The sequence below is a fragment of the Canis lupus genome, chromosome 6, assembly GCF_003254725.2.
Source record: "Canis lupus dingo isolate Sandy chromosome 6, ASM325472v2, whole genome shotgun sequence".
NCBI lineage: Eukaryota > Metazoa > Chordata > Mammalia > Carnivora > Canidae > Canis > Canis lupus.
In genome coordinates, this window is record NC_064248.1 from 43,204,644 (window position 1) to 43,276,732 (window position 72,089).

At 40.4% G+C, this 72,089-nt stretch overlaps 1 protein-coding gene and 1 pseudogene across 1 annotated transcript; both read left to right on the forward strand.

Annotated features, from left to right (window-relative positions):
- Nucleotides 1-11,707: 11,707 nt before the first annotated feature.
- LOC112640746 (calcium-binding mitochondrial carrier protein SCaMC-1) lies at nt 11,708-59,960 on the forward strand. Its single transcript, XM_025417447.3, has 10 exons — nt 11,708-11,961; nt 23,555-23,681; nt 27,397-27,484; nt 40,187-40,298; nt 42,122-42,280; nt 44,537-44,689; nt 49,160-49,267; nt 50,736-50,903; nt 55,328-55,478; nt 57,954-59,960. Exons 1-10 carry the CDS (start codon nt 11,779-11,781, stop codon nt 58,136-58,138), a joined length of 1,434 nt encoding a protein of 477 aa, XP_025273232.1. The 5' UTR covers nt 11,708-11,778; the 3' UTR covers nt 58,139-59,960.
- LOC125755297 (segment polarity protein dishevelled homolog DVL-3-like) lies at nt 27,500-38,979 on the forward strand (annotated as a pseudogene).
- Nucleotides 59,961-72,089: the final 12,129 nt, after the last annotated feature.

The following is a 72,089-nucleotide window of genomic DNA, read 5'->3' on the forward strand; positions in this document are numbered from 1 at the left end:
AGCAATCATAAGAAAGCTGGAGTGATTATACTAATATCAGACAAAATATACTTTAAAACAAAAGGTGTTACTAGAGATAAAAGGAACATTTATAAAAATAAATAGGTCATTCAATCAGGAAGTTATAATAATCAAAAACATGCATGCACCTAACAACAGACCCCCAAAATATATGAAGCAAAACCTGACAGAATTGAAGGAAGACAGACAATTCAGCAATAATATTTAGACACTTTAATATCTCACTTTTAATAAAGGGCATAGCAAGTAGGCAGAAGAGCAACAAGGAAGTAAGACACATGAACAACCCCACACACAAATTAGGCCTGATATATAGAGTACTCTACCTAACAATAGGGGACTATTCCTTCTTCTTAAGTGCACATGAAACATTCTCCAGAAGAGACATATAGTAGGTCATAAAATAATCTCCATAAATTTAAAAGAATGAAAATCATACATAGTGTATTCTCTGATCTTAGTGCAGTCAAATCATAAATTTCACTCCACTGTTAATATTCTAGACTATCCTGAATAGTTTTGAAGAATAAAGTTTGAAGATTCATACTTCTTGATTTTAAGACTACTCTAAAGCTATGGTAATAAGACTGTGGCATTGGCATAAGGGTAGGCATTGAGATTAATTAAACAAATTGGAGAGCCCAGGAATAGACCCATGTATATCTGGTCAATTGAATTTTGATAAAAATGCCAAAGTCATCTGAAGGGGAGAAAAGATAGTCTTTTCAACAAATGGCTCTGAGACAACTGGATGTCCATATGGAATAATATGAACTTCAATCCTCCTACCTTACACAATACAGAAAAAGCCGAAATAGATCATACTTCTTTTTAAAAGATTTATTTATTTATTTGAGAGACAGAAGGAGAGAGAGAGAGAGCGAGAGAGCGAGCGCAAGTGATTACATGGGTGGAGGGCCAGAGGGAGAGAATCCTCAAGCAGACTGGCCAGTGAGCACGGAGCCTGACTCAGGACTTTATCTCATGACCCGTGAGATCATGACCTTAGCAGAAACCAACAGTCGGGTGCTTAACTGACTCAGCCACTCAGGCACCCCTGAAGTAGATCATACTTTAATGTAACAATGGAAACACTACTATTCAAAGTATTGCATATTAAAGTAAGACACCATGTTCACCTCTCATATTCAGAAAGTTTATAACATTCTAATTCCCAGTACTTGCATTTTTTAATTAAATAAAGCATTCATATACTACCTATGGAAGTGGAAATTAATCCAAACTTATTGGAGGGAAATTTGACAATACTTAGCAAGAGCAGAAAAGCAGAAAGATAACTGAGCAATTTTATTTCTAGAAATTTATCCTAAGGAAATCATCATAGATATCCAAAAAGATGTATCTACTGGTGTGTTTATATTTTCCATTGTTTATAATAGCAAAGGATCGTAATAAATATGTTTTTCATTTAATTTAAAAACTAATTTTAATTTAATTTTAAAAATATTTGTTTAAATATAACAGTACAATATTATGCAGTTTTTTAAAATGTTGATATAGGAGAATATTAATGACATGGGAAAGTGTATATACTAAATCAGTTAGGAAAAGCAGTACTCAAAACATTATATATAATTTGACATTATTCAAGAAGAAATATGCAATAAAGCAGACATAAAAAAGAGAGTTGGTAGGGGTAGGGGAGAGATAGAGAGAGGTTACTGTATCTAAATTAAATTCCTGGACAGTGAGCTCATGAGTATCTGTCTTCTATGATTTTCTATATTTTTCACACAATAAATATGTATCAGTTTTGCAGTCAGAAATGAAATTACAAAGGTCATTTAAAAATAGTGAAAGAAATTATAAAGGAGAGATTTCTTTTTAAGATTTTATTTTTTTAAGTAATCTCTACATTCAATGTGGGGCTTGAACCTAAAACCCTGAGATCCAGAGTTGCACGCTCCACCAACTGAGCCAGCCAAGTGCCCCCATAAAGGAGAGAATTTTAAGGTAGCTGAAAAAATTGTAACAGTTGGCTAATGAGTTTGGCTAATGAAGCTCCTTTGTTTTTTTGTCTTTTTGTGTTTTTTTAAGATTATAATATTTATTCATGAGAGACACAGAGAGGGAGAGAGAGAGGCAGAGACACAGGCAGAGGGAGAAGCAGGCTCCATGTAGAGAGCCCAACGTGGGACTCCATCATGGGTCTCCAGGATCACCCCCTGGGCTGAAGGTGGCGCTAAACCACTGAGCCACCCGGGCTGCCCAAGCTCCCTTGTTAAGAATAAATGCCTTAAACATAATTTAAAAAGAGTAAAAATGTAAGGATAAAATAAGCATAATTTATTCGTTTATTTATTATTTTAATTCTTTTAGGGAGGAGGTAGGGCAGAGGGCGAGGGAGAGAGAATCTTGGCAGGTTCCATGCCCAGTGGGGAGCTGATACAAGGCTTGATGTCACAACTCTGAGATCATGACCTGAGCCAAATTCAAAAGTTGGACACTTAGCAGACTGAGCCACCCAAGGAGCCCCTAATCCAGTTTTTAAAACTTAGTAATTTTATAATAATTGATTCTTAGTCATCACATCTCTCATAAGTAACCTTTGTTCTCCTAGGAAGAGGATGGTAATAACTCAAGGCAAGCTGAAGTGTTCAGAATGTTGTATATTTACTCACCCTGTCAGGTCACAAAAGGCTACCAGGAAGTCTGTGCAGGATGTTGTGTGGGCAGCAGGAAGTTCTTCTGAGATTTAACAAATAAATTTGGCTAAAGAAAATTCAAACAGGTGCACATCGTGGCCAGCCTTACTCCATTCATTCATGTACATTCTGGATGACTGTAGCCAAGTCATAATTAGATCAGTAATGATTTGTATAATCCACATACAATTCAATTGTATTTAATTCAATGACAAAATGAAAAAGAATGGCCTCCATTTTCTATTTCTGGTTTTTATTGGTAGCAGTGTTAGGTTTTTAGAGCAGTACACTTATTTTTTAGGCAAGCATTTCTGGTTTGAAATTTTTCAGAGAGGTTATAATGGCTTTTGGTGCTGTAGTATATCCCAAACAATTTATGATTATGATGTATGGTCTCAAATAAAATATATTGCCTTCAATATAACTCTTCAGTCTGCAGAGGAAGGGACAGTAAGGTTTTGCTCCCCTCCTCCAATAACAACAATTTAGAATAAGGAAGTGCTTTATAGTGTATTACTCATGATTCTTCCCCTAGCCCTTGGAGAGAGGCAGAGCAGGTATTATTAACCGAGTCTTGTCCATGAAAAACCTGGAGCTCAGAGATTTTAGCTAAGTAAGTTTGCTGGAAGTTAAAAATGTCTAAGAAGAACATGGGAACTAAGGTGGTGTTTAGAAAGGACATGGTTATTGGGGCCAGATCTCTATGAATGTGAGTCCTGGCCATTTGGGAAGGTCAATCTCGATGATAGTTTTCACATATGTAAAGAAAAAGTTTTTATTTCCTGCTTTGGAGGATTGCCATGAGACTTAAAGGAGAATAAAATCTGTAGGTTATCTAGAATTTAGGACATTTCTCTAACAGCTGTCTCCATTCATTTCTCTTAAATATCTCTATACTCACTGAAGCCTTTGCAGCTGAATGTTTTAAGTTGAAGCATAACTTATGGGGTGGAATTACTAGACCACTTAACTGTGTTTCCCAGAGTCACTTTGGTTCTTCCTTTGCTCTACGTGAAATTTAGGGCAAGTCCCACAACTTCTCTGATTGCTTCCAGTTAGCAAGATGTTCTTCAATAAAGTAATTAATATGTTCAGTGCAGTGTGGTCATCACAACTTCAGTCTCTATGTAAAGGTAAGTAACCTCTCCCTCTCCCTTTGCTCAGGCGGGCTGTGATGACAGGGCTGTGATGACTGAGCTGGGTGTGTTTGGTTTCTTCTCTCCACCCCTTCCACCCCCTGCGGAGGACTCTTCTTTCTCTAGCCTGTGAGCCCCATAAGAGTCACAATAGACTGGAAAGGAGAGCAAAGGGCCAGGAGGCGGGTTCTTATGTGACTAACGTACTGATAGGAGCCGCCCTGAGATCTTTCTCTAATGGGGAGGCTCCCCACCCCACCCGGGCACTAGGAATCTGTCTTCTATAGTTTCTTGTTGGGTGTCATGCACTCTCCCAGGCTGGTTACTTATGTTTCCTTCTTCCATCTCCACACAACTGATGGTGCCTCCACCTACCTCTCTTTCCTGATGAAGTTTATCTCTGAATTCAGACAGCCACTCAGCCCTTTCAGACAGGACCCGAGACAGCACAGCTGTTCCCTGTGGCAGCGCCTTGCACAGCCCACATCTGGTACAGAGAAACATTCATACGTCTTTGTTTCAACAGACTGTGTAGCTTGCCTAAGGCAGCAGCTCCTCTTTCACTTTACTGTAAGAGTAGTTAGCAGACATTCTGTAACCATAATCAGGTACCAGTCCACTGCGTCCATCACAGTCCACTGGGCCTCAAAACTCGTGAGACTTATCAAATTTCCAGGTCATCCCCCTGAAGCTCCTTGCTCTAAGCTGGAATGAGGGGTGCAGATCCGGCCCCCTAGGTGGAAGGTGGGGGTTAGAAAGGGGGGGTTCAGCACTGCAGCAGCTCTCTCCAAACATCCTCTTCTAATCCGACCCCTTTGACCCTCAGTATGGGTGACGCATTCAAGGTCACAAAACTGACTTTCTGCCACCACTTCCTTGGGAAATTCTGCATTATGGTCTTGTGTACCGTTTTGGAATAGGTTATCTCTTGTCTCAGTATCTTAATCTAAACTTCTATTTAACTGCCTGTTAATTCTGCATTACTTTATATAAAATTTATGTCCCTGTAGGTTGCTTATGAACTTAGCTTTTGTTAATTGAATTTCATCTTACCATTGACTTTAATAATAATTTCCGAGATGCTTTATTGCTTTTATCTGACTTGTTTTCAAGTGGAACTCACTTTTGGACATTTGACAAGTTAGATATAATCTGACACACTGAAACAAGTAAGTTAGACTTAATAAAGCAAATCTATCTGTACGTCTACATCCTCTTCCTGGAAATGCCCTCCTCACTGGGAGCTGCAGCACATTGACATAATCCTGGGCCCACGGATTGCTCCAGTGGTGAGCACCTAAACTCCTGAGGAGTCCCTGGTGAAGATCTGGAGAACTTAGAACCAGAAAGAGTGTTGAGAAAGGCTCTCTCTGGTGCCTGAGGGAGCATGACATAAAATTGAGGGCTTTCGATGTCTGGAAAACTGATGTGTGCTGTGGGAGAAGATGGAAGCAGGAGCACAGATGGGAACAGAGACACAAGAGAGAGAATCTTCTTTTTTTTTTAAGATTTTATTTATTTATTCATGAGAATACACAGAGAGGAGAGAGAGAGAGGCAGAGACCCAGGCAGAGAGAGAAGCAGGCTCCATGCAGGGAGCCTGATGTGGGACTCGATCCCAGGTCTCCAGTATCAGGCCCTGGGCTGAAGGCGGCGCTAAACCACTGAGCCACCCCGGCTGCCTGAAAGAGAGAATCTTGAGGATATTCCAGTTCATGGCTCTTGTCTCACCCACGTCCCCGATGCAGTCCTTCTCCTTTTGCGTAAGTTAAAACAGATTTCTGGCATTTGGGCTTTCCAAACGCTAGCTCCTTTTTTTTTTTTTTTTTTTTTAAAGATGTTATGTATTTATTAATGAGAGAAACAGAGAGAGGCAGAGACCCAGGCAGAGGGAGAAGCAGGCTCCCTATGGGGAGTCGGAGTCCGACGGGGGACTCCATGCCAGGACCCCGGGATCACGCCCTGAGCCAAAGGCAGATGCTCAACCACTGAGCCACCCAGGGCCCCCCAAATACTATCTCCTGATAGCCTACTAAGGTCTCTTAAATTTTTTTTTTTGAAAACAGAAAATATAAAAAATAGGTTTTAATTTGACTACAAATTTACTGCATACACACACAGGTAATATCCTGCCTTATACAGAGTCAACATCCAGAAGACGTTTGAAACTATGAAGACATTAAAAGGGAGGGTTAATTAAAATCGACAACAAGAACTAGTACTATAGCGACTTTTTAAAGTAGCCTACTTTGGCCATAGAAGGTTTCAGGTGTCACAAAAAGAACTTTAACTGGGCAGCCCAGCCTGGGGGAGCTCAGCAGTTTAGCGCTGCCTTTGGGCCCAGGGCCTGATCCTGGAGACCCGGGATCGAGTCCGGTGTCGGGCTCCCTGCATGGAGCCTGCTTCTCCCTCTGCCTGGGTCTCTGCCTCTCTCTCTGCGTGTGTGTCTCTCATGAATAAATAAGTAAAATCTTTTTTTTTTTTTTTTTTTTTTAAGAGCTTTAACCATCTCATGGCGTCGTTTGGAGCACAAAGTTACGTTATCTACTTCAGGGCTTAAATAGATAACTGAGTCACTGAGGAATCATTCACAGGGGTTATAAAGTTCCTGATTCCAGAAGAACCTTTGACTTAGTTACCGACAGAAGCGTGCTGATGTGATGCGTTGTTTTGGCAATATATAAAATAACTTTCAAAGATGAATATATTAATTTCTTCTGTTGATCTACTTTAATTTTGTTAGAGTGCACAGTGAATGAATATGGACAGAGAATATTCTATAAGTGGAAAAAATGCTGTTACATCCGTTTAAAATGATTTTAGTTTGTATCTTTTGTGAGTATAGTTTAGGGACCCATAACTCTGTTGATGGCTAAGAAATAAAAAGACCCACTCACCTTCCTTCTTTCTTTCCATCCTCCTGCCTGAGCTCCCTCCCAGCCTCTAGTGGGCACCCGCCACCTTCATCTTAGGTTACAGCGCCCTCTACTGACGTGTTGGCACCATCACGGTAGTGGCTGCTTTTCCTTCAGGAGAACACCGCTTTGAAAGTGTACAAAAGAGACAAACTTTCTGCAAATTGAATTGCTCTCAAACCCCTTGAGACTTATTACAAACATCCAGGTACAGTCACGTTACTACAAAGAAACAAGTGATGGTGAGTTTGAAGACATCACAAAGACATAGACAAACTTTCACGTCTAAGACCTTTAAAATTTGAATATAAGTAGCACAAAGGCATGAAAGAAAAAACAGCAAGAACTTCCGTTTTAAAAATGAGCGATGAACACCTTAAAATGGGAAAAGAGGCATTAGAAATTTCTCTCTGCACAGCATAACTTTAAAAATGAATGTAGGGATCCCTGGGTGGCGCAGCGGTTTGGCGCCTGCCTTTGGCCCAGGGCGCGATCCTGGAGACTCGGGATCGAATCCCACATCGGGCTCCCGGTGCATGGAGCCTGCTTCTCTCTCTGCCTGTGTCTCTGCCTCTCTCTCTCTCTGTAACTATCATAAATAAATAAAAATTAAAAAAAATTTAAAAATGAATGTAGAGGGGGATCCTTGGGTGGCTCAGCGGTTGAGTCTGGGGGTGATCTTGGGTCCCAGGATTGAGTTCCACGTCGGGCTCCCTGCATGGAGCCTGCTTCTCCCTCTGCCTGGGTCTCTGTCTCTCATGAATAAACAAATAAAATCTTTAAAAAAATGAATGTAGAGGAGCCATTTAAAAATTGTTTTACAGATTCTTAATTTTATTGTTATTCATACAACCCAAACTTCTTGTAGCTATAAAACCCTGGAGGCAAGATTAAGTTATGTCTTGTCTCCTCTGACTAAATTGTATGCTCCATGGTAACAAAGACCCCTTTATATTTCTAGATCCAAAAATATTGAAAGCATGCATTCACGTCAATACCACTAATTCGAATGTAACACTAGAGTTCATCCTAGCATTCCCCTCTGCATATTTGTAACTCATTTCTCTGAGAGCAAGAAGCCTACTTCTCTTTATCCTCGATATATTTATTTATCGGCTCAAGCCCCCTGTATGTAACCAGCCTCCCAGCCCAGTAGGCTGCTGCCCTGCTTGGCCATCCCCTTTCTCTGAGCTTTGACCCAACCGGGTCCTTGAAGCAGTTCCTCAAGCCTGCTTCAAGGCTTTTGGCTGGTGATGAAGGAAGGAGGGGGATGGAAGGGAGGGTGGGGAGAGAGATGGATGGAGGCTTGACAGGCAAAAATAGCAGTATAGAATATTGATCCAATTTTCATAATTATTGATTCTTCAATAAATGTGCAACTTTTTTCATTTTAAATCTATCAGGCTTCAGAACATAATTTATATAAATTTTCACAAACTGAAGACATTTTAACACAGTCTGACAAAATTACTTACAAAGTGGTGAGGCATGTGGTTTTGAAGCCAGTTTGAACTTGACATAACTGTTTTGAAATGGGAAGTATTTACATGATTTAGTAATAATGACAAACTTTTAGTAATTAAGTGCCATGTTTTAATGATTGAGCTGTCTGCATTTACTTTTGGAGGCGTTGGGGTACTGGATAGGCTGAGCAAGAGACAGAATTCACCTTGTCATCTGGAAATCGGTCTCCTAAATGACTTGAAAAGTCTGAATATTCACTTAGCTTAATATGATAGAGTCAAAACTTAAAATGATTATCATCTTTCTAAAGACTACTAGGATATTCGAGTTTAAAATTCATTGTATGATAAAACTATCTTTCCAGTGATGGTGATGCCTTTATATTGAGCCAATTGAATTCTCTTACATACCCCACTTTGTAGTTGCTTAACTGTGAGGCAGCAGTGACTAGGATTTTGACATAGAGTTGGTCCTTTTGGAGAGACCGAGACTTGATCTTATTAGCACCGTACAATAACTACATGGTTCAGTAACCAAAAACGGTAAACTTGTTTACCAGCTAAAACTATGAACATGTAGAATGATCATTCAAGTGGATTCTTTCTAACTATAAGGTATTCAAAGCAGGTGCTCAAAGAGGCCTTTGAAGACAAAAATAGGTGAAATTGATAAAGTTTGAAGGTTGTCCCAACAGAAGATGGTAGTACTTAAGAAAGACAGGAACTGGGGAAAATAAGGGTGCCTTGGTGGCTGGGTTGAGCATCTGCCTTCGGCTCAGGTCGTGATCTTGGGGTTCTGGGATCGAGTCCCACATCGGGCTCCCTGCAGGGAGCCTGCTTCTCCGTCTGCCTGGGTCTCTGCTTCTCTCTGTGTGTCCCTCATGAATAAAATCTTTAAAAAAAGAAAAAAGAAAAAGAAAAGAAACTGGGAAAAATAGAGGCAAGCTGAGTTGGGCTGAACCCTCAACTTCTGTCCTGACCACAGAAATGAATTGGGTTAAGGAAACCTAAGTGAGTTCGGGGTTTCTCCTCTTGACCTCCACAGGAACCACTGGTCTTTGGGAATTATTAATAGAATTGGGTAGGGATGCCCTCTCTCATGCAGATGTTTAAATGTCTATGTAAAGTTTTATTCTCTCATGCAGGAAGTTGCTATTGTTGATTTTACCTTTATTCAGTACGGTAAAAATGTTTTCTTAATCTGTTGTGGGCGGATACTGTTATAAAATACAGTAAAAATGATTTATTAGAAAGTTGAAATTAAAAAGACAATCTGTAAGCTAGTATTAGACTCAACAAACGTAAAAGTACTCCATCAAAACTCCAATAAAGTTTCTAAATGCCTCCTCTTAATGTCTGATTTAGGTCATTGTGAACAGGTAACAGCTTGCAAACTGGCACAAGTGTACAAACCATACTTTGAGTGGTATTACTTTATACCAGCAGAGCATCTCAGACTTTAATGTAGCAAAGGATCACCTAAGGCTCTTGCATTAAGTGCAACTCTGGGGTGGTCCTGAGACTATTTCCTAAGAAGCTCCCAAATGATACCGATGGTGCTGGTCTGCAACCATAGCTTTGAGTAACACATCATAAACATCATAAATAGTTTTGATTTTTACAGTGATTTTTTTTTAAAGATTTTATTTCTTTATTCATGAGAGACACAGCGAGAGAGGCAGAGACATAGGCAGAGGGAGAAGCAGGCTCCCTTCCAGAGCCTGATGCAGGAGGGACTCAATCCCAGGACCCCAGGATCACGACCTGAGCGGAAGGCAGACGCTCAACCACTGAGCCACCCAGGTGCCCTTACAGTGAATTCTTATTCTATTTTACTCACGTTTAAGTCAGGTAGGTACTAATTAAAGTCACATTTATTGAGGTCTGATTTCCACAGAGTAAAATTAAACATTAAATAATTAAAATTAGTGTACAGTGCTGTTCATTTTAACAAAGTCACACAGTTGTATAACCACCAGCATAATAAAAACCTAAACAGTTTCATCACCCCTCAAAGCTACCTTATGCTCTTACATGTAGTCAATACCTCCCACCCCGCAGCCCCTGGCAACCGTGGATCTGGTTTCTGTCCCTATACTTTTGCGTTTTCCAAAATGCCAGGTAGTGCATTGTATAGTAGTTTATTCCTTTTTATCACTAAGTAGTGTTCCATTGTATAAAAGCGACTCAGGCTGCGTTTTTGTGTGAACATAAATTTTCTCAGTCAAAATTTTGACAGGCAATTCCTGTAATGACTACAAGAAAAAAAGCATTCAAGTCTTGGAGGACTGTTTCAAGCAGCCTCTCTTTGAGTACAGAGCATCCGCAGTGGAGGTTAAAAGGGATTTTTAAAGACAGAAACTTTGAAGGCTTTTCCAAAGGAAGAGGGTAATCCTTAGCAAGACTGGAAATCGGAAGCAATATAAAGAAATAAGTTGGTCTCATAGTGATTTAACTAAACAGGCAATCCTCATACAACATACAACTGTGTTATGAGGCCGATATTCATACTCTGATTTTACGGATGAGGGAGGTTACATACAATGGTCTCGACCCGGAGCAAAAATTTGGAAAACAGGAAGAAAAACTTTTGAAATTCAATTCAAATTTGAAATTGAAATTCAAATTATTGAAGCCTAGTGCTCAAAATTTGGCTCTAGGTTTGGGCATTTTGTCTGTCCAGGCAATACATGTGTGCCTATCTTCAGATTTGAAAAACCTGCTCTCGTTACGCTACGGCTCAGAACCCGGGCACCTCCTACTTCCCAAGGTCCGTGGTAGGAAGTGAGCCCCAGGCCTCGCCCCTGCGCTCTTCCTGAGAGAGGCCCGAGGTTTCCCTGCCGAGCGCTTTTGGCAAATGCTCCCTGGGATTTATCAGGGTTCGGATCATACTAAGCTGTAGAGCAAAGGAGATCCCTGGTTTTACCACCCCCTGCCTGGATGAACCTTGATCCAAAGAGCCTTGAGTTTCTCCGTCTTTTGCCCCCAGCTCTACTGAGGTATAAGTGAAGTATAATGCCTAGTGGTTTTAGGTGTTCCTTTTTTTTTTTTTTTTTTAAATTGCTTTCAGATTTAGCTCCTCTGCTTCTTCCAGCAGAATTCCCACCCCAGGTGCAAACACCCAACTTCCTCATTTTTGTCAGTGGAAACCAGGCCCAGAGATGCGGTACCCCTGGAGCCACGGGAGGCAGTGGGGGCGCCGCCGTGCCGGGGCCTGCGCGGGGGACGACCCCGGGCGCTCGGGGGGGTGGGGGAGGGGCTCGCGGCCGGGACCCCGGCTTCGCAGCGCCCTCGCCTCCCGCTCCTTCCCCGGGGCCCGCTCCCCTCCCCCCTCCCCCCTCCCCGGGGGCGGGCGCCGCGCAGGCTCCTCCCGAGACGGGCGCGGCCACTCCCTGCGCCGGCCGGGCGGGGTCGGGGGCTCGGCTCCTGCGCCCTCGCCGCCCGCCGACGACGCGCGGGGCCTCGTCTCCCTCCCCCGGGCCGCGCGGGTCCTCGCCTCCCCCCCGGCCCTCCCCCCTGCCCGCCTCCCCCTCTCCCCGCCGCGCCCCCCCCGGGCCGGGCCGCCGCGCCCCCGACCATGCTCGGCCGCTTGCGGGGCTCCGTGGCGCCCACGGCGGCCTGCCAGGACGCGGAGCGGCGGACGCGCTACGAGGCCCTGTTCCAGCAGCTGGACCACAACCGGGACGGCGTGGTGGACGTGGGCGAGCTGCAGGAGGGGCTGCGGAGCCTGGGCATCCCCCTGGGCCGCGAGGCCGAGGAGGTGGGGCGCGGGCGCGGGGCGCGGCGGGAGGCGGGGGGGGGGGCGCGGCGGGGAGAGGGGGAGGCGGCGGGGACCGTGGGCGCCACCCGGCGGGCCCCGAGGTCGGGCCCCGAGGTCGGGCCCCGCGCCGCTCCCCGGCCGAACCCGGCGCCGCAGCCCCGCCTGCCGCGGTCTTTCCGGGGGGAATTCGTGCACGAGCGCCGTGGCCCGCTGAGACCACAGTACTTTTGGTCTGAATGCATCCGGGGCCCTGGTTGCAAAATGTGATCACAAAGAATTTTTTTTTTTTTAACTCTCAGCTTTTGCCAATACTTAATCATACTTCTGTTTGGTTCTGGCCTCGTTGCTGTCGGGCTTCCGCGGGCCCCGGGTCCTGTAGGAGGCTCGCACTTTGCATCCCTTAGAGGCCTCCGGGTCTGGTGCTGCAGAACTTTGGAGACCCAGTCGCCTGTCTCCTCCGCGGCCTGTCAAGAGAGGCAACAGCCCATGGCTTAAGACCTTCTTAATGTCCTGAGCAATTGATCTGAAGGGTTGGCCTGTCGCTGAGCTGCAGCTTCAACTTCTCTGAGTCATTTTAATTGTCCCTGAAGTTCAGCGCCTCTAGCAGGGTGGAGATACTTGGAACCTCTCCAACCCTTCTGAAACGTCAGAGGACATTCCCTAGTCCAAGAGGGAAGGGGATTAAACTCCAAGAGCCAGCAACTGTTTCACAGTTCTATTTTAAGCTACTCGTTCGATGTCTTTAGTAGTTCCAGGTTCCTTTAGTTTATTTACTGTTTCTTATTGAATCAGATTTAGTAAGTTACGATTTTCAGAAAACTGTTTATTTATCCAAGGTTCGTGATATTCACTTATGATTTTTAAAAAGTTCGACTATATGTGTAGTGATATACTCTATTTCATTTGATATCGAGCTCCACCCTTACTCCCCTTTCAATCTTGCCAAAGATTTGTCTATTTTATTTATACTTTGAAAGAACCAACTTTTGGGCCTTTTTTTAAAAAAAAATATTTTGTGTATTCATGAGAGACACACAGAGAGAGGCAGACACAGGCAGAGGGAGAAGCAGGCTTCCCCATGGGGAGGGGAGCCCGATGTAGGACTCGATCCCAGGATCACAACCTGAGCCAAAGGCAGATGCTCAACCACTGAGCAGAGCCACCCAGGCGTCCCTTACTTTTGGTACTTTTTGTTGATGGTCTCTCTTTAATTTTTTTCTCATTATGTTTGTGTATTTCCTTCTACTTTCTTTGGGTTTACTCATTTGCTCTCTAATTTTTTAGTTGAATGCCTGATTCCTTAGTTTTGAGCTCCAGTATCCCTTTACTCACTTCTTTAGCCACATCCCACAAGTTTGTATTTTATTTACTTCCAAGTATTTTCTAATTTCCAATGTGATTTCATCTTTGATCCATGATTTATTTAAATGTGTGCTTTTCAGTTTCCAAAGACATACTTTTTCAGTTCTCTGAAAATATGAATAAGATAGATAAGCCTCTGGCAAGTTTAATTAATAAAATATGAACTCAAAAACAGGAATAAAAAATGTGTTTGGTTCTCCAGAATTTATATGTGAACAAATTATAAAGTTCTATAAAATCATGTGTATGCATAGAATAGGATAGCATGTATTTATCACAATCATATATATTTTATTTATTTTTCTTTAAAATATTTTATTTATTTATTCATGACGGACACACAGAGAGAGAGAGAGAGAGAAGCAGGCTCCATGCAGGGAGCCTGACGTGGGACTCGATCCCGGATCGAGGGATCCACTCCAGGATCACGCCCCAGGCTGAAGGTGGCACTAAACCGCTGAGCCACCAGGGCTGCCCGCAATCATATATATTTTATGCATAAGCATATGTACCCATATATAATATCACTCTTTGTGCTTATATTAGATCTTATTAACTAATCCCAGGACTCTTTTGACTGGTACCTTCTTCAATAAAAGGTTAGTAAAGGCTACTTATGGATGATGGGAGTTAAATTTTTACTTTTTTCTTCACAATTTTTGTATTATTTCAACTTTTAAAAATAATTATATGTTGTTATTGTTAGGGGGGGAAAAGAAGAGGGTTTTATTTTTATAAACATCACCTCCTCTGAGATAAGCCTTTCCAGACCACCCTAAGAGTTGATCACACCCTACTACCTGTAGGTCCTTGGTCTCACATGTCACTACTGTTATAATTTTTAAAAGGTATTATTTTTAGTTATCCACTGTACCCTCCACTGAGACCAAGCATCTCAAAGATGAGGGTCACATCTTAGTCATCTAGGCAGAGTAATGCACGCAGACTTAGGACTGTGATTTCAAACAGCCTAAATAAGGAAGAGGCTTGTGTGAGGAAAATTACAGAAAAAAAAAGATAAAAATTTAATTGTAAAGTAGTTGTTAGTGCTTCTATTTTTATCATGTATAGGACAAGATGACCAAAAAACTTCCTATTGGAAGATATCAAGAAATGCTGTATAAAATAAGATAGTTTTTTTAAATGAAGACTATTTTTTAAAAGCAGTTAAGTTTAATTGAGAGGATGTTACAGAGATTTCCCATATATCATCTGCCCTTGCGTATCACATGTACAATCTCCCCCATTGTCAGCCTCACTCAACAGAATGGTGCTTTTTTTTTTTAAACTAAGGGTGAACCTACATTGACACATCATTATCACCCAAAGCCCATAGCTTACCTGAGGGTTCACTCTTGATGTTGTACATTCTCCAGGTTTGGACAGAAGTGTAATGACACGTATCCATCATACAGAAGATTTTCACTGCCCTAAAAATCCCGTGCCCTGCCTATTGACCCTTGCCCCTCAACTGCTGATTTTTTTATTGGCTCCATAGTTTTGCCAGGTAAACATCTTTTTACCTGCATAAGAAAATAAGAAAAAGCCAATCAAACTGTCTGGGTTTAAATCTTAGTTCTGCTACTTACTAGTTAACTCTGGACAATTTTCTTTTTCTTTTTTTAATTGAAGCATGGTTGACACACGGTGTTACATTAATTTCAGGTGTACAACATAGTGATTTGACAGCTCTATGGGTTCTGCTGTGCTCACCACAAGTGTAGATTATGACCTGTCCTCATACAGCGCTCCTACAGTGCTATCAGCTCTCTTCCCTGTGCTGTGCCTTTCATCCCCATGACTTACTCCACAACTGGAAGCCTCTACCTCCCACTCCCCTTCACCCATTTTGCCAGTATCCCCACCCTTCTCTGGGTTTTCTCTGAGTTTTCTTCATCTCTCTAGGTCCAATTTCCTCAACTGTGACAGAGGCAACACTAGTACCTATCTTAGAGGGTTATTGTGAAGAATAAATGAATTAAAATATGTAAAGTACTTAGAAAAATGCCTGGTACCTAATAAGCAATCAATTAACCGTTAATTACCGTTAATTACATCACTACCGAAAGAGGGCAAAGACTCCCTCTATGATTGTGGATTTGCCAACTTTTGTTTATAATTGTGTCAATTTCCCCTTTTATATATATATTTTTAAAAATATATTTTATTTATTTATTCCTGAGAGACACAGAGAGAGGCAGAGAGAGAAGCAGGCTCCATGCCTGGAGCCCCACGTGGGACTCAACCCCGGGTCTCCAGGATCACGCCCTGGGCTGAAGGCAGCACTAAACGGCTGAGCCACCTGGGCTGCCCTCCCCTTTTATATTTTAAAAAGAGACTGTATAGTGAACTCTACTACTGATGTATTCAAATGTAGCATTTGAGTATCCTCCTGGTGAAACAATCCTTTTAACAATATACTTTTTTTTGCCTATCCTTATAGCTTAGTTTTCAAATTCCTGAATTACTACCAGAGTGTTGCCCTCAAACAGTTATTTCCCAGGTCACCACTGGGAAATTGCCAGCACTGCGCTCCCACCTTGTGTAAGACATTATTCTTGCCTCATACTCTACTCAGGTCTCTGCCAGTTGGGTGGTGAGTGAGCCAGTTTCCAAATCCCATGTTACCACCTCTGGTGTTGGACTACTCTTGGTATTGTCAGTTCTAGTCTTCTGAGGAGCAGAAACCAAGATGGGACTGGGTGTGCAAAAGGTTCATTGGGAGAAATGCTTGTGATGGGTAAGAGAAAGGAGAAAATATGTAAGTCAGGGGGGAAGGCGGTTTAAGACCATGAGTGTATTATGTGGCGATTTCATGCCTGTGGACCAGGCATTCCATGAGCCAGGTAGTGGTGCTATCTAAGCATCTGTGGGTAGGAGAGGGAAACCCTTACCTGAAGAGGAATCTGTTCCTGTAGGCATGAGCCAGTACCCCTTTCAGAACAGGAGGCCTCAATGTAACTGAATTTCCACCTGGTGACTGGTTGATCTTCTTGAAGAATAGTGTCATGTCGGTGGCTGACAGGGGCCAGGTCATGAAAGACATTTGGGGCCTGCTGAGTGGTTTGGATTTTATATGAATAATGGGAGCCTTAGGAAGTTTTAAGTAAGAGAGGGACAAAGGCAGACTTAGGTTTTAGGAAGATCACTCTGGTGGCTGTGTGGAAATAGATGGAGGAAGAGAGGGTGTTGAGGCAGGCCTGGGAAACAGTAGCCAACCAAATACTTGGAATTAGGATTACATGGTCAGTCGGGGGGGGGATGTTGAGATTTCAGCGGCATAAATCAAGGATTTGCATAATGTCAAGGATGGGGGAGACTATCTACTTGAGTATCTAGAAATGAGAACTGAGGTGACTCTTCAAGGGATGGCTTCAAGATAATAGTTTGCATCTAAGACAGATAACTCAGCTAGATGTGAAATCCCTCTAAATTTCCACCTGATTTTATCTCCTCTCCATGTTTCCAAGCTTTTGTAATGAATTCAGCATTTAGAAGGGAGCAAATTTCTGTAGGCCTTCAATGGAAAAAAATATGAACTATAAAAGCAGAGTGTAGAAAAGAGGCATACAGAATACAGTAGCTAACTAACCATTACTAAGTGTTCCAAGAATACCCAGGGAGAAAAGGACTTCAAAGCAAGGTCTGCTTTTTAGAGTATTTTCTATTTTGTATATTTTCTCCTCCTTATTGTGTGTTTTTCATCAAAGGCCATGTTAGAATATTCTCAAGCACAGTGTCAATGTTGGGATATCATTTGAGGTACTCTAAGGAACAAGTTTTAGAACATTAAAGAATAGAGGAAAATCTGAATTTTAATTTACTCAGATGGAACTTGTGAGGAAAATAAACTGATGGAGAAGAGTCAGCAGTTTTAGCTGGAAGTATGCTTATTTTGTTTGAATTTAGGCTTGGGAGAATTTGGAGCAGGGCAGGGCCAAAAAAACAAACATTGCATCCCCCCCAACCCAAAAATTTCCCAGATGTAAGAATTAAGGCAGTAAAATGAAAAAAAGGGAATCTTGCCCAATAGGATTTTACAGGTATTTTTTTCTTCTCCAATCTTGGCATCATTTTAGTGGTTCCTCTTTTATTAGTGTGTGGAAGAGAAAGGGAGCCATATTTTGTAGAGTATAAAGGTATTCTGTGTTCAAGTTCAGAGCTGGCTGGCTTGACAGATGTGTTTAGTTGGCCTGGTAAATTACAGGCAGTTTTCTTTTTATTTATTTATTTTTAAGATTTTATTTATTTATTCATGAGAGACAGAGAGAGGCAGAGACACAGGCAGAGGGAGAAGCAGGCTCCCTGCAGGGAGCCCGATGTGGGACTTGATCCCAGGACCCAGGATCACGACCTGAGCCGAAGGCAGACACTCAACCACTGAGCCACCCAGGCACCTCAATTACAGGCAGTTTTATTTATTTATTTATTTATTTATTTATTTATTTATTTATTTATTTATTATTATTATTATTATTATTATTATTATTTTTAGTTACAGGCAGTTTTAAAACTAAGTTGTTTGGGGTACTTGTGTGGTTCAGTCGGTTAAGTGTCCCACTCTTGATTTTGGCTCAGGTCATGATCTCAGCGTCCTGGGATCAAGTCATGCCTGGGGCTGCATGCTCAGGAGGAGTCGCCTTCTCTCCCTGTCCCTTTGTCCCTCCCATTCTTTCTTCGGGCATGTGTGCTCAAGCTCTTAATCTTTCTCTCTCTAAATAAATAAACCTTAAGCACACACACACACACACACACACACTCACACACACACACACACACACACACACACACAAAACCCCTAAGTTGTTTGTCGTATTTTCATGTGTACAAACTCTTACTGTAACTTTCTTTTTTTTTAATTTTTTTAATTTTTATTTATTTACTTATGATAGTCACAGAGAGAGAGAGAGGCAGAGACACAGGCAGAGGGAGAAGCAGGCTCCATGCACCGGGAGCCCGATATGGGATTCGATCCTGGGTCTCCAAGATCGCGCCCTGGGCCAAAGGCAGGCGCCAAACCACTGTGCCACCCAGGGATCCCTGTAACTTTCTTAAGAAATATTTGTCACCATCAGGGGCCTAAGACTATTAAAACAGAGCAAGAAGGGAAGCAGCATGGCCAATGAGTTCCATGCTTCCTATGACTGTTCAGGCTTGGTGAAGTAATTTAACCCATTACTTTACTTTCCTTATTCTTAAAATGCAAATATATTCCACGACTCCTGGACAGAGCTTTTATCAAGATCACATGTGACTGGATATGAAAATTGATGCAAAAAAGCCTTTAGAATCTGATGTCACAGGTACTAGATAACGGGCTCCTAGACTCTCTGTTCTCAGGGGTATCAAGTGTATGCTGAATGATTAGAAAGTGTCCGACAAGTGGCTGGACTGGGCAACCTAATTTAAGGGCTCTTCCAACTCTGATATTCTGTGATTATTTTGATTTTATATTTGTAACTACAGATGGGATAGTGTCACATACAAGGACAGTAGCTTAGCGAATGTGTATTGCTTTGAATGGAATTTCTTTTCGGGGTTTCACTCTGTGGCATAGTTCCTCTATTAACAAGAGGGCTTTATTTCATTAGCATTTCTGTTGTGAGAAACATAATTTCTAAAGGAAATACAATAGAGAGGTCATCGAGGTACCTTTTAAGGCATCATAGCAGGGAGATTATGGTATAAGAAAAACTGTGAATTCCCAATACACTTATGTCAAGTGTTCTAAAATACATTACATCGTACCTTTTGTGTTTTTCTCCTTATATCCTGAAATCTGATGTTATCCCTTCTTTGAGACTCTTTATTTTGGAAAGAATGAAAAAAATGGAAGAATTCTTTCATAAGGCATAAAATACCCTTTCCACTTAGCTGTTAGTCTCCTTCCCAAATCCCAACGTTTTGTTTCCCTGACTGGGCCACAATCATGGTCATTTGTCTCTTTATTTTCTTATCTCTGGTTGGTGTTGCTCTCACTCCCTCTTTTCCACCTGGTAAATTACTACCCGTTTGCTCAAGGCTTCAGCTCACCTATTTTGTAATTTTACCCTAGTGCAGTCAGAATTCTTTCTTCTATAAACATTCCAGTTAAGATGTTTAGAAGTAAATAAGCTACCACAAGGCAACACACTGTAAGGACGCTGCTTGACACCTTTTGACCACTCTGAGTTACAAAGATGTTATCTTTTTAAGGGTCACATAGGGTCCACTGAGAAGTCTGCATTGGACAGGATCTATGAAAACAGCAAGAGGATTTGTTGAGAAAGTTTGATGCCTCATTCTGAAATCTAGAATATCATATCTACTTCATTCTCTGGTGCAATGTGTGTAGTGGTTATTCCTATGAGCTGTGGAATCAGACCAGAGTTCACATGTTTTCACCATTTGCTACACTTGTGACTTTGGGTGAGCTCTTTAATACCCAGAAACCTATCCCAAATGCAAACTTGGCATGGGCAGAGCTACAGGGTAGTAGTACAAGTATTACATTCCTTCACTTAATATTTTGGAATAGTGCCAGACGCTGTTCAATGACCTGGGGATATAGTGGTGAACAAGACAGGTCCCTCAACTGTGTCCTCCCAACTTTCCGTAGAGGAGGTCTATTTGTGTTGGATGGGTGGGTATGGTAATTAGAAGCAAATGAGAAACAGGATAATTTTTAGTTTTTTAAAGATTTTATTTATTTATTCATGAGAGCCACAGAGAGAGAGGCAGAGACCCAGGCAGAGGGAGAAGCAGGCTCCCCGCAGGGAGTCTGGTGCAGGACTCGATCCCAGGACCCAGGATCATGACCTGAGCTGAAGGCAGATGCTCAACGACTGAGCCACCCAGGTGCCCCTAGGATCATTTTTAAAAGTAGAAAGCATTGTTGACTACAACAAAAATAGTTGCCCTTTAATTAGTTTAAGATCACCAACTGGATGTTTTGCTCCCTCCTATCAGTTGTGTAAAATTCTGTCAGTCTGTTTTCCTTGTTACTCTGGCCATGACTTGTCTTTCCTCCTTGGACCACTGGACCCTTGTGCCCCGCCTGGATGTCTATGTGCTGTGACTCCCTGGGACTCCGTGTCTTCTCTGCAGTGCACAGGGACCCCGCAGGCTGTACAGTTCTCTTGTGTGGGAGAATTTGTTGTTGATTGGGCCACAGCACGTCTTGTGAAACAGCATTAGATGTTTGCCACTGCCTAGTGGCTCTGGAGGGAAGTGTGCATTGCCAAGCCTGCGGTGGTACTTGGAGCCACCGGGTGCAGCCTCCTCCTGGGGCAGGCCTGTGGGTATTTCATGCGTGGGGCAGGCCCCTCTCTGTATGTTTGTCAGTACCTGACAGGATGAACGAGTAGAGCCAGAGCTAACAGATAACGGCCTGGTTAAATTTGCTTTGTGATTTTTTTTTTTAAATTTATTTTCTTGGAGTAGCTTTAGGTTCACAGAAGAACGAAGAGGAAGTCCTAGAGATTTCCTGTATACTCCCTGCCCCCACACATGAATCGCCTCCCCATTGTCAACATCCCCCCCAGCCTGTTACATGTGTTACGACTGATAAACCTGTATTGACACATCATCACCAAAAGTCGGTAGTTTGCCACAGGATTCCCTTTTGGTGGCATTCTCTGGGTTTGGATAGATGTATAGTGTGACCTGCGTCCATGTTTACAGTGTCATAGGGACTATGTTTTCTCTGCCCTAAGAAAATCCCCAGGGTGCTGCCCATTCATTCCGCCACTCTCTCCCCCAAACCCCTGGCAACCACTGAGCTTTTTTTTTAATTTAAAAAAAATTTTTTATTTATTTATGACAGTCACACAGAGAGAGAGAGAGAGAGAGAGAGGCAGAGACACAGGCAGAGGGAGAAGCAGGCTCCATGCAGGGAGCCCGACGTGGGACTCGATCCCGGGTCTCCCGGATCGCGCCCTGGGCCAAAGGCAGGCGCCAAACCGCTGCGCCACCCAGGGATCCCCCACTGAGCTTTTTAATGTGTTCCTAATTTTGCCTTTTCCAGAATGTCCTAAGCTGGAGTCCTATAGCATGCGGCCTTCCAGATTAGCTTCTTGCACTTAGTAATATGTAATGGGCCTTCAGGGCCCCCCTGTCTTCCTGCCTTGATGCTTCATTTCTTTTTAGCCTTGCGTCAACTCCGCGTCCAGCGTGCCCGGCCTGCTCGTGCCTTCGCCCACTGACCGCCTCCGGGCGGTTCCCGGGTTCTGGCGGTCGCGGACGGCGCTGCTCCGCGGCGTGTGTGTGCCCGGTGCGCGGCCCGTGCGGCTCTGCGGGCGGATGCGGGCGCGGCTGCTGGGCGCTGGGGGGGTGGGGGTCGGGGTGGGGGTCGGGGTGCGGGGGATGTCCCAGCAGCGACCCAGGACAGGGCCCGGGATCCATAGGAACCCGACAGTCGGCCGCGAGGGCGGGGTGCCTGTTACCCCCAAGGTGGAATGTTCCCCGCGAAACCCCGCTTACCGTTTCGGGGGGAGCAGGCGAGGTCAGGGGGAGACGTGAAGGGAAGCGGGGGGCTCTGGGCGCGGGGGGCGCCGGGGGAGGTCGGAGCCCTGCACCCCGAGCGGGGCTCTGCGAGGAGGCCTGGAGGAGCGACCGAATTTACTTATTTATTTTTTAAGATCTTACTTATTCACGAGAGAGAGAGAGAGAGAGAGAGAGAGAGAGAGAGATCCAGATCCACAGGGAACCTTCTATTTCAGGGGAACACTGATGGGGCTTTTCCTCCCCGGGTGACAGTAGCATCTTTAGCCAGTTCTGTCTGTCACATGTCCCCAGCTTCCCTAGTAGAAAATTTATTTATATAAATTAAGAATTCATCAATTACAAAAATAGAAATGGTACTTACATAATGACAAGAAAGAAAAGATAGAGTTTTTTATTTTGATAATAGATTTTATGAATGATTTTTTTTATGAATGATTTTTTATATGACTTTTTACTGTGAAGGGTGAGAGACTGAATATAAAAGTGGACAATGATTTGCTCATATTTAAAATTTAACTTTGACCCACAACTTAGATCAACCTGCTCAGGACACGAACCTCTTTTCTATGGTAAACAACCCAGGGTACCAACCTGCTGTAAGTCAGACTTACAGGACAGCAGATTGCTATCTCTAGAGACAATCCAGGTAGCAAAATAATAACTTCCATAACAATCAGCCCCGAATAGTCAGAGGTTGATTGCTACCTGACAGCTTCCCGAAGTTTCGTCCCTACTTCCAATCTAGGACCAAGTAGAGAAAGTGAAGTATGTACCCCTAACCATCACACAGGGTGCACAACCTCTAATTAGCCTGCCTGCAGCTTCCCCAGGCCAAGAGCCACCAATCAGGACACACCTGAAGCCCCGCCCCCCAATAAAGCTTGCCTAGTCCTCTGCCTGCCTTTGGGTTCAGCCAAAACTGACCGTGGCTGACTCCCTTGCTATAGTAAGCTCAGAACAAATAGCCTTTGCTTTTCTCATTTGACTGGTTTTCACTTATTTCTATAGAGGAATACAAAAGAAAATTCAAAAGGGAACCCCTAGTCTTGCCCCATTATTGTAAGTTGGAGTCCTGATTTGCCATAAGAAAGGGCAAAGTAATATGGGTAAAAATAAATCAAGCTGTTCAAAGATAGGGTCAGGGATGTCCTTTAGCTTGTAATTTCCAAAATGATAGTCATTTTCTGGTATTTCTATTGACCAAAATATAAACTTCTTAGATGGAACTTTAGTATGTAAGTGGGGCCCCAGAATCCTATGCCATTTGCTCTTGGATTATGTACATCTCGGTATATGTTGAGTAATCAGAATGTAATTTCCAGATGAACGTGATCCTCAACTAATCTGTAAAAGTAAATAAGCAGTAATTATTTTTCAGTGACAATATAAATGTATTTGCTTTTATTTATGTTTTTTTGGGGAGAGCGTGTGTGGGGAGGAGTTGGGAGGGGCAGAGGGAGAGGCAGAGAGAGAATCTTGAACAGGCTCCCCTGCCCCCTGATGTGGGGTTTGATCTTATGGCCTTGTGATGAGCCAAAATCAAGAGTCCCTGGCTTAACTGACTGTGCCACCCAGGCACCACAGGAAAAATACTGTTTTGGACATCTAAATTGCATGCTAGGTCAAGTATCTTGGAGTTTATAAAATGCTTGTCTTAGAGGAAAACAGCCAGTCTGCTCAAAGTATATGTATATCCAAATAATTTAGTAATTTAGCCTATTAAAAAAATCTTTTTTCTTTTTTATAGAAAATCTTTACTACTGGTGATACCAACAAAGATGGAAAGCTGGATTTTGAAGAATTTATGAAGTACCTTAAAGACCATGAGAAAAAAATGAAATTGGCATTTAAGAGTTTGGACAAAAATAATGATGGTGTGTCTTCATTTTGTATTCCTCACCAGCTATGAAGAAGCACTTCTCATATATCCAAGAGTATAAAACAATGTGCATTTAGTCTCTTCTTTTAGAAAATAATTACTAGTAGTTTTAGTACTTGTCTTTCATAGTAATGTGATTTTTCTATAGAATTTATGTTTTTAGTGGGGAAAGGCATAGCTTTGTCTATCAAATTAAAAACTGTGTATATGTTCACTATAAATATTATGCTGATTTGACTTAAAGTTATAGGTTAAAAATAATAATTATGTTCTCTGGGCAAGAGATATTTGGTTTTGTTTATATATAGACATAAAGTTACATATTGTAAAATTTAAAAGACCTTTCAGGTTATATTACATTTAATAATCTTTTTGAAAGAATGAGTTTAAAGCAACTCTGATCATGAAAATTGGGAGAAAAAAAATATTTAAATATGTAACTTTTTTTTTTTTAATTAAGTAAACTCTACCCCCAGTGTGGGGCTCAAACTTACTACTACTCTGAGATCAAGAGTCCAGAGTAGCCCCTAAAGATGTATCTTCTGGTTGGGGTTTTGGTTTCACTATTTAGATTACTAGTTTAAAGTTAGAATTCCAGTGTATAGAGTAAAAAGCAAGTGCCACAGTAGGAGAAAGGTTGGAGCTATGAAACCCTTATCACCAGAGGTAGCCTTTGACAGGAAGTGGTAATTTATTTTTAAAAATTATAATGTAGGGCAGCCCAGGTGGCTCAGTGGTTTAGCGCTGCCTTCGGCCCAGGGTGTGATCCTGGAGTCCCGGAATCGAGTCCCACATCGGGCTTTCTGCATGGAGCCTGCTTCTCCCTCTGCCTGTGTCTCTGCCTCTCTCTCTCTCTCTCTCTCTCTGTCTCTCATGAATAAATAAATAAAATCTTTTAAAAAATTATAATGTATAAAAACTTAATAAAAAGATAAAATAAAGCCTAAAATGCATCCTCAAACCCCTCCCTGTATGTGAATAGTCAGGGTCATTCCATTCACAAACTTGTTATTCAAGAAACAAGTTAAACAAATAGATTGAGGAAAAAATATGACTCATACCTGAGTTGGGCAAGTTTTTTTTGTCAAAGGCCAGATATTTTAGCTTTGTGGGCCATGTGGTCTCAGTTGCAGCTGCTTATCTCTGCTATCATACTGCGAACAGCCATAAACAATGTGTATATGAATAAACATGGCTGTGTTCCTTTAAAACTTTATTTACAAAAGCAGGCAATAGACCTTATTTGGCCCCTTGTTAATATTGAATATTAACTTTAGTTTAGGTATCAAGCAAATTTCTTCTAACAACTAAACCCTTTGAATGGTTTTGATGGCTCAAGTCTGTGACACTCATCTAGGAGGCTGCGTTTGTAGTGGAAGGTAGTGCTATTTGAACATTTGTTACCTCCTCTAAGTCTTACACTATATGCCCCCAAGTCTAGCTTTAGTCCAATCTTCCAGCAAAATGCAGTTTTTTGTAAAGATTTTATTATTTGAGAGAGAAAGTGCATGAGAATGAACAGAGGGAAGGGTATAGGGTGAAGCAGACTCTCTGTTGAGCAGGGAGCCCAACTTGGGGATTGATCCCAGGATCAATCACAACCTGAGCTGAAGGCAGATGCTTAACCAACTGAGCCACCCAGGGCCCTGCAAAATGTAGTTCTTACAATCAGCCTTACTTCTCTGCAAACTTTCGTTCTATCTTGAGTCCACTAAGGTGCAACCACTTAGGTAGGACTGTCTTTATAGTGTGAAGGTAGGCAGTAGCTGGGGGATGGAGCTACCTTGGGGTCATATGTCAGGTAAGCAGGGGTGAATCATCCCAGGATGTAAGCTGTGCCCATATCCGTTCTCTATTTCAGAAAATTCTACATGAACCAGAGGAAATAGTTAAAGGTGAAGTTTTATGATCAGCGAAAATAATTTTTACTTAATTTATCTTGTTTGTAGATTTTCAAACAGTTTCTTATTTTGAGTTCATATTTTTATTTATCAAACTTCTTATAGCATAAACAGTCTTTCTTTATTTGTCGTTTGTGTATTTGAGAATTTGCCTACTTGCTAAAATTTAACCCCAAAAGTAACTCTAAAATCAGTGCTAAAAAAAAATAAATAAATAAAATAAAATAAAATAAAATAAAATAAAATAAAATCAGTGCTTGCAGCATTTTTCCATTCCTTCATGGACTTAACTTCATTTGCTTGGCGAGCACATTTCTAGCTGAGACAGAAGAATATGCTTTCTCATTTTAGTTCTCATACTAAGACAGGTGTCCTTCTCAGTCTATTTAGTGCCATGTTTCTTGCATTTTTGTGCTTTTTGTTGGCAATTTTGCTGTTTAAAATGGCTCCCAAGCATAGTGCTGAAGTGCCATCTAGCATTCATTCCTAAATGCAAGAAGACTGTGTGTGCCTGAGGAAGAAAAATGTGTTTATCACATGTACTTCATTCAGGCATGAATTGTAGCATTTTTGGCCATGAGTTCAAGGTTACCGAGTCAACAGTGTAATATGGGGTTCTATGGTACTTACACACATATATGACAAGGTTTTATATTGGTTGGTTGATAAATATGCTGTGACCAGAGGCTCAAGGGACGTAACCCTGTATTCCCCATAAGGGCCATGGTTTGATGATTCAGGGTTCCTAGTGACCTTGTAGAACATGACTACTGTGAATAACGGGAATTGACTGTGTTTCTTTAAGAGTGCAGATTATAAGAGAGAATTTGCAGAGTGGCATTTAAGGAATTTCATTGCGAACAAATAGATCCCTCTGTTTTTACACTGTGCAGATTCTCCTGTTTCTCTTTTCCTCTCCCCAGGAAAATTCTTTCCAAATCCTGGAATTTCTTCAAAGTTCTTCTCTTAAATGAAGTCTTTCCTTTCACCTCTAACAGTAATTTTTGTCCTCTTATCCTGGAGAACTTTGCCATTAGTACTGTTTGGCATCAGAGCCTCTCGTGCTTTGTTTGATTTCCTCCTATTTCATGCATATTGGTCTTGGGATCATAAGTCTGTGAGCTGCTTGAGGGAAATGCGGCGTTTATCACTCCCATTTATCACTTCTGTTTTCTTTTTCTTCCTCTCTTCTGAGTCCTCTTGTTCTGTCTGCAAAGATGCTCTAATTTCTCTAATAATGATAATCTTCTCTCTTCCATCGTCCTACCATTCTTGCTTTCCTTATTTTTATTGCCAGATTTCTCAAAAGAATGATCCCTATTCTTTGGCTTCTTTTAGTCATTTTCTACATCCTTTGAACCCCTTGCAACACACCTTCATGCATATGAAAATTGCCTAGTCATTTATTAAAATGCAGAAACACATACTTGTGAAATTAATAGATCCTGATGGAATTTGCTTTAAAGTCAGAGCGTCTTGATTTGAATCTCAGTCCTGGTGCTGCTTAATTTGTTACTTGGTGAGGCCATGAAAGCTCTCAGTCTCTTATTCTTTAGGTGGAATACCATTATTTACCTATAAAACTTTAAGGTTTCTGAATGAACTAACGTCTGTGTACTTGTTTCATGTATTTGTTTTGAGTTGGTGTTGCAGTATGTGTGTAAGCAAGTCTGTGACTCACCTAGACTCATGATTTTGCCTTAATGAGTCCAGGGCTTTCCCTTACAAAATGAGAGATTTGAAATTCACGATTTCTAAGACCCTTATCAGTTCTGAGTCTGAGTTTATGCTCTTTTTAATTTTTTAAAGGAATAATTGAGGCTTCCGAGATTGTCCAGTCTCTCCAGATACTAGGTCTAACTATTTCTGAACAACAAGCAGAGTTGATTCTTCAAAGGTAAGCTCTTTATCTTATTATCTTATCTTGACATTAATTTCCATATCTTGTATTAGAGATCTTCATTTTAAGTGTAGCTTAAAACTCTGCAGCTTACCATTACTCAATACCTATGTTCAGTATCTTTCTTTGTCTTCCTTTTTGTTTCATACGCACACATTTAAAGTGTAGGAGTGGGAAGTGGAAGCTCAGACTGGATTCTCTCTTGCAAGGCCTCTGGGGCGGTAGAATGGCAGTAAGGCATTAAATTGTACATAGAGAAGGAGCTAAGCATTTTAGTGCTATTTTTCCCATTTGGTTTCTAAGGTGATAATGAAACTCATTGTTCCAAGAGAAGCCATTCAGCAGATTTATCATATTACTTAACCTCCATGTCACTGGATAAGAGGGAAATTCCAAAGGCTCACAAAGAAACACTGATTTAAACTCTCAGAAAACAGAGATGCCGATTTGAACATTATTGCCCAGGATAATTGGTTCAACTATTTAGTGAGTCAGACCTTTACAGACTTAATGTTTTATTTCACAGGATAGAGCAATAATCTCTGACGTCTCAGTGCCCTTGAAAACTCTTCTCTTGCAAACACACCATAGGGACTAATTTATTTTTTTTTTATGATAACAGAAAGCAGAAAAGGGTGCTTATATTCCTGTGAATGCTTTCAGTCTTTGAGATTAACTAAAGTTAAGTTTAAGAAACTAAAAAGTTTCTGCTAAGTGGCTTTGTTGTTGAATTTATTTCCTTTTATATCTGTACCAGTAGCATTTTTCTCCTTTCTGACTGTTTAGAATTTCTTATAAAAGCCTCTGGTACAGGAGGACCCATGTCTCAGAGCTGGGCATGATGTTGCTGTTGTTAACAGGATGAGGGAGGCTTTCCTGAGGAAATGAGAAACTAAAAATGAAAAGGGGTAAACTGGATTTTGGCAGTGAAATATGAGACACGTAATATTCTCTTGCTGAAGTCACATTCCTCTGGGGAAGTGAAGGTTTTTCTCTGCTTCTTAGGCCAGACATCATATTCCACTACTCCTTTTGATGATAGTTTTAGGAATAATGCAGATTAGAAGCCCAAGTTCTAGAATAGACAGTGGGTAATACAAAAGGATGGATATTTAAAAGTGGCTAAATAAAATTATGGAAGCAAATGTCCATCGACAGATAAATGGATAAAGAAGATTGTGGTGTCTATATATATACACATACCACATGTATATATACACACACAATAGAATATTACTGAGCCATAAAAAGAACAAAATCTTGCCATTTGCAACAACATAGATAGAGCTAGAGAGTATAATCCTAAGTGAAAAAAGGCAGAGAGAGACAAATATCTTATGATTTCACTCAAGTGCAATTTAAGAAACAAAACAAACAATAAAGGGGAAAAAAAGATAAACCAAGAAATAGACTCTTAACTATAGAGAACAAACTGATAGGAGGGTCGGGGATGGGTGAAATAAGTGATGGGATTAAAGAGTACACTGTTGTGATGACTACCAGGTATAAAATTGTTGAATCACTATAATTCATGTGATTCATGAACATGAACTTCATGTTCACTTTACTAGAATTAAAAATAAATAAAAGTGGCTAAATAATTGCATATGTAAATATTTTAGGGCAGCTTATTGATATATGGTTCACATACCATTAAATTTGCTCTTTTAAAAAGTGTATAGCTCAGTGGCTTTTTAATATGTTCACTGAGTTGTGTAACTATCACCACTACCTAATTTTGGAGCATTTTCATCACCACAGAAAGTAACCCCGTACCTATTAGCAGTCACTCCTTATTCCTCCTTTGCAGGCCCCCAGCAATCACCAATCTGCTTTTTGTCTCTTTGGATTTGTCTGTTCTGGACATTTCACCAAAAAATGGAATCATACAATATGTGGCCCTTTGTGTCTGGCTTTTTCACTTAGTGTGGTGTCTTCATAGTTCATCCATATTGTAGTGTGTATCAGCCCTTCATTCCTTTCATAGACCAAGTCACATTCCATTATAAGTATATATCATACTTTGTTTATCCATTCATCAGTAGATAGGCATTTGGGTTGTTTCCATTTTTTTTAAAGATTTTATTTATTCATGAGAGACAGAGAGAGGTAGAGACCTGGTAGAGGGAGAAGCAGGCTTCATGCAGGGAGCCTGATGCGGGACTCAGTCCCAGGACCCCGAGATCACAACCTGAGCCACAGGCACACGCTCAACCACTGAGCCACCCAGGTGCCCCTGGGTTGTTTCCATTTTTTGACTGTTATGAATAATGCATGTACATGTTTTTGTGTGAAGATATGTTTTCAGTTCTCTTGGGTATTACACCTAGAGGTGGAAAGACTAGGTTATATGATAACTCTGTTTACATTTTGAAAAATCGCTAGCCTGTTTTTAAAAGTGACTACATCATTTTATAATACCAACAACCATGTATGAGGGTTTTAGTTTCTCCACACCATCCCAACACTTGTTCTTTGCTGTCTTTTGGATTTTACCATCTTAGCGGGTATTTTTTAAAAAATTTTATTTATTTATTCATGAGATAGAGAGAGAGGCAGAGAGAGGGAGAAGCAGGCTCCATGCAGAGAGCCCGATGTGGGAATCAATCCCCGGACTCCAGGATCACGCCCTGGGCCAAAGGCAGGCGCTAAACCGCTGAGCCACCCAGGGATCCCCATCTTAGTGGGTATTATGTGATATCTCGTTAATTGATTTGTATTTCCCTGATGGCTAATAAATCATATTTTCTTTTGCACTTTTGTGCTATTATTATTATTATTATTATTATTATTATTAGCATTTGTACTTCTTCAGAAAAAATACCAGAATGTGTTTATACTGGGAAAACCTCCTTTTTTCCTTTGTGTCTTCTTTACTCTTCACGTTGAACACTTTGCCTCTGACACCTCTGGTCACCAAAAGTGTAGGTTCCCCACGCCCACTCCCACCCCACATTAGGCAGTTATCTGTGACATTAGCCTGAGTATCCTACAATTTAACTTAATTCTAACACTGTCTACCTGGAGAAAGTGTCAGATCCCATAGGTTTAGGGCTCATCCCACAAGACTCCTCCCCAGTTCTGATGCCAATCACAAGTAGTGGGTCCCCATATTACCCACAATTTCTGACCAACTTGGTTATAAGTTGGAGATTCCCGTGACCCTCTTCCTCATTTGATTTGATTAATTTGCTCGAGCAGCTTACAGAACCCAGGGAAATATTTACTTACGTTTTCCAGTTTTTTAGAGGATGTGATGAAGGATACAGGTAAACAGCCAGATGAAGAGATGCATAAGGTGAGGTCCGGGAGGGTCCCAAGTGTAGGAGCTTCTGTCCCTGTGGAGTTGGGGTGTGTGTTACCCTCCTGGTAGGGATGTGTTCACCAACCTGAAAGTTCTCTGAGCCCCAGACTTTGGATTTAATGGAGGCTGCCTCACATAGACATGTTCAATTATTAATTCTATTGCAAGCCTTTCTCCCTTCTCTGGAGAATTTGGAGTAGGGGACTGAGAATTCTAAGCTTCTGATCGTGGTTTGGTATATCTGATGACCAGCCTGCGTCTCCAGGAGCCCACCAACAGCCACCTCATTAGAACAAAAAAGCTCTCAGTGCTCTTATCATGTAGAAGTTTTTCCAAAAAAAGATTTTATTTATTTATTTATTTATTTATTTATTTATTTATTTATTTATTTATTCATTCATTCATTCATTCATTCATGAGAGACACAGAGAGAGGTAGAGACCAGGTAGAGGGAGAAGCAGGCTCCATGCGGGGAGCCCGATGTGGGACTTGATCCCAGGACGCCGGGATCATGACCTGAGCCAAAGGCAGAAGCTCAACCATTGAGCCACCCAGGTGCCCCTTATTACTGAGGAATTTACAAGGGTTTTAGGAGCTCTGTGTCAGGGGTGGGCTAGAGACCAGATATTTGAACAAGAGAAACTCCTAGGGCTCTTATCACTTGGGAAATTACAAAGGTTTTAGGAGCTCTTTGTCAGGAACTGGGGACAGAGACTAATGTATATGTAGGTAGGTTTTAAAAGGTAGCATGTAATTAGGGTTTCAGTAATGGGGGCCATGGACCCTCTGGAGTCCTCAGCTGTTGGTGTGGCTCATATACCTGCAAATATCAGCTTCTTGTCTGCCATGTCACTGTCTCTTAGTATCCCAAACCTGAAGTTCATGAGAGAGAAATCTGAAAGGTGCTACTTGCGACAGCTGTGGCTAGGTCGTCAGAGTATGCTGAAATGTAGACTTTTCAGTAGAAATCTGGGTGGAATGGGCAGTCTCTTCCAAATATGTGTTCTTCATATATCTTCATCTTCTCCCAGGTAAAAATCCATTTTCCTATCAGGCTTTCATCCTCATCCCTCTTTCCTCTCTTTTTCTTATCTTGACATTTATTGAGGACTTTCGTACCTGCCAATCAGTCATTTTTGCCTTACCCCAAGTCCTAGGAAGCTTCAGTATTTGAGCTGGTGATTGATCTTTTGCCTAGCTAAGACTTGCATCTGCATTTTGCTTTGGCAAGCCACTCCCTCTCAGGATTGCACCATCACTTGAAGCTTCCCCTCCTCTGAAGTCTCAAACACCTGTATCCTACCTTCTGACCCCTCTTCCAGATTTTGTGTTGTCTTGCTCTCACTGTACTTGCTTTTTGACTTACCTCTGGCTCCTTCATTTACTCCAGTTCCTCAATTTCTTGACACATTTCCTTCTGTCACTTTCTCCCATCCCTGAAGCATCCTACCACTTGCCTTCTCTACCCCGACATTTAGGCTATTAAACATTTCTAGAGAAAAATGAAACTGTTCCGATTCATACCCCTAAAATCAGCACAGCCTTTATTCTCTACCAGACATTCAGGCTGAAGCTTTATGTGTCTGTGTTCCTGGTCACCTGTGTCTTCCATTTCCCCAGTGATTATTCCAAATGGTTACCACTTTATTTCTGCCTGCCACTCTCTTAGTGACTGTCCATTCTCTGTGGCTTCAAATAGCAAGATCAGCTAGGCACAGGTGAAATCTGTTGACTCTGCTCTCATCATGTTTCTTTCAGTTCTTTGAATTTTTTAAAAGTCTTCCAACATTGGAGCCTTTCGCTTGCAGTAGTTACTGCTTAAGGGACTAAGGCCCTCCCCTCCCCTATCCTTTGTTACCCTTAGGTTTTTACCTCAGAACCACCTGCCCTCCCTAAACCAGCCTCCTTCTCCCCCCACCCCCTGCCAACTCTACAGTGGTTTTCTTTATTTGTGCAACTTGTTCTCTGCTTCATGGTTTGTACAGGTTGGAACCATGAGCTTGTTTCTGTAGCTTAGTGATTAGAAATAGAGTTTATGAATTAGAATGCCTGGGTTAAAATACTTAATTCTACTCCACTTACCAGCCTGTGACCCAGAACAAAAACTTAGCCTCTCTCTGTGTATAAGATGGAGATTGTAGAAAGTATATAGGGTTGTTTTAGGTACTAAATGAATTCACTCGCGACGTGCTTTGAACAATGTCTTGCAAATGCTCAATGAATATTAGCTATCATTTGCTATTGTTTAGTGCCTGTTTTTCCTACTATGCTAAGTTTTGAGGGCAGGGACCACTTCTGTCTTGTTGTGTTCTGCACTCAGTACCTTGTAATAGTGTGCCCTCAGAAAATACTGAAGAGTGTTGAAGAATGAGTAGAAGTTATCCTAGTGACACGGATGGGGGGAGGGACATTCTAGTAGAGGGCAAGTCCTGTGCAGACTTGGAAGCATGTGAACAGCACTTTTGGGGAATGGGTCAGACAGTGTTTTTCAGAACAGAGCACTGGTGGTCTTTTAGCTGGTGGTCTATGAGCTGTCTGGCTCATCGGAAACAGCCACGAATGTACTATAATAATGACCGATTTGTGGGATTTAAGAAAAAGAACAGCTGCAATGGTAGATAGTAATAGGGGAGAATTATTTGTTTTGAACTGTTCTAAGATTCTTATTCAGGAGAGGGAGGTGAAATAATAACTTTAGTTTTTTTATACATACGTGGCAAAATTTCAGGGTAAACCACTACAAAGATAGGAATTGAGTATATAACTTCTAAACCAGTGAGGGGGAAAAATGGAATAAAAAAAACAAGCATGAAATTCAGGCAGTTCAACAAGTAAATAAAGGAGAAAAACAAAAAAAATGAGACAAATAGCAAATAAGATGGGAAAAATAAGTGTAAGCACAATAAAGCCCCACCAAAAAGTACCCTAAATAATGTTAAGTCCTGTTTTCCTTTTACTTCCATTCTCAACTGGGCCAGGTTGAGTAAAGTTGCAATCTTTTTGGGGGAAGTGGGGTGGGAAGTTAGATGGTTATTGCCTCTGGTTGGTCAGGATATTCCCAGTTCAGTTAATACTCTGGTGGGGACAAAGACTTTCAGTATTTTCCTGGTATTGTGATGGAACGTACTCATCGAAAAATATTATTAACCTCACAGTAGCATGAAACTCTGTTTTTTAGTGATCCCTGCTTATGGTGGACTTTTAATGTATATCAAAATAAAAATTAACAGTATTTACTAAAACACAGAGATTGCCAGATGTAAGAAAAAATGAAGACCAAATCCTACAAACTAAAAGCAAGCCGAGGTAGCTAATTAATATTGGATAAAATTATAAGGTAAAAAAACATTAATGGGAAATAAAGTGTCATCACATTTAAGGTTCACCACAAAGGCATACAATTTTTAAGCTGGTTGATAGAATACCAGGGATAAATTCACAAATCCTTTGTAGTTGTGAGAAGTTTTAACAAACATCTTCCTAGACCTGTTAGATCAAGCTGAGAAAAAATTTAGTCAAGGTGGAAGGGAAATAAATAAGAAGCTTAATTTAATGGGTATACAATAGAACCTTGTACCAAAAAATTAGGAAAAAAATTTTTTTCTCATGTACATATAACTTGTACAAAAATTGATTTTATAGTAGGCCATAAAGCCAGGCTCAACACATTTCAAAGAACTGATATCACAAAGTCCATTTTCTTTGACCACATGTATTAATTTAGAAGTTAGTAACAAAAGTAAGTTCTAAAATACCATTGGTTTTAGATATGATATATACTTCTCAATAATTTTTGGGTCAAAGAGAAAATCATAGTAGACATTCAAGGATACTTTGACTTGAAAGCATATCACATATGAAAACTTTTAAGATACAGCTAAAGTGGTACTTAGGGGGAATTTTATAGCTTTAAAGCTTAGAGTAGAGAAGAATTAAGGGGTGCATGGGCTGCCAGACCAGAGCCATGAGTGAGACCAAGATCATCTACCAGCTGGATGCACAGGAGACATGGTACCTGGTGAAGCTGCTCCTGCCCACCAAGTGTCTCTCCTTGGCAGACTTCAGGGGCATCCTGTAGTGACCAAGCTTTATGTTGTTCTTCAAGTCAATGGACCACGGTTTCGGAGTGGTGAAGGAAGAGATGTGGGATGACAATGCCAAGCTGAGGTTGGTGTTGCTTGAGGGCTGCATCCAGAGCCAGTTTCCTTCTGTGCTGACAGCTCATCAGAACTGCCACTGCCCATGGAGTGCACAGGAGGCAATGGGGACTCCCGGCCCCGTCCTTCAACCTTGTGCTGGTGCGGGAAGCAAGCAAGACCTAGACAATGACACAGAGACAGATTCCTTCGTATCTTCCCAGCGTGAGGAGCAGTGGCAAGAGCTAGGGGTCTGTGATAGCTCGTGCACCTTTCTGAGCAGTGAGTTAGAGACCAGCAGCTTCTTCTCATCTTATGAGGATGACTGCGCTCACAGGTTTAGCAGCTCTATAGAGCAGGGCAGTGCCTCCCACTTCATGAGAAGACGAGGCAGCAGAAGCAGGAGGCTTCACGGCCCGAGTGGTCGTGGTCCTTCAGCAGCACCACAGACTCCACCGTGTCACTCAGCATCATCACAGTCATTCTCATGGAAGAGTACAACTTTCTAGGCATCTCCTTTGTGGACCCAAGGCGATAGAGGTGTCTGTATCAGCTCTGTCATGAAGGCTGAGGCCATGGCTGCTGATGGAGGTACAGACCTAGGAGATACGCTATTACAGGCAAACTAGAAGAGCTTTAAGAATATGCGTAATGACAACATGGTATGGGTTCTGTGGCACTGTGCACAGACTGGGGCCATCACCCTGTAGCCAAGGGGCTGGGACCCAAGCCCATGTGACTGCTTCATACTACTCAGGAGTGAGGCCATTGGGCCCACTGACCCTGCAGCCTGGGTCACTGATGCTGTAGCTTTGACCAACACCCTCCTGCCTGTGGAATGAGCCCCTAAGCTCTATCACCTCCACTGGCTCTTCTTTCACCAGCCCCATTCATGACACAGAGTGCCATAGTGACATGGCTGCCATCGTCAAAGCCATGGCCGCCTCTGAATCTGGGCTGGGGGTCGGTGGCCGCATGTGGCCCAAGATTACCATCCCCATTACTTTCATTGGCTTGGATGTGGTAGACTTGCTGTACCACAATGTGGAAGGCTTCACTGACCAGGGAGAGGCCAGAAGGTATGCCAGCAACCTTCTGAAAGCAGCTTCATCCATCACACTGTCAACAAGGTCACCTTCTCTGGGCAGTGCTCCTATATCTTTAGCGACCCCCGTGGCAACAGAACCAACGTGGCTCTCCATGATCACAATGGCTTCCATGGCACCTCTGACCAGTGCCACACGCAGGGCCATGCCTTGGTCCAAGGCTTTCCTTTACCAGTACCTGCTGCCCCTGCACCCCTATAGCCTACGCCAACTGCTTTGGTGGGGGCAGTGACAGGTGGAAGGAGAAGGACTTGAAGGCTGGGGACTTGAAGTTGGGCAGCAACAGCAACAAGTAGGACACAACCCACAGTAGCTTGTGGGGCCGCAGGAGCAGGTGCCCAGCTAGCATAGCCACTGCAGCCAGCCACCACTCCATGACCAACTTGTGCAGTCACCACATGCACCTGAGCTGCAGCCCCCCCATGGCATACCTTCTTTCAGTGGTCCCCCCATGCTGATGATGCCGCCACCACCAGTGGCCATGGAGCCTCCAGGAGCCCCTACGGGCCAAGACCTAGCCTACATGCCCCCTGAAATGACCACCAGCAGACAGTCCTTCTGCACGGCTATGGGACACCCAGTGAGTTCTTTGTGGATGTGATGTGAACGGGACCCTTCCCCCACTTACGTCTCACTCCTACCCTGGGGCCAGCTGCATCCCTCTCTCCATCTGTCCATCTTTTTTACTTTGACACCTAAGAAATAGATAAAATCAAAAGAAAAGAATGAAGGCTGAAAATTAACATGCTAATTTAAAGGGAGAAACCAAAATAATCTCAAAGAAGGTAGAAAGAAGGAGATAATGAAGCAGTGGAAATAGGATGCAGATATACAGAAATCAGATCAACAAAGCCAAACATTGGTTACTGGAAAAGACAAATTTGGGACATCTGGGTGGCTCAGCAGTTGAATATCTGCTTTTGGCTCAGGTCGTGATCCCGGGGTCCTGGGATCAAGTTGGGCTCCCCGTGGGGAGCCTGTCTCTCCCTCTACCTATGTCTCTGCCTCTTTCTCTGTGTCTCTCATGAATAAATAAATAAAAATCTTTTTCTAAAAAAAGAAAAGACAAACTTCTGGAGATATTGATGAAGAAAAAATTGAGATGGAAATAATGGATAAATGTTTGATTGCAAATAGACACATCAGAAGTTTTTCAAAGATAATGTCACAGATTTCTGCCAATAAATTTGAAAACATATGAAATAGAAGAATTTCCAGACGTATATAATTTACCAAAACTAAATCAAGAAGAAATAGCCAACAGTATCTAAACAAGCATATTACATCAATAATTAAAAATTTTCCCGTAAAAATTTTAGCCCAGATGGTCCTTATAAACTATCAAAAGACAGGTCTATAAATATATGGAGACTGTAGAAGCACAGTATCCGATCCATTCTGTTGAGGCCATGATAATCAAAACAGCAAAGGCAGACAACTAATGAAAGAAGGAAATTATAGGCCAACATCATTTATGGCACATTTGTAAATATTTTACTTTATATACATATATTTTTTAAAGATTTACTTATTTTAGAGAAAGAGAGTGTATGAGTTGGGGGAGGGACAGGGAGATAGTCCACTAAGCGTGGAGCCGGATCATGGGCTCCATCTCATGACCCATGAGATCATGACCTGAGTGCATATTAAGAGTCTGATTCCCAACTGACTTAGCCACCCAGGTACCCGTAGATATAAATATTTTAGAGAAAATATTGTGATTTAGAGAAAAACATAGTGATCTGTTAGCTATATAGATAAAAAATTAGCTGTATATAGAAAGCGTAATGTACCACAATCAGTACCTACAAAAGAGCAACGTATGGGGATCCCTGGGTGGCTCAGCGGTTTAGTGCCTGCCTTCGGCCCAGGGCACGATCCTGGAGTCCCAGGATTGAGTCCCACGTTGGGCTCCTGGTATGGAGCCTGCTCCTCCCTCTGCCTGTGTCTCTGCCTCTCTCTCTCTCTCTCTATGTCTATCATGAATAAATAAATAAAATCTTAAAAAAAAAAAGAGCAACTTAAAATATTGTGTTAGATAACTAAGTACAGAAAAGATGTACCTTTTCTCCAAATTGATAATGATACAATGCCATCAGGAAAAAAAAAAGTAATTTTTTTTTTTTTGAGAAACTTGTTAAGCTGAGTCTCAAATTACTATCAAAAAGCAAAGGCCCCAAAATAATCTAGACATTCTTGAAGAGCCATGAGAAGCAGGGGACTTCCTCATCAGATATCGAGAGTTTGTATTAAGATAATGATAGTGGTACAGGTATAGACAAGTTGAGAAATGTAACATAATATCCCAGAAACAGACCCATCCATATTTGGGACTTGTCACACAAAGAAGTAGCTTTGCAGATCACTTTGCAGAAAAGAAGAGACTATGCTGTACTTGGTGCCAGTGCATCTGGTTATCTATGTGGGCAAAAATGAAGCTGGATACCTACCTCACACCATACACAAAGATCAACCTAAACATGAAAGTTAAACTATCATACTTTTGGAGGAAGAAAAGGAAATGTCTTTACCTCAGTGTAGGGAAGAATTTATTTTTTAAAAAGACACAAAAGGCAGTAGCATAAATGAAAAGATTGATAAATTCAGCTATACTAAAATTAAAAGCATCTGTTCACAGATACCATGAACAAAGTAAAAAGACAAAGGGTTTGATAATTTATAACGAAGTATTAAAATCAACTATATAAAGAACTATACATATAAAAGAAAAAGACACTCAACCTATTTAAAAAAATGGGCAAAAGAGACAAACAGGCATTTCACACAAGGGGAAACATTTACACAAGCAAGTGAATATGATAAGGGATGTGGAGCTCCATTAGTGGTTTGAAGAGAAATGCAATCTAAATGCACAGTGAGACTATTTTATTTAAGAAGTTTGTCAGAATTTAGAATTAATTTATTCATTCAGTAAACATTGTCTCTGCCAGGCACTGTTCTAAACACTTGGGTCATCTCAGTGAACAAATCCATAAAAAATCTCTGCCTTGTGGAGGATACTCATGACTGCATGTATGGGAGGTTGAGGGGTAGGGTCAGATGATAAATAATTGCATTAGAATAGAAAATACTGATAAAAACAGAGCTATAAATATTGCAACCTAGAATAATGTTATAGACCTAGTAGTAACTAGGATCCTCATGGGAAATGTTAACACCCATGTGCTGAGACAAATTAAAGTCTGTGTAATTTCACATATGCAGACCAAAATTAAAATTGGCACTAGAGAACATGATAGTATTAATACCTGAAAATCACATTTGATTTGACTACCATCTTTATGCCAGCTTTATCTACATAAAGATTACATTAAGATACATAAAGATTCAATAATGATTGAATAAATATAAGGTTTATAGGAGACATCTAAACTTTTTTTCAGAGACAGTCATTAATTCAGCAAATAAATGAGCATCTTCTTTGTGCTAGCCACTTTAGGTCCTGGGTATGGAGAGTGAACAAAACAAGGTCCTGGCCCAGTTCAGAGTTGGACTTGGGAAAAAACTGGCCAAATAGCACACTGCCAAGAACTTGTAAAACAAGCAAAATGTTAATGGAAAATATCTAAGGCTATTATAATACATTAATGTTAAATGTTGAAGATGAGGTACTAGGATTTCTTAAGACTCAAAGGACCCAGTAACCAGGTTAGATTTTTTTTTTAAATAATAACTGCTAATTTTATTAGCTTTGAAGAAGTTGGAGAAGGAAACTGATAGAATATTTTGAGTATATTCCAAAATCACATCCAAATGTCAGAACATTAAGAAATGGCTTTGTGAGCCAATGCAAGAAAAAAATGGATCATAAATCCATTCATTACTAACTCTCAGTATTCGATCTCCCAGCTTGACTGTTTGATAGCTCATTGATTAGAGTTTGACACAGTCCCAAAAGTAGTCTTTAGTGAGAGCTCTCTGTGACTTTGGGGTTCTTCTTCATGTAAATGATTAAAGCTATCTAACAACATTAAAAGCTTGCTGCCATTTCTAACAACCTCTTATTGTGAATTGGGATCTTCTGATAAGAACGTTGAGTTGGAAAAGAAACTGTCATTTTGCAAAATGGCCAATAATGTTTTACTTTTATAAGTTTTATCTTGTTTTTTAATTAGCTTCTTTTAATTTTCAGTATTGATACTGATGGGACAATGACAATAGACTGGAATGAATGGAGGGACTATTTCTTACTAAATCCTGCTACAGACATTGAGGAAATTATCCGTTTCTGGAAACGTTCTACTGTAAGTATGCCATATGTATTACATTACACTTAGTTGTAAGCCATAGTTATTTATCACACGAGAATACTCTAAGGCTTCTGGGCCGGGGTGCCCAATTCCCAGGGCTCCTAAGCTTGTAAAGTTCTGCTTATTCTGTTAGGTGTATATTCAGAATACATTAAAAAAAAATAAACACCTTAAAACCCTGAGGCTACATAAATATTGCAAATGCAGTACCCATTTTTGTCATGTTCAATAGTTGGAGGAGTACAACAATACTCATCATACACTTTTAAAAATCTTATGAAGATGAGCTGCCTAGCTTTTATTGCATTTAAGTATTTTGCCAAGAGAAGTGTGAAAGTCATAGGTTTTTACTTTTTATAGATACTACATTGCTTAAGTAATCTCAACACCTCATGATTGCTGAGATTCTATTTCCTTGGCCATTAATGATGGCCAGAGATGACTTCTGAAATTTTTGCATATTTTATCAACTCTCTAGATTTGTCTCTGGGATAAGGTACTTATAATTATTGAAGGTTAAAACAATTTTGGCTCTTTTGTTTAGCAATTCACACCTATTTGTATTTCTCAAAACTTTCAAATTTAATGAAATTTCATTAATACTTTGCTAACATATGTTAGTATAAATGAAGGTCAGTTTATTGTGCAATCTGCTCCAGAAACCAATGGAACTCTTGGAGGGAATTTTAATTTTCCTAGTGGGCTTGTCTGCTATGTTTATTCATGGATTTCAATAAATTTTACACATAATAAATGAAGCCTAGGGTTCACATTGCTGCTAGTAACAATGCCAAACTTAAATAGAATGTTATAAAATTCTGGTGATTAATGCCTCTTCTCTGAGTATAGAATAATATACTATATTAGTAGTTCAGTTACCTAGATATATTTTCTATCTATGTCAGTTTATATTTACATAATCAGACTTTTACTATACTTTTGGAGATAGTTGTTGACAGTTGAAGCTATAATCATGTATTCATTTTTTTGATACTGAAATAAAGAAAGAGGGGGTTACTACTATAGCATAGCCTCTTACCCCTATACTCCTGCTTATAAAATCTTTTACAGCAGAATCATTTAGATAATAAAGTTGTAAACATACTATCATTCTAGAACTCCCATTTATCTGCATATTTATAATATATATTGTATTTATAATATATATTATATTTATAATCTGTGGTAATGTTTATAGAGTAGATTGGGGGAAGGATTATTTTTAAACAGTACCTCCCTGTTGGCTAAAATTTATAAAGAATCTGTTGCATAGTTTAAATGACAAGTCTGTAAAAATATTTATAAGCAATCTACATAGGAAATCAGTTTTGAGGTTTTCACATATAAAGCATTAATCTAATTTTTATTTACAGGTCTAAAGCACATAGCATGGTATAAAGAATAACATGGATAGAGTTTTGAGATAAAGGGAGTATCTTTGAAAAATTGACAAAACTCATTTCTTTCTGTAGCTAAAAAGGATTCACATCTGCCAAAAAGGCTGACCTTTCATTCTGACTTAGACCAAGAGGAGAAAAGTTACTCTTACTTAATCTATTAAGAAAGAAAGTTGTTGTAATTGTTGGTTTTGTAAATTTGTAATTACTGTTAACTTTCATTTATTGTGAACTGATTCTGCACTTCATTTAGTGTGATGAAGCTATTTAAAATCATCTACATGCTCAAATTGGAATGAGGAATGAAGGAATGAAGTTGATCTTCACTGTAAAATAACATGATTCTTCTCCAAAACAAACCTTCTGCAGTGATCTTTTTTTAATTGAAGGAGAATGGGGATCTTTTTTCCATCTTAACAGGGTATTGACATAGGAGATAGTTTAACTATTCCGGATGAATTCACGGAAGATGAAAAGAAGTCTGGACAGTGGTGGAGGCAACTTTTGGCAGGAGGTATTGCTGGTGCTGTCTCTCGAACAAGCACTGCCCCTTTGGATCGTCTGAAAGTCATGATGCAGGTGAACTTTATGATCTTGTGTTTCTCCTACATAATTCTAAAACAATGAGAAATGTAGTGCTTTGAAAAGGAAGTTTTAAAATTTCCCCATAATATTCTTTCATCCCTTAAAAAAAAAAAAAGGTGTAAAATCTCTATTTTATTGCTCTTAGCCTTGATTCTGGTCCATATGTGTATTTCACCAAAGCTTAAATTGTGGGTACAAGTGTGTGATGGACTTTTAATCTCTGGCATTCCATGACTTTTCAAATGTTTAGTGAGGAAAAAAATCTACCCATTATTATAGGAAATGATAATATTTTCCTTTTGTTTTATATACATTCTCAAAAGTGAGATATTTCTAAAGTTTTGACCCTTGAAACATGGATGTAATTTTTAAAGTGTTTCTAAAGATGAGGTGAGCAAAAAAGATCTGGATTTATAGACTAGCTTTGCTATTTACTAGCAATGTGGTCTGATCTGAGTGGAGAGAGAGAAAGGAAAGGAATTGCTATTCATTTGGTCCTCATTATGGTAACCCATTTAGTCCACATAGCAGTGGTATTTTATCCTCACATTATTGGTGGAGAACCTGAGGCTCAGATAAGTAATTGGCTTTTCCTTTACAACAAATTAGATGAGGAATACTGTATCTTTGTAGAGCTTGTAGTTCTCACACTGCATGAAACTCCTGAGATCTCATTTTCCTTTATCCTAGAGTGGGATTAAGAATAGCTAACAAGGCTGATTGTAAGAATTAAATGATAAAGCATGTGCAAATGCCTAATACACTGGAACACCCTACTGGAATATAGTAGTTGCTTAGAAAATAGTTTTAAAAGTTGTGTTGTGTCATACCTATGGTCCATACTTTTTTAGTACTTATCCTTAGTTTACATATAATATAAAAAGATTTCTGACAATATTTTAAGCTAACAACCATTCAGAATGTACCTAAATCTCAAAATACATGTAGGGTAAAAATAGTCCTTTAAAGAAAAAGGAGAAGGAATCAGTGCTTGTGTTTTTCTTTAAGGATGATAGTAAGTTGACTTTGAGCTTGAATAAGCATTCCTCTTTTCCTTTATCATATTTTATTGTGAAGCTTACTTAAAAGAAAATGGGTATCTCTGGACTTTATTTCTTGAAAGTTCTGTGCGGTGAATGAGTGGGGTTTTTCAAAACAACCTTCAGGTTCAATAATTCAGTAAGACTCTTAAAGCACACTCTTGGTTGTGGCTTATTACAGGGCAAAGATACAGATTAAAATCAGCCAAAGAAAGCATATAAGGACAAGTCCTGTAAAGTATGAAATGCAGGGCTTTTGTTGTCTAATCCCTGTAAAGTTACGATGTGCTCCTTTCCTGGCATTGATGTGTGACAATATGCACAGTGTTGCAAGCCAGCCAAGAAAGTTCACCCAAGTCTTTATTGTGGATCAACCACGTATTGCCCACATGGCTGACCTTCAATCGTCAGCCTCTTACATCTTGTTTTTCTATTTTTTACAGTAGTCACTTATTTTGTGTAAGCCAAAACAATAAGAAGAGCTGATTTCTTTACTTGTTTTGGCTTGTTAGACTTACTGATTTTTTATATAGAGGCCGTTATAAGGTGTAGTGTATTTAAACAGCGATCACTTCTGTTATTTAAACCAAGTATTGACGGGGCGAGGCATTCATGTCTTCATGAATTTATTGCCTAGAGAGGCTTTGAATTAATCCATAGAAGGTATAATTTTTACTTTTCTTGCCAGGCTATGTGCATTCCAGAGTCTACGGCTCTGATATACATAATACAAAATTGTTTTCAGGCCTCTTTATATTTCATCTTGGTATTACTTCTTAAGGGGGAAAGATAGTATATTACCTGCAGTATATTTTAAAAAGTTTTCTTAAAGTGAACTTGTTTGCATTCCAAGGGATGTCCTATAGCCTAATACATAATTTGGTTCATGTTATCTTATGAATGTTGTTCATAATAATTTTAATTTAGATTATGTTCTTTCTGTCTTCTTTCCCATGCTGAGGATACGGGGGTTTTTTGTTTGTTTGTTTTTTAGTTTTAGATTTAGATTTAGAGTCAGGCCTCTAAAATGGCCTCTAATAATTGTTCCTATCATTATACATTATCTGAACTTTCTATATTCTATTTTTAAATACATCTTCTTACAGTAATAAATAGTATTAAAATAAAGAGGGTGGATTGTACAGTTACTTTAGAAATAGTAGCAGTAACATGCCATCAATGTTTCATATCATTTTGCTTTTATTTTTAGGTCCATGGTTCAAAATCAGGCAAAATGAACATATATGGTGGCTTTCGACAGATGGTGAAAGAAGGAGGTATCCGCTCCCTTTGGAGAGGAAACGGTACAAATGTCATTAAAATTGCTCCTGAGACAGCTATTAAGTTCTGGGTGTATGAACAGGTAATTGTCACTTGTGGAGTTAATAAACTGATTCAGTGTGGGGCACCTGGGTGGCTCAGTGGTTGAGTGTCTGCCTTTGGCTCAGGGTGTGATCCTGGAATCTGGGATCAAGTCCTACATCAAGCTCCCCACAGGAGAGTCATTCTGCCTATGTCTCTGCCTCTCTCTCTTTCTCTCTCTCTCTGTCTCTCATGAATAAATAAATCTTTAAAAAAAAAACTGATTCAGTAGCAATGAACACATAGTTCTTTTGGGGTTCTTGTTTTACTATATAATAATTTTCCACTTATAGTCCAGGAGGAATTTCTCTGACAGGAGATTAGACTACATAAATTCAGATTTCTAATGAACAAATTTTAGAATTCTCAATTTCAAATTATTTATTTTAAAAAGACTTCTGTATTCTTTTCATAGCAACTCTTAAAAGAAATACAGGATTTTTGCTTACTCATTTTGAATGAGTTGAACTGAATTTAGAATGAAAGCTCCATGAGGGCAGGGGCTTGGCTACTTCTCCACTGTAGCACTTGGAACCTGGCGTTGTGATAAGTGCTCTGTGAGTGTTTGTTGAAGCAAATGTCAGATAGGGGTGAACATCCTATGAAGACTTGACTCACTCAGGTTGGCGAATGACAGATAGTGGCAAACATTCTCCAAGAAACCTTCTTCATTGTTACAGGTCTTTTTGTTGTCCTCTGTTGAACACTGTCACACTGGATGATCGCAGTACTTATCTCTCCCTTAACAAGATTGAGCTTCCTTAGGCAACATTTGTTTTCAGGTCTGCATTCTCAACACTTAATCTAGTGCCAGTGGATCCTCACTGAATGAGTGAAAACACAGAAGTGCCAGATGTGGACTTTGAGCCTAAGCCTGCCTGAATCTCAGGTCCACTCAGGTGAAGAGGAAAGTGTGTATTTTGAGCAGAAGCAGCAGCAGCAGCATGTGAACAGAAATATAGGCACAGGCGAGCATCATTCATTAAGGAAAGGTGGTTGAAGGTGGTTCATTTGGTTCCAATGCAGTGGAGTGTGTTTCTGGGAAGAAAATGATGAAAGCAGGCTGGACAGGTAGACAGAAGCCAAGTGTAATAGGAGTCTTGATTTTATCCTGAAGAGGGTGAAGGTGCTATTGAAGCATCTTCTGTAGGGAAGTGAAATGAGTATATTTACATTTAATATCTACTATTTACATTTTATTTACATTTATTTACATATTATTACATTTAATATCATATTAATATCAATATCAACTTAGGAAGAAATGGAGAATGTATTAGAGGACAGCAAGGCCAGACTGGAGGCAGGGAGACTATTTCAGGAAATATTTCTGTCACCCAGGTAAGAAATGATGAGCACCAGGGTAAGGTGGTGGCTAGAGAAACTGGAGAAGAAGGAAATGAACTGAAAAATATTTTGGAAATAGAATTGCCAGGACTCACTGAGTGGACATGGAGGTGAGAAAGAAAAGAGGAATCAAGGATGATACTCTGGGTCCTAATTTGGGCAACTACACACATGGAGACTACAAGAAGAGGAATAGGTTTTGGGGTAAAATGACTGGTTCCATTTTGGCCATGCAGAGTTTGGGGCATCTCTGCAACATGAAAAGGTAGCGGTCCAGTAGGACATTTGATCTCTGATGGAGAAGTGGTTTTTGAGTTGAAGTCGTTAGAATGGATCACTGAGGAAGACTTATAGAACAGAAGAATTCTGGGAATATGCCCGGGGAGAAGTAGAAGGAGCCCTTTGTAGAGGAGACTGAGAAGGAACAGCCCGAGATACAGGAGGCAGTGCAGAGACTGGTGGCCTAGAAGTGAGAGGATGCAAAAGGGTTACGGGAAGGCTACACAGTGGTACACACACTAAGAAAAGTATCTTTTAGGATTGAGCAACCCACAGATAGGAGATCTTGGTGTAAGGATCCAGGGAAGTGAAGAGATGAGGAACCATTCTGAAATGAGTGAGAGTACACCCAGCGGTGACCAGAATTGTCCAGTGTAGACACATTTTTGCGGAGCTTGACTTGAATAAAGAGAAGGAAAGGAAATGAGGAAGAGTGATAGATAAGAAAGATGGTGGGCCCAGGGAAGGTTTTGATAGGTTTTATTTTAATGTGCCCGTTGCTGAAGGAAGCATGTCAACACAATAGATGGAAGTTAAAAGTACAGGAGAGGCTGGTGAATGCAGCAGGTGTTCACAGGAGGTATGTGTGGGGGTGGAAGGGCTGGGGAGACACGAGTGCTATGACCAGTGCTCCTCCCTGGGAAGGAGTGGCTTTGATGGCACAGAGGACTCACTCTGCTTATGTCATTTTGGGAAAAAACATACACGTAGATGTAGATAATTCTGTGGAAGGTGGGCAGGAATATTCTTGCTTGGTGGCCTCTGTTCTTCCCTGCGTTCCCAAGAAAGGACATTTCCTGAGAATGAGGGAGGAAGTGGTATTGGCAGCTGGAAGAGAACGGAAACACTGAAATAGGTGTTACAACAAATGGAAGAGAAAAGGATAGACAAGAGGATTTCAGGGTGGCTCTGAGAGCTCAGTTAGCCTCCCACTTCTCTTTCTTTGTTTGTCCACTTCTCCCTCCGAGGTCAGTGGTTAATTACCTCCGTAGACCCACTGTCACCTTTCTAAAACAAGGAATCTGGTTTGCCTGGTTTATGACCACAGTCTGTGTTTGGGCAGGGCCTTTCTTTCCAAGTTGTAGAAGAGAGTGGTGATAGTAATGGCTTTTCCTGAACGTTTGCCATGGGCTCAGCACTATGCTGTATTATATGTATTAGCTTATTTAATCCTTTTGGCAACCTTGTGAGAAAAGGTCCTATTATCACAGATGAGGGAACATGTTCACGAGCTTGCTCAGGGCCACAGGTTCCTGGGGTTCTGGCCCGGATCTGCCTGACTCCACAGCCCATCCTATTTCCATCGTGATCTGCGGTTACTTTGACTGCATTGGGATCAGATTTTACCTTTGGCCTGACGGCTCTGTTGGTTGCATTAGTACTGGTGGGCCAGGTGGGCTCTCGGGTTGACGTGGTAGTGTCACTGTCACCTGCAGAAATGTCTTTCTCAGTTGTTTTGTTAGTATCTGTCACTTACTTTATTTATACTGGGGAAGATAAACATCTTACAAAAGGAAAAACTATGAGGAAAACATCCAAAAATTGTGAACACTTTACCAACCCTGTATTTTCTTTTTTCTTTTCTTTTTTTTTTTAAGATTTTATTTATTTATTCATGAGAGACACAGAGACACAGGCAGAGGGAGAAGCAGGCTCCGTGCAGGGAGCCCAATGTGGGACTTGATCCCAGGACTCCAGGATCATGCCCTAGGCCAAAGGCAGGCACTAAACCGCTGAGCCACCCAGGCATCCCCTAACCCTGTATTTTCTGGGATAGAATACTATTATTGTGTTTAGCAAAGGAACAACTGGGTCCCATCTTCAGAACATCTGTGTTCTGTGGAAATCTAACTTGAAGACCGCTTTCCAGTGAACTAAATGTTTTAGCATCTGAGCCTTGCTTTTCTGCCACATATTGCTAATGCAGTGTATGCAGTTGGAAAAACATCATCATATTATCAATTAATTGGTTACTAAGAGCGGATTTGTATTTTGGTATTTACTTAGCTCAGGCTGCCATAACAAAATACCAAATTGGTTATTTAAACAACAGAACTTCGGGGTGCCTGGGTGGCTCAGTCAGTGAGGTGTCTACCTTCGACTCAGGTCATAAAGGTCATAGCCCTAGGGTCCTGAGATTGAGCCCCACGGTAGCGGAGAGCCTGCTTCTCCCTTTCCTTCTGCTACTCCCCTGTTTGTGCTCTCTCTCTCTGTCAAATAAATATGTGAAATCTTTAAATAAACAACAGAATTGAATTTCCCATAGTCCTGGAACTGGAAGATCCAAGACCCAGGTCCTGACCAATTTGGTTTCTGATGAGGGCCCTCTTCCTAGCTTGCATGTGGCTACCCTCTTGCTGTGTGTGCTCATATGGTCTTTCTTTAGTGCATGAGTGTACAGAAAGGGGAAGAGAAGGGCACCTGGGTGGCTCAGTGGTTGAGTGTCTGCCTTGGGCTCAGGTCATGATCGGGGTCATGATCAGGGTCGTAGGATTGAGTCCCGCATCGGGCTCTCCACAGGGAGCCTGCTTCTCCCTCTGCCTGTGTCTCTGCCTCTCTCTGTGTGTCTCTCATGAATAAACAAATAAAATCTTTAAAAAAAAAAGAGAGAGAGAGAAAGGAAAGGAGGGGAGAAAAAACTCTCTGGTGCCTGTTTTAAGGACACTAATCCTCAAGGGACCCACCCTTAGGACCTCATCTAACCCCGATAATCTCCTACAGACCCCATCTCCAAGTATCACCACAGTTGGGGGGGAGGGGTTACAGCTTCAACATGATTGGACAGAGGAGACATGATTCAGTCTCTAGCAGGTATTAATATACATTTTTAAATGTATTTATACAGTATAAGAAGTTGCTTACTGAGGAAGGACAAAAAGTAGGAACCTTTAAGAGATTTGTTTCTGGTTCCCTGGCCGGAGCGACTGCACAGACTATTATTTATCCTATGGAGGTAAGTACCATTGTGAAGTCTGACTGTGTTGGTGGTGTTTGTGTCATTAGCTATTGCTGGGCAGCAAGTTATCCCCAGGTTAGCAGTTTAACACCAGCATTTATTATCTCAGGGTTTCTGTGGGTCAGGAATCTGGGAGTAGCTTAATGGGGTGCCCCTGGCTCAGGGTTTCTTTGAGCCTAGAGTCAAGGTGCAGGTCAGGGCTGCAGACACTGCAGTGTTCAGCTGGAGACAAGTCTGCGTCCCAAGTTCACTCATGTGTTTGTTACTGGGCCTCGCTGGCTATTACAGCTGGAGATGTCAAGTCCTTACCACCAGGGGCCTCTCCCTAGGTTCTCTGAGTAACCCCACAACATAATAGCTGTTTTCCCCAACTTGGTGATATGAAAGAGAGAGAGGGAGAGAGAATGAATGTGTGTTAGCCAGTACTCAAGATGGAAGCTGCAATCTTTTGTCATTTCTGCTGTGTTTTGTTGGTCATACAGACCACCCGTGGGAGGGCATGGGAGGGCACTACACACTGTGAAAACACCAGGAGGCAGGGATAGTTGGGGGCCCACTTGGAGGCTGGCTGCCACAGTGTTGATGGGAATTTTAACACCCATTCCTCTTCAAAGAGTTACTGTGCCAAATTCAATAATAAATATGATGAGTTGATGGCAGTCCTAACTAGACATCCTACCATTACAGCATAGGTAGGCAAACCACGTGCCTGGGAAGTACTTTGTAAAGCCCTGAGCTAAGAATGGTTTTATACATTTTAAAAGTTGGTTAAGAAAATGAAAAAAATATGCAACAGATCTGAGATTTTAGGCTTGCAAAGACTAAAAGACTCCTGGTCTTTGCAGGAGAAGTTGGCCAATTCTTGCTTTAGAGCAAAAATGATACTGTAGATTTGGCTACCTTTATTGATACGGCAAAGGGCTTTCAACAACTAAAAAGATCTAAGCAAAATATACCCTTAATTTTCACCTGTGTGGTATGCCTATTAATATAGCTTTCCTGGTCAGCTTCTTAATATGATTGCTCGTGTTATTCCTCACACCCTTCAAGAACTATTCTAACTGAATTCATGTCATCTTCTTACATCCTCCATCTTGTTAGTAGCATCGCCTTCCCTCCCCGCTCCTGTGTTCCAAGCTAGACACCCGGGACCATCCTGTATGCTACCATTTCCCTCACCTCCCATATCTCATTGGCCACCAGTCAATTTTAAGACATCTGTAAATTATTTTCTATTTCCTCTGCCCTCATTCAGATCCTCTTTACAATAAATAAGTCTTCTTGGCTCTGGTCTTAGCCCTTCAATAGACATAATATGTGAGGGATGACAGATCAACAAATTGGGCATTCATTTGAGAGACAACATGTGCTAGGTCTTTGTTCTCTGTAAAATTACTTCCTTTGAATTCCATGATGTCAGGATGAATATGAATGATAATATTTCATTACATTCTTTTATAACTAGGTTGTGAAGACCAGGCTGGCTATAGGCAAAACTAGGCAATATTCTGGAATATTTGATTGTGCCAAGAAGATTTTGAAACATGAAGGCATGGGAGCTTTTTACAAAGGCTATGTCCCCAACTTACTAGGCATCATACCTTATGCAGGCATAGATCTTGCTGTCTACGAGGTAAGTTTGTAGCAATCTTTTGAATCTGAAAATGTAGTTAAATAGTTCTTATTGTTAGGATTTGACCTTATGTAAAGAAGTACATATATACCAGGAAATAGTTTGTGACTAAAAGTGGATTCAGGAGTGTGTTACTTGATCTTTTTTTTTTTTTTTTTTGGCCAAGTACCTTGAACATGGGACTCCATATGCTTGTGGTTGCCTTTGTATCAGATTTCCCTGCAAATTACTTTTATTAATGAAGAGCACAAACTCACGTTCACATATAATTGTTCCACTTAGCAGAGAGCTGCCTTGCCACAGGCCCTGCATGGAGAGCCCTGTGCCCACACTGAGCCAGGCAGTGAGATGAAGGCCCAGCCCAACACGGGAAACCCTGATGGGCGAGAGATTCTGGGGGCTGTCCTATGCTTTGTCAAATTTGCATCACAATTTACTTCTCTCCCGGACTCTTTCCTCAAACTTCCCTCCACCAGCATTGACCCCTGATACATATCTGGCTCCCTACACACCAAAAAAATAAAATTGTTTATCTTGGAAGATGGTCCTAGGGATTTTTTTGAGGGGAGAGGAAATAAGCAAAGAGGGCACATTTTCTTTGATTTGTTAAAATCTGACATCAATAAAGCCAAGAGACTGATGTGGCTGGCACAGATTCATCCCCAGTACTGAAAAGATGGCTCAGACCACAAATCTTGGACCAGTTCTGCCATTTAAACCATTTAATAATTTATGAATCTGACAGTCTCGGTTTTTGCCTTTAAAAAACTGAAGTTTTGGTCAGGGAGAGACAAGAAACCTCTGAAGCAGTGTTGGGTAGTTGTGCTGTGATAGAAGTAAGCCTATGGCTGAGCGGGGGAAGGCGGGGCATGGAATGTGTCACACGTTTTCTTAGGGGACTTTACCATTTTTTTCTAAACAGTTTTATTAGGATAAAATTTACATACCATACGTGTCATTCATTTAAAGTGTACAATTCAGGGATGCCTGGGTGGCTCAGTGGTTGAGCGTCTGCCTTCTGCATGTATGTAACATAAAATTTGCCATTTTAACCATTTTTAAGAGTACAGTTCACTATTTCCAGTACTTTTTTCATGATCCCAAACATAAACTCTATAACTGTTGTAAAATAATTCTCCACTCTCCCTTTCCCCCAGCCCCTGGTAACCTCTGATCTTCTTTCTGTCTCTGTGAATTCATCCATTCTAGTTATTTCATGCAAGTAGAAGCATACAATATTTTCCTTTTTTATCTGGCTTATTTCATTTAGAATAAAGTTTTCAAAGTTCATCCATGTTGTAGCATGTGTCAGAACTTCATTTTTGTTGGCCAAATAATATCCCATTGTATGTATATACCACATTTTGTTTATCTGTCCATCTGTTGGTGGATACTTCAATTGTTTCTAGTTTCTGGCTTTTGTGAATAATACTGCAGTAAATACTGGATACGAGTATCTGGTCAGGTCTCTGCTTTCAGTTCCTTTGGGTGTATACTGAGGTGTAGAATTGCTGAATCCTATGGTAAATCTGTGTTGAGCTCTTTGAGGAACTGTCAAACTGGTTTACATAGTAGCTGTACCCGATTTCATTCCTACGAGTAGTACATAAGAATTCTAATTACAAAAAAAAAAAAAAAGAATTCTAATCACATCCTTGCTAACACTTGATAGTTTGTTGTTGTTTTTAATAGTGGCCATCCTAACAGGTGTGAGGCAATGTCTCATTATGGTTTGTATTTGCATTTCTCTGATAATGTGTGAGGTTGAGCATCTTTTCATATGCTTGTTGTCCGTTTATACATCTTTTTTGGAGAAATGTCTACCAAAATTTTTTGCCAATTTTTTTCTGCTTTTTTTTTTTTTTTTTTTTGCCAATTTTCTTTGTTGAAATATAGCTGACACAGGTTGTATTAGTTTTAGGTGCACAACATAGTGACTCGGCAACTCGACGATATGTTATGCTGTGCTCACCACAAGTATAGCTCCCATCTGTCACCATACAGCATAATTACAATGCCATTGACTCTATTCCCTGTGCTGTACCCTTCACCCCTGTGACTGACTCATTCTATGACTTAAGCATCTACCTTTCACTCCCCTTCACCCATTTTGCCTGTCTCCGCCTCCCCAGCCCCCCACCCCTGTCTGACAACTGTCTGTATTTAAGAATTTGTTTCTACTTTTTTTGTTTTGTTTGTTCATTTTTTAGATTCCACATATAAATGAAATCATATTGTATGTGTCTTTCTCTGACTTACTTCACTTAATATTTTCATAATACTCTCTAGGTCCATTCACACTGTTGCAAGTGGCAAGATCTTATTCTTTTTTTTATGGCCGAATAATATTCCATTGTGTGTGTATGCACATGCACACGTGCACATGCATGAACACACATCATATCTTCTTTATCCATTCATCTGTCTATGGACACTTAGGTTGCTTTCGTGTCTCAGCTATTGTAAATAATGCTACAGTAAACATAAGGGTATTAATTTGTGTTTTCATTTTCTCTGGGTAAATACCCAATAGTGGAATTGCTGGATTGTACGGTAGTTCTACCTTTTAATTTTTTGACAGGCCTCTGTACTATTTTCCACAGTGGCCATATCAATTTATACTCCTACCAACAGCGCATGAAGGTTCCTTTTGTGCCACATCCCTGCCAACAGTGTTTCTTTCTTTCTTTTTTTTTTTTTTAGAGTGAGCTCTAGGGGGGTCTGAGCAGAGGTGGAGAAGGGGAGGGAGAGAAAGAATCTTAAGCAGGTTCCCCACCTAGCATGAAGCCCGATGCACAGCTTGATCTTACGATCCTGAGACCACGACCTAAGCCAAATCAAGTGTCAGGTACTTTCCCCCTGAGCCACCCAGGTGCCCCTATTTCTTATCTTTTTTGATCCTAGTCATTTCAGTATAGGTAAGGTGATATCTCATTATGGTTTTGATTTGCATTTCCCTGATGATTAGCAATGTTGAGCATCTTTTCATGTATCTGTTGCTTTTGCCCATTTTTAATTGTTTTTTAAAAAAATTGTTGAGTTATTGGAGTTCTATAAATATGTTTTGGTTAATAATCCATAATCATATGTGTGGTTTGCAAATATATTCTCTGATTCCATAGATTGCCCTTCACCCTGCTGATTGTTTCCTTTGCTGCACAGAAGTTTTTAAGTTGGGTGGAGTTCATTTATTTATTTTTGCTTTTGTTTCCTCTGCTTTTGATGTCCTATCTAAGAAATCATTGCCAAATTCAGTGCCCTGAGGCTTTTATCCCATGTTTTCTTCTGGAAGTTTTATAGTATTAGGTGTTATGTTTAGGTCTTTAACCCATTTTTTTTTCTTTAACCCATTTTGAGTTAATTTCTGTACATAGTATAAGGTAAAGCTTCAACTTTATTCTTTTGCATGTGGATATTCAATTTTCTCCACATCGTTTGTCTCAGAGACTGTTCTTTCTCCAGCGTGTAGTCTTGGCATCCTTGTTGACGATCATTTGGCCATGTATTTAAGAGTTTATTTATGGACTCTATTTTGTTCTATCGGTCTGTATGTCTGTCTTTATGGCAGTGCCACATTATCTGATTACTGTTACTTTGTAGTGTCTATTAAAATCAGGGAGTATGAAGCCTCCAAGTTTATTCTTTTTTTCTAAGATTATTTGGTTTATTGGGGTCCTTTGAAATTCCATATGGATTTTAGGGCGTTTTCTCTTTTTCTTCAAATAATGCCATGGGGATTTGAGTAGGTAGGGAATTGAATTGCATTGAATCCGTAGATTGCTTTAGGTAGTATATTACTATGCTTGTGCTACCATAACAATAATTTCCCTTACATATTAGCATAGATTCTTATACTTAAAATATTGTATATTTAAAAAGTAGATTAGCATATGTATTTTATACAATTACTTTCAATTGCCTTCTAATGAAAATACATGGATGTAGGATAATAGGGGGAAAGGCATAGCCTGGGGATCAGTACACTTGATTCTGCACCCTTGTTAAAAAAATTGCCCTGAGACTCATTTTTCTCATTTCTAAAATTGTAAGAATAACTCCACCTCGGAGAAAGGACTAAATGAAATAACATGTGTAAAGTACAAAATTAGATGCAATTAGTAGAATTATATTGTTTTTATTAATACTCACTACAGGAAATGTTCTTGAGATACTGTATTTGGAGTGCTGTTGATCTTGACATTTGTTTGGAAGAAAATGAGCAACCAGTGTAAACCTCACATGGTCTGAATCCCCAGTGGCTTCCCTTCCCTGTCTCTGCAGAGCTGCTGCCTCCTACAGTGGCTGGGAATGTGCCACTTGATCTTGCAGAAGTGTGGCCTGTCTCTTGTAAGGACAAGAGTGACTGTGAAAATGTTTGTGCTGAGTGAAAGCACTGATTTTCTTCTTTTCTGTTACTCTGGCAGCTCTTGAAGGCCCATTGGCTGGATAATTATGCCAAAGACTCTGTAAACCCTGGAGTCATGGTCTTGCTGGGATGTGGTGCCTTATCCAGCACCTGTGGTCAGCTGGCTAGCTACCCCTTGGCTTTGGTGAGAACACGCATGCAGGCTCAAGGTGAGTTTTGTTTTGTTTTTAAAGGTTTATTTATTTATTTATTTATTTTAGACAGAGCATGCGGGAAGGGGAGGAGGAGCAGAGGGAGAAGGAGAGAGAAACCCAAGCAGGCTGCACTGAGGAGGAGCCTGACCCTGAGACTGTGACCTGAGCCAAAACCAAGAGTCCATTGCTTAACTGACTGAGCTGCCCAGGTGTCCCTTCATGAAATTTTAATACCACAGATACACTGCGCATGTACTGTTTGCATATCTGTGCTTTATGCCTAAACTGAGATCTTTTTTTTTTTTTCCCATATCGAAAGTGCATGTTTTAAGAGTATGTAAGCTATAGTATCTAGATGGGTTGGGTTGGGTTTAGATTCTTGCCCCAAACCACTTTGGATTTTCATTTTCTCATCTGTAAATGGAAATGAAAACTGCAGTGTTGTGAGAATTAGCAGCAATATATGTAAAGCACCTGGCCTTTGGCAAATTCTTGGTAAATGGTGGCTGGAATTATTTATTATTATTGGACCCTACAACTGTTGAACTATGATCCTTCCTCATTGTGCCATTGTTCTCTCCCTTGGCTTTTGTGTTTGCTTTAGAGAGGGCGGTAGAGAGAGAGTCTCAATTAGGCTCCACGCCCAGTGCTGAGCCTGAGGGGGGCTTGGTGTCACCACCCTGAGATCATGACCTGAGCCAAAATCAAGAGTCGGATGTTTAACAGACGGATGCTTGTGCCAGGCGCCCCTTTCTTGGCTTTGATTATACTGAGTCTTCCTGGCCCTCTGCCAGTTCATTGATTATTCTTTTAAGATTTGCTGGCTTTTATTGCTATTTAAAGTATGTAGCCTGTTCCTTTCTTTTCTTTTTGGCTCTTTTGCTGGCCAGTCTCACCCACTATCATTTCTTTAAATAGTGTCCCCTGGGTATCCACAGCTCTGTCCCCAGTCTCTCTTTGAAGTACCAACCTCCCTCGCCACCCCCCAACCAAGCCTTCACTCGTTAATTAACAAATACTTGCAGAGCCGTGGTCAGGCGCTGGAAACTGCAAGATGCTAAGGTTAGAGCAGTCCACAAGTCAGTTGTGGGCCTTGCTGTTGTTGAGCAGAGAAGACACAAGGACAACACCAAGTAAGCCACCTCCCCTTTGTTAGGGGAGCACAGAGCAAGAAGCTCTAGCCTTACTTGGGAACCAGAGAACATTGTTGTTAAGCTCAGCCTGGGAAGACAGGTGGGAGTTAGCTGGGCAACGGTGGGCGGGTTGGGAAAGAAAGAGCATTCTAGCCTGAGGAAAAGCATATGTGAGGGCACTGAGGCAGGAGAAACGGGGACCATTTGAGGTGCTGGGAGATCATATGGCTGGAGAGAAAAATGCAAAGTAGTAACTAAATATTTCATATGTATCCTCTCATTTAACCACCACAGCCATCTTCGGGATTGACACTAACATCATCTGCATTTTACAGATGTGTAACTGGGGCAGAAGGAGATTAAGTGACTTCCATTAGGTTATACATTTGGTAAATAGTGGAGCTAGACTTCAAACCCAGGCTGTCTGATTGAAAGCGTCACCTGGCAAGTCCTCCCTGCCGTCTGCCAACTACATTTCAGTCCCCGTCCCTTCATGGCCGACAGATCTGTCATTTTTAAAGTCAACGTCTGATTGTTTTATTCCTGTTCAGAAATCTTGGTGACTCTCCAGTGTCCTCAGAATAAATTCTAAAGTTTATAGTGGGAATTTCAAAGCCTGTCGTCATCTGGCCCCACTTTATTTTTTCGCCTCCTGTCCATTTCCCCAGAGCCCTGCCTTGCCCGCCTCCTGCCGCTGGGTACCCCCTGTGCAATAACCACTTTGACATCAGTAGTGTCCCTGTGGCACATGCATGTTCCCACCTTTGTCTTTGTTGTGGCAGCAACACGACTGTCCCTTCCTCCCTTTTTTGCCTCTTGAGGTCATATTCACAGCCCAGGGACTCTACATTTTTGTAAGCTCCACAAAGTGTTCCCCTCAATTCCCAGGATTGAACTACTCTCTTTTCAGCACGTGGTTGATGAGTCGGGGTGGTGGTGGCCATGCAGGGTGGTGGAACTTTGGAATCAGAAAGACCACCTGTTCTCAGCTCTCCCACTTACTGGCTAAGTGTACTCAGCCAAGTTTCTCCATCTTTCTAAGACTCCCAATTCCTCATTTATAAAATGGGTATAAGCCTTGTAGGATTGGTATGTAAAGTAATTAACCTAGTATCTAATACATAGTAGTCACTCAACAAATAACTGTTTTATCATTGTTATTATAATTATGGAACTCGCTCTTAGGTGCCCTGCAAGGAGTATATAAAGGGCTACTTTCTTAGGCTGCTTGGAATAATTATTATCCTTTCATTGTATTCTCTAATGTCATTCTGAATCATAATAATTTATGGTAGTAATAACAAAACATGCCTAAATATTAAATTTGCCTGGTTTCTTTACTTTTTTCTTTTTCTAGCCATGATAGAAGGAAACAAACCAATGAACATGGTTGGCCTCTTTCAACAAATAATTTCCAAAGAAGGAATACCAGGTCTTTACAGAGGCATCACTCCAAACTTCATGAAGGTTCTCCCTGCTGTGGGCATCAGTTATGTGGCTTATGAAAAAATGAAGCAAACTTTAGGAGTAACCCAGAAATGACATGTTGAATTTTTTGCTTTAGCATGATTATTGAAATTTTCAACAACTCTGGAATGACTTTTTCTCTTAGAATTACAAATCTATGGCAAAAGAAGTCATATACTTCTCACACGCAAAAAGGAAGAGCGTATCAATGATTACTTCAAACATTTGGGCTCAATTTTATATATACAGAAATGTCAAAAATCATAGTTTTGATAAGCTCATACAATTTTGAAAAGGCCATAAAAATTGTATTTTATCTTTTCTAGATAGTACCTTTCTACAAATCTGCCCTGAGTCCTAAATCTGAAAAATGTATTGCTCAAATTAAATTTGTTTTGTGTGGTAATTATAAATCATTAATCTTTATTTTGGGTGGTTCAAGTGTATGCCAGTTCCTTAATACTTCAATGTCTTTTTCTAAAAAACAAAATGATCAGAAAAACTTGAAACTTGAGTTGTTTTACATATTTTTTGAGTGTCTTTATAGACTTCCTATCTTACAGCAACCAAATAAGTAGAAGGCTTGTATCCTTATCTTCCTTAAAGCTGAATGAGAATGAACTTAAGTGCCAAAATTCCAGCCATGCAAATACTCTAGTCCATTTATATTTTTAAGGAGGAGTGATGAGATGATATTTCAGTCTACCCTTTACCATTTTCCTTGCCCTGTTTTTGGTTCCTGGAATGGAAGGCAACCTATTTGAAAGATCCTACTTATTCTGTCTTTGCTTTGAAAAGCACCAGGAAACAAAACCCTTCTACTTCTATCAGCTTCTTCAGAGCTTCTTTACTTTGTCCTTTGTTTCCTCCTTGAATCAGATTCTGTTCTAATCAGGAAGGCTCCTAGGGAGCATACTTGGTAATCTGACATTTCTTAATTACATGAAGTAGGTTGATCATGGGTGGATGACATTTTCATTGCCCCCCACTGTTGAATTTGTTTGAACCTGCAGTTCTCAATTTGGGCAGTACACACCTAGGAGGTTAGTGCATTTCAATAGTAGTATGTGTTGATATTATGTATTAGGTACCTACGTTCAAATGAAAGGCCCAAGTTATAAACCTATACTTATATGCTCATGAACATGTTCATGGTCTCCCTTGCTCCAAGTTTTGGGAACATGCTATGATATAAGAAATTTATAATATTGATAGCATATTTTTATTTTACTAAAACATTTTTGTAGTCAACCATCTTGTTTTGATTTGTGTAATTAGGGCTTAGATGTTTATTAGTTGAAGTTATTCTGTAGCTTTTTAATTTAGTTCCCAAACATATGTTTGATTTCTAGTGATTTCTGTTATAAATTGCCAACATTTTAGTGCAAGTCCAGTGACATGATGGGCACACTTTATTTGAACCTACCTCTTACATTTTCTGAACCAAAGAGAAATGTTGGAGCTGTGTTTGTGAAACATATTCTAAAATACAGGTTTCATACATTAGTTATGCCTGATAAATGTCTTGGTATTTATACCTGTGATAAACATGAGACTCCACTATTTCTTCATGGTTGTTTATATTTTTGAGTAATACAGAAATGACAATATTAAGGTACATGATTAGCTTTTTCTTTTTCTACTCATAAGAATTATGGAGTTAATGACCAGAATTTCGAGCTACTGAAAAACAGTCATTGTTCATTATGAATTTAAGTTGTCTGCTATTTAGTATTATAAGGTGTGAATGTGATTTATCTGTGCATCTTGTACCTTTGAAATAATCTTGTGTCTTTTGAAAAGAGCCCAGAGTTGAAGATGTTTATTTCCAGTGTTACTATATATGTACTTTCCATTTATATTAAAAAAAAAAAAAGCTATATACTTGTTTTAAAAATGACTTGTTTCCTCATTTAAAAAAATAGGCAAAAAAAAAAAAAAAGGCTGTATCATACAGCTTCTATCACTGGCAGCAGTTTGAATAATTCTTTTCATATCTGAGTCTTACAGTCTTTCCAAATATTTTGCCTTTTCCTGAACAGCCACAACAGTTGTCTCTCATACATACTGGCATAAGATGATGTTTTTCCTGGTGTCCAAATTTCACATTTACTAGTTAGAGTTACACCTCTGGGGGTTCACAATGTCAAGGAGAATTCAAAATCATGGGATTTCTTGACACAACTTGGTGGAGTATCAGTTTGTCTTGAAGCTTGGGAAGCAAAGCTAAGTAAGTTTACTGGTAAGTGATTAATTTTTTTTACAATGAAGATTATACTTAAATACAAAATTTGATTTTAAAAAATAAAAATAATAAAACTAAGACTGCAAAGAAATGTCTGTGCTACAACTCAAATGCCACCAAGACTCCAGGAATAAACATATCATCAGTTCTTCTCTGTCTTTTCTCAGGAACCCTGAGAGGGAGGGTGTAAACAACCCAGCCAGAGGGTTACCACAGGAGACATATTAGCTGAGCGTTTCTCCATTTCTCAGTCCCCAGGACTCCAGGACAAGATTCCTGGAGGTAGGGCTCCTCTGGGAGTAGGGCTTTCTTATTGGAAATATTTGAAAACACCTTTCCTTTCTGGTAACCTCCGTGTCCATCTCACAGTTTTCCCTACCGCAGTCCCAACATACTGGCCCCTTCCCTAGGTAGCATGTCTGTTGGCTGCCATATGCCTCTCCCTCTCCAGGAAGAATTTTAATGTTTTTTGCAAATTTTAATTTAAAAAAATGAGTAGAGACCTTAAAATCTTTCTAGATATTTTCCTGAGAATTAGAGATCTTCAGCCTTAGCAAACTAGCAAGGCTCTAGCTATCTTCATATCCTCTGACCACCTTGTATTTGCCCAGGATTTGTTTATTTGTTTTTACAAGTCATACAATATTGAAAACAATTCTTTAACTTATTTTTTGTTAGTTGTTAATTGTCCTGCTTTGAATCTACTTCCACAAAGTCAAGATAACAGTAACAAAGAAGTGATCTGTATCTTGTTACTCCTGAAAAACGTGCTGATCTGGCCAGGGATTTTAAAAACACTCTAAAGTACTCTCAAACTTAAACTTACCAACATGTTTTTCCACCTACTGAATCTCTAAATCCCTAAAACGTTATTAATATATGGCAATGTAGCTTCATAGACAGTTCAATAAACAATGTCTAAATGGGAAAGTTAACAATGTCAAGGAGAGTCAACACTCCCCAAGGGCTTGGGAAGAGATAGGAAATAGAGGGAAAAATTACTTGTAATGTGGAAAAGAATGACTTGGAGTCTAGAATTGTTTCTGAAACTTTTGGATCATGTAGGGAATATATAGATGGTAAGGTACAAGGGTAGAAATATAGGTAGTATTAATGAGTCAGGTGTTTAAACTTTTACAGTAGAAGAACCTGAAAGAATAAAGGTGAGGAAGAATTTTTATAACATCCACTTGTGATCTTTGTTCTTCAGATCCTGTTCCCTTCCTACTTTACTGTTTGTTAAAGATGTTCATCCTGGAGAAATAAGAGAACATCTTCTGTAAAGTAATAGAACTATGTTAAGGAGAGGAAAGAGTCAGACAATTGAAGAATTTTGCTGTAGTTTGAAAATTTTGCTTTTTTTATGTGCGTTTGACTAATAAAAGTATATGACTATTATTTGACCAGCTATTATGGGGGGAGACTTTCCTTTCTCGGCCAAGCCTTAATAATTCACTTACTCTTCATGTAAGGCATGAACAAAAAGATTCAGAACGACAAGAGACATACATTGGTCCAAAAGGTTATTCAACAAAGTTCTTCCCTTTTTTGTTATGGTACTATGAGCTAATAATCAGATGGCAATGCTGGCGAGGTATTCCCTCCCTCTTCCAGAATTCCCCACAGTGGAGTTTCCTCTTGGTCAGCGGACTGAGAAGGAGCACAAGATGTTGCTTCAGTACAGCTACGTGGCGGGCCCCTAGGGTGAGAAGTGAACGGACATCCTTGTTTATAACTAATAATTGCTCATGATGTTATTCAATTACAGATTTGCCTATTTGGGGCACCAAGAACCATAAATACGGATCTCTAGTACAGTCCTCCCAAGTATCAAGTGTGCATAATTTCTGAAGGGCGTGGGGAGACAGAATAGATTTATGACTTTTGCAGCCCATTTCACGCCTTCCCTTGTTGAGCTGTTATAAATTACCTTCGGAAATAAACAGCAAGGCTTTGGGAAGAACACTAATACAATCAAGCTCATTTGTTCCTGAATGGATGGATAGTCACATGACAAATGACCCAGAGCCTCAGCCCAGACGTAGTAATTTTCCAAGGCTTTCTTGCCATGGTCTACCCTTTCTTTTACTGACTACAGAGGACTTACAAAATTCTAAGTAGTTCCTATTATCCAATGCAAAATGAAATAGGAAAGCTGCTTTTCGCCTATTGTGGCAATAGCACAGGACCAGTAAAATAATGACACCTGGCTTACAATAGCAAAACTTTGAAGGTGCTGGTCATGGGAATTTTCCCCACAGCAGTCTAGTGACCACCATTTAGAACGTATAAACTGTTTAACCCCAATTTTTTAATTTTCAACACCATGGTTTATCTTGTATTTGTTTCCACATAGTCCTAATATGATTGTTAAATTTTAGTTGATCCAGATTATGATGATATGCAAACTTGAGGTAGGGCCAAGTTTACCTCTGCTCGTTGGGTCCAAAGATGATACTTCTGACTGACATAAATTTTAATCCAAACTCTATATGCTTCTTCCAAAAAGTGTCTTTTTTTTTTTTTTTCCAGGCAATATAATGGTGCCTCTGAGTGGAGGTTGGGGATATCTCTGCATCCTTGTTGACTGCAGCTTTCACAGGGATACTGACTGCTTTGGTTGGGGAGATCAAATGGGTATACGTAATTGCCAATCTAGTTAGGATGTACTACTGTCCAGGCTCCCCCCACTGTCAGGAATCATCCACTGCAGTGCATACTTCCGTTTAGAGCAGACAGGTATTTTTATTGAACCTCCTGGACTTCCAACGTGAGCCAAGAATTATGTAAATCATGCCGATTACACATAGAATATATGCACAGTAAGTCTCCCCTTATCTAGCTGTGGTTTCGCCTTCCGCAGTTTCAGTTGCATGGTCAAAGGCAGTTCTGAAGTAGATGATCCCTTTTCTGACAAATCATAAGAAGGTCAATAAGTAGTCTAACTCTACGTCGTTCAACGCCTACGTCATTCCCCTCACTCGTCTCAGCATGTAGGCATTTTATCTTCTAACATCATCACAAGAAGGGTGAGTACAGTACAACGGATATTTTGATAGACCATGTTCACATAACTTTTGTTATAATCTGTTGTTACAATTTTTCAATTTTATTATAAGTTATTATTGTTAATATCTTACTTTATCACATGTACATTCATATAGATAGGAAAAAACAGTATAAATAGGGTTTGGTATGATCCTGGCATCCACTGAGGGCCTTGGAACATATCTCCTGGGGCCAAGGGGGAAGTAATAGTACTTACTATACTTTATAGTACATTATAGAATGCAGATTAATGAGGATGTTATAAATTTAATATAACTTCTTGGAAGAAAAAAATGAATTAATATTTATAAGAATCACATTTATTTATTTATTTTTTTAATTTTTTTATTTATTTATGATAGTAACAGAGAGACAGAGAGAGAGAGAGAGAGGCAGAGACACAGGCAGAGGGAGAAGCAGGCTCCATGCACTGGGAGCCCGATGTGGGATTCGATCCCGGGTCTCCAGGATCGCGCCCTGGGCCAAAGGCAGGCGCCAAACCGCTGCGCCACCCAGGGTTCCCAAGAATCACATTTAGACATTGTAACAGGTCTTTGTAAGTAATATTTTTCTCAGCCTTATTGGTGTATAATTGAGATAAAATAAACTGCACATATTTAAAGTGTATAATTTGATGAGTTTTGACATGTGTATTCCCATAAACACAATCAAGGTGATGAGCATACCATTAGCCTTAAAAGTTTCCTACTCCACTAGGAAACCACTAGGAAATCACTATAGATTAGCTTGCATTTAATAAATTTCACATAAATGTCTGGCTTCTTTGACTCTGTGTACTGCTTCCTCCATGTCGCTGAAAGTACTAATAATAATCCATCCCTTTTTCTCACTGAGTAGTATTCCATTCCAGGCTATGCTACAGTTTGTTTATGGGTTATTGACCTGTTGAAGAATGTTAGAGTTGTTTCTAGCTATTACGAATAAAGCTGCTATGCACATTCACATACAAGCTTTGTGTGGACATACGTTTTTATTTCTCTTGGGTGAATACCTAGGAGTGGCCTTGCTGGATCATCTTGTAGTGTATGTTTAGCTTCTTAATAAATTGCCAAACTGTTTACCAAAGTTTTCATACTATTTTCTATTCCCATCAGTGAGAGTCCTCGTTATTTCACATTCTTGATTTGTGGCCAGTCTTTTAAAATTTTAACCATTCTAATAGGAGTAGTGCCATCTTCTTGTGGTTTTAATTTATATTTCCCTAATGACTAACAATGGTGAGAATTTTATTTATTTATTTATTTATTTATTTATTTATTTATTTATTCTGTATAAAAGTCCTTTATCAGATATACATGTTTGCAAGTATTTTCTCCCAGTCTGGTGCTTGTCTTTTCATAGCTATGTCTTTGAAGAACAGTTTCTAATTTTGATGTAGTCCAATTTATCAATTTGTTCAGTTTTAAATTTTGGTGTAATCCAACTTATTAATTTGTTCTTTATGAATAATAGTATTGCACCTAAGAAAGCTTTGCTAAAGCTAAGGTCACAAAAATTTCCTACTGTGTTTGCCTCTAGAAGCTTTGCAGTTTAAAGGCCTTTAAGTCCGATCTGTTTTGAGTTAATTTTTGTATACGGTCCAAGGTGTGGATTAAAGTTTATGCTTTTGAAAATGGATATTCAGTTGTTCTCATACCATTTGTTGAAAGAGAGGTTTTTTCTTTATTGAATAACCTTTGTACCTTGTTGAAAATTATTTGTCCATAGAAATGTGCTTCTATTGTTGGAGTCTACTCTGTTCTGTTGATCTATTTATGTATTTTAAGTCAGCGTGACAGTCTTTGTTACTGTGGTTTTGTAAGTCTTGAAATCAAGTACTGTAAATCATCCAACTTTGTTCTTCTTTTTCAAGGTTGACTTAGCTATTTTAGGTCCTTTGCATTTTCATATGAATTTTGGAATTAGCTTCTCAGTCTCTACGATAAAGCTTGTGGAAAACTTTGGTTGGGGATTACATTGACTCTATAGATAAATTTGGAGAGAAATAACATTTTTTGACCCATGAAGAATGCATACCTTTCCATGTATTAATTTAAAAGATTTATTTCCCAGTAGTGTTTGATAGTTTGATAGCAATATGTAGGAAGCCAACAAAGGCCCATAACATTGAGTGAAAAAAGCAAGTTGCAGAAGAATGCTTATAATATGACACTCAGAGCAGGGTCATTCTCTGGGGCAAGGTATAGCCATAGGTGGAGTGTGCATGAGAACTTCTACTTTTAAATGTTGATTTATATATTGTTCCAATTTCTGTATGTTTTACTTTTTTTTTTTAAGGATTTTATATATTTATTTGAGAGAGAATGTGAGAGCACAAGCATGGGGAGGAGCAGAGAGAGAGGAAGAAGCAGACCCACCGAGCAGAGCCCAATATGAAGCTCGATCCCAGGACCCTGAAATTATGACCTAAGCTGAAGGCAGATGCTCAACCAATGGAGCCACCCAGGCTTCCCCCATGTTTTACTTTTTTAACCTTATTTTTATAATCTTTAAACTGTAAAAAACTGTATGTAAAAAACTGTTTTTACGTATGTTTTCCTTTTATAATCTTAAAAACTGTAAAGAACTCCCACCACAATCAGTTACAAATATAGTATTTAAAATAATTGAAAATACAATTTTAAGAAAAGCAACATTCAGATTACTGAGTACTGCTGAGTGGGAGGGGATTATGATTTAGGGGGCATTCTGAATATTCAGTAATACTGTGGTATCTCAGGCTGGGTAATGGAGACCCAGTCAGATTTTAAAGATACGTATATTTTTTCATATAGAATATTTCACTGAAATATTTAAGAATCAAAACCATAAGGCTGGAAATAGCTGTATAATTTCTAATCTTCTCAAAGAAAAGAGCACAAACATGGGAATATAACCAGCCTAACAAAATTGAGCAAAGAGGATGTAAAAGAAACAACGAGAACATATTATGTATAGCTATTGCATATCCATGTATTTCTAAAGTTTGTAAATGCCTAGATAAGAATCTCTGGTGAAAAACTCAGAGCAGCATCATTGTTTGGGGCAGGGCATAGCCATAGGTGGGGTGTACATGAGAACCTTCACTTGTATTTTATTTATTTAAAAGATTTTTATTTATTTATTCATAAGAGACACACAGAGAGGCAGAGACACAGGCAGAGGGAGAAGCAGGCTCCATGCAGGGAGCCCGATGCGGGACTCGATCCCAGGACCCCGGGATCATGCCCTGAGCCAAAGACAGATGCTCAACCACTGAGCTACCCCAGTGCCCCAAGAACTTACACTTTTAAATACAGACTTACATATTGTTCATATTTCTACATGTTTTACTTTTTAAATCTTTTTATTTTTATAGTCATTAAAACTATAAAAAGCAATGTTTTTACATATGTTTTACTTTTATAATCTTTACAACTGTAAAAAGCAGTATTAGATTATATTCTATATGACATTTTGTCCTCTTAACTGTGCTGGTCCTGGGCATGTCTGCTCCCAGATTCATTCCTTGCCTGTCCCATACCCTGCTCTGTATCCTGAGGCCAACTCCTCCAAACTATATTTTCCAGCTCCTGGTCTGCTGCCTGCAGCTGGAGCTGGTCAATAGGAGGCACTAGCAGGAGATTGAAGGGCAGAGGAAGGGAGAAGCCAGGATAATTTTTTCCCCTGCTGCCCAGCACAATAAATAACAAAAGACACACATGTCTACACCCATGATTGGAAAACTCAGAACACCAAGGATAAAGAGATCTTAAAAGCCTCTGAGGTGCAAGCAGAAACATAAATCATCTGCAAAGGAATACGAAAATACATCAGATTTTGCAACTATATCCCTAGAAGGTAGAAAAGTGATTTTCAATTTAGACGTAAAAGCATTAATTTGCTAAGTGAAAGATAAGAAAAATAAATGTCCAAAGGGAAAGGAAATTTACTTCCTGCACAGCTTCTTAGGATATATTCAAGCAAAATGAAGAGTAAACATACAAGAAAAAAGAGGGAACAGGATACAGGCAACAGCAGCTCCAGCCTGGGGAAGCAGTGCCAGGAGGTCTCAGGATGACAGTAGGTGCAGAGAAGGACTCCAGAAAGGAGCAGGAGGTTGTAGGACACGCACAGAAACTCTAGGGAGAGCAAGCGGCTCAAAAGAACACTCCATCCCTGATTGGCACAAGAGGTTAGGGGGAAATGTAAATATAAAATACAGGCCAAAAATTCGAGAGCATTAAAAGGTAGTTAGAAATCTCAGGAAACATTAAAAAGCTCAAATACAAAAGAAAAGTAATGATAGTGAACACTAGCTCTGTGGTGGAAAATCCTGTGCTGTCCCATCAGTGTGCTTTTAGAGTCAAACTCTAGGCTGAGCATCTGGGACTTAAATATAGCTCTAGAATGAGGTAAAGGAGAAGGCAAACATAAGCAGAAGAGAAGTAGGAGAGAGGAGGAGGGGCCCCAGGGAGGTGTGGGGGCCCTAAGGTCTTCATGTTAGAGGATAAACATACTGCTTATTGTGGATGGAACAAAAAAGAAAGCTGTTAGTGAATCCTTAAAGTGAAGTAGGTTTCCAAGGAAGGACTAAAAATGATGAATCGGGAAGATGGGAAGGGGGGGTGGCCGTGTGCTAGGGACCTGCTCATCTAGGTAAGATGGCCTTCGGGGGGCCTGACCCTCACCACGACTGCACAGTGGCTCTGGGTCCGACTAGACAGCTTGTGCATTTCTATGCCTCAGTTTCTCCTGCTGCTGGAGCTCACTCGGCTGCCCCGGTGACAAGAGCAGCCCTAAACTACCGAGGCCGGGCTCCCTTTTCCGCTGGCTCTAGGTGCCCGCAGTGGCAGCTGGTTGGGGCTGTGCCCTTTCCTGGCCTCCTTCCCTGTTTCATCGTACGTCCCCCTCCTGCCCAGGACCCCGTACCTCCTGGGCTGCTTTGGAGGGAACCCAAACCACAACAGTCCACCATCCACAGAGCCGCACAGCGGCGGACGCGGTGTGCTGCGAGATCAGGGGTGCTGCGTAGCGCAGGAAGCCCCTACACGCCCACTAGTGGTTACTTCTAGGGGACAGGGCTCGCGTCGGAGGGGAAACGGGGGGCCGACGCCTTCAAATGGGTACCGGTCTATGTGCCACTTTATTTATTTTTAAAATTTAAATCGGATTTGCCAACATAGAACACCCAGTGCTCATCCCCATGTGCTATTTTAATAAAATTTAAAAACAAGCATTTAAAACATAAAGAAAAAATAATAAAAGAAAGAAGAAAGAAAGAAAAAAAGAAAAAGAAAGAAGAAAGAAAGAAAGAAAGAAAGAAAGAAAAGAAAGAAAAGAAGAAAGAAAGAAGAAAGAAAGAAGAAAGAAAAGAAAGGAAAGAAAGAAAGAAAAGAAAGAAAAAAAGAAAGAGAAGAAAGAAAGAAGAAAGAAGAAAGAAAGAAGAAGAAAGAAGAAAAGAAAGAAGAAAGAAAGAAAAGAAAAAGAAGAAAGAAGAAAGAAAGAAAGAAGAAAGAAGAAAAGAAAGAAGAAAGAAAGAAGAAAGAAAAGAAAGAAAGGAAAGAAAGAAAGAAAAGAAAGAAAAAAAGAAAGAGAAGAAAGAAAGAAGAAAAGAAAGAAAGAAAGAAAGAGAAAGAAGAAAGAAAGAAAGAAAAAGAAAGAAAGAAAAGAAAGAAAGAAGAAAGAAGAAAGAAAGAAAGAAAGAAAGAAAAGAAAGAAAAGAAAGATAAAGAAAGGAATGAAAGAAAGAAAGAAAAGAAAGAAAAGAAAGAAAGAAAGAAAGAAAGAAAGAAGGAAAGAAAGAAGGAAAGAAAGGAAAGAAAGAAAGAAAGAAAGAAAGAAAGAAAAGAAGAAAGAAAAAAGAAAGAAAGAAAGAAAGAAAGAAAAAAGAAAGAAAGAAAAGAAAGAAAGAAAAAGAAAGAAAGAAAGAAAGAAAGAAAGAAAGAAAGAAAGAAAGAAAAGAAAGAAAGAAAAAAGAAAGAAAGAAAGAACAAGAAAAAGAAAGAAAGAAAGAAAGAAAGAAAAGAAAGAAAGAAAGAAAGAAAGAAAGAAAGAAAGAAAGAAAGAAAGAAAGAAAGAAAGAAAGAAAGAAAGAAAGAAAGAAAGAAAGAAAGAAAGAAAGAAAGAAAGAAAGAAAGAAAGAAGAAAGAAAAAGAAAGAGAAGAAAGCAAGCCTAAAGCCACCCAGAACCCCGTGGCAAACGGAGTCGGCAGAGGAGCGCGCAAGCGCATCCGCGGCCTAGGCGGGGCGGCTCCCAAGCCCGAGCCCCGCGTCCGAGCCCCGCGCTCCTCCGCTGGGATCAATTATTGCCTGGGGAGGGGCCGCTGAAAATGGTTCTCACAGGAAACCCACAGTACGACTCTAGTCATGATAACGGGGGGAAGTGCTGCCCACCCGGGTCTGCACCGTGTAGGAAAAGACGCGCGGGGGCTTGGTGTGCGGCGTTTGCTGCAGAAGCCTCGGCGGGCCCCGCGGCGGGAGCGCTTCTGTGGGGGCCGCCACCGCGCGCCGCATCCGCGGGAAGCAGTGTTTGTGTCTCGGGTTTGCGGATTGTTGGCGGGCGGCGACGCGAGCGGGCGGGCTGGCGGCAGGCGCGTCCTCCAGCGGGCGGCGGCCTTGCCCCGCGCAGGTCCCCGGCGCCGCCGCCTCCGCGGGCCCAGCCTCTCCCTCGGTTTCCCTCCGGCGCAGCCTCTGCCTCGGTTAGAGGAGGGAAGGGGGTCGGTCCGTCAGATCCCGGGACAGAAGGTGACCAAAGGAGGACCTTCATACGGAGCCCTGCATACAAAGGCTTATTCTCATGTTTTAGACAATTTTTCAAAAACTGCTTTGCGAATCAACTTACAAATGATTGAAAAACAAACAAGTATCACGGGTCCTAGCCAGGGTCGTAGTCAGGTGTTCAGATATGAACATTGTAACCATAAGAGGTATTTTGAGATATTTGTTTTCAGAGTGTGACGGATCTTTTTTTCATTTGCTTAAAATAATTTGAGAAGTGTCCTCATAATTCCAGCTTGAAGTGCAAGGGCAGTAAAATAAGTGTAAAAATAACAAAACAAACAAGCGAAATGCACCACAGACTTGAATTTGCTCCATTCTCTTTCAGGAGTTTTTCTTTCTTTTTTTTTCTTTCCTTTCTTTTCTTTTTTTTTTACAAGAAGTTGTTTTCATGGATTCACGTGGTATACTCTGCTTGACATGTTTTGAAAGAAATACAATTCAGGGTTCAGACTGAGATTGAGATAAACATGCTCTGGTGAATCCCTGGAACAATGAGCGTCAGAAGAAGAATTTAATAAGAAAACCAGACCACTCAATCTGTATTTTGGGGTTAACCTGGAGTATTCATTAATTCCATTAAACAGGTGGAAACATTTCCAAATTTCGATCAGAGAAAAATAGAAATTAGGGAAGAGAACTGTTAGATTCCACCGGACGGCGAGGCCGCCTCTCCCAGGGTCTCCTGCCCCTGGAGAGGCCCCGGTGCAGGCCTCCTTCCCTCTTCCTCTCTCCTTCCTCCGCACACCACTCCTCCTGTGTCCTTAGCATCCTTCTAGACTTCCCAATTATCTCTTCCCTCTTGTTCGTGAACTTAGCATTAAAAAACCGCAGACAGGTCACCTGTGAGAAGCCGGGCCAGCACGGCCTGCATGCCTTTGCCAAAAAAGTGAGCAAAAATTGAAAAAGAAAGTCAAGGTCGTGAAACCGACCTTGTCGAATCGTTAAGCTTCATCGAGCCTGCCTAAAACTGCGATGAGCTTTTCAGCGCATTTCCCTCAAAAGTCACAGAAAAGTGGCTGTGCTCAAAAAGAAAACAGAGAATCCAGAGCTGAGATCTAGGGATAGTCTGACCAGTTTTTTAGCCAGTGGTAAGCTTTTCTCACCAAATGATCACTATTTAAAACGGATAAGATTCTTATAAAAATAAGAAAGAATAAAATAAAAGTAAAGATGATAAGTCTTTGTTCACAAGAATAGAGCATAGTGATAAAGCTTCCCAGTTTTAATTCTTGTCTATTTTAATGGGGGATATTGTTTTTAGCGTGTGATGCTGATTCTGAAATCTACTTGATAAACACTGCTTAATACTAATGGTTTTCCCCAGGTCTCTCTTTTTTAAGCCCTAACACAGGGGCTAGAAAACTTAGCCCCACATTAGAACCACCTGGGTGGGGGCCAGGAGGGGCTTTTTAACAATTTTTTTTCTATGTTTTTTTTTTTCTTTCAAATTTGTATTTAAATACTAGTTAGTTAACATATAGTGTAACGGTTTCAGGCCTAGAATCTAGGGATTCATCTCTTATGGGCTCATCACCACAAGTGCCTTTCTTAATGCCCCTCCCCATTTAGCCCACCGCCCACCCCTCTCCCAGGAGGGCCTTACCTTACCACAGACCATTTCAAAAAGAATCTCTGGGGGTGGGACATGGATACCAGAGTTTGTAAGGGCCTTGCCCCTCCGGGTGATCCCAGTGTGCAGCCAAGGCTGGGAACCACTGAAAACTGGTTGCCTCGTGACCACTGCATATACATGATGTTATGAACGGTTGAGATGAAAGGACACGAGGAGGGCAACGCTCTCCAGAGCCCTCCTACTGAGAGGAGACGGGAGGGATTGCTGACAGGATTAGCTGACAGATGAGGTCAAGGTTTAACAAAAATTGTTGAGTCAAGTTTTTGACGAGAGAGAGAGAGAGAGAGAGAGAGAGAGAGAGAGAGAATATGATGAAGCTGCCTCTTGTTGAGATGGGC

Coding starts and splice junctions, on each gene's coding strand:
- LOC112640746 (XM_025417447.3), top strand. CDS start 11,779: ATGCTCGGCCGCTTGCGGGGCTCCGTGGCGCCCACGGCGGCCTGCCAG. Junction 27,485..40,186: donor GCAGAGTTGATTCTTCAAAG/GTAAGCTCTTTA, acceptor TTTAATTTTCAG/TATTGATACTGATGGGACAA. Junction 49,268..50,735: donor CTATTATTTATCCTATGGAG/GTAAGTACCATT, acceptor TTTTATAACTAG/GTTGTGAAGACCAGGCTGGC.